Source organism: Cryptomeria japonica, chromosome 10, assembly GCF_030272615.1.
Source record: "Cryptomeria japonica chromosome 10, Sugi_1.0, whole genome shotgun sequence".
In the NCBI taxonomy this organism is placed as follows: domain Eukaryota; kingdom Viridiplantae; phylum Streptophyta; class Pinopsida; order Cupressales; family Cupressaceae; genus Cryptomeria; species Cryptomeria japonica.
In genome coordinates, this window is record NC_081414.1 from 158519383 (window position 1) to 158591471 (window position 72089).

At 34.8% G+C, this 72089-nt stretch overlaps 1 protein-coding gene and 2 non-coding genes across 3 annotated transcripts; all 3 read left to right on the top strand.

Annotated features, from left to right (window-relative positions):
- The first annotated feature begins 27058 nt into the window (after nucleotides 1–27058).
- TRNAC-GCA (transfer RNA cysteine (anticodon GCA)) lies at nucleotides 27059–27130 on the top strand. Its single transcript has one exon. It is a non-coding gene; the product is annotated as a tRNA-Cys (tRNA).
- Nucleotides 27131–31732: 4602 nt separating this feature from the next.
- TRNAC-GCA (transfer RNA cysteine (anticodon GCA)) lies at nucleotides 31733–31804 on the top strand. Its single transcript has one exon. It is a non-coding gene; the product is annotated as a tRNA-Cys (tRNA).
- Nucleotides 31805–41731: 9927 nt separating this feature from the next.
- Nucleotides 41732–44523, top strand: LOC131057689 (alpha carbonic anhydrase 7). The gene is made up of 7 exons (XM_057991835.2): nucleotides 41732–42017; nucleotides 42173–42375; nucleotides 42471–42577; nucleotides 43525–43627; nucleotides 43729–43902; nucleotides 43977–44030; nucleotides 44191–44523. The coding sequence occupies exons 1-7, from the start codon at nucleotides 41933–41935 to the stop codon at nucleotides 44284–44286; spliced, it is 822 nt and encodes a 273-aa protein (XP_057847818.1). The 5' UTR covers nucleotides 41732–41932; the 3' UTR covers nucleotides 44287–44523.
- Nucleotides 44524–72089: the final 27566 nt, after the last annotated feature.

Genomic DNA, 72089 nt, shown 5'->3' on the forward strand with positions numbered 1-72089 from the left:
GAGTGTTAGCACCTAAGAAAGGTGGGGCTTGGAGACTTTGTACAGATTCAAGAGCAATAAACAAGATCACAATCAGGTATAGATTCCCCATCCCTAGGATAGAAGATCTTATGGATTGTTTAGGGGGAGCAAAATATTTCAGTAAGATAGACCTAAAAAGTGGTTATCATCAAATCCGCATCAAAGAGGGGGATGAATGGAAAACAGCTTTCAAGACCAATGAGGGGTTGTATGAATGGCTAGTCATGCCATTTGGGTTAACAAATGCACCCAGTACATTTATGAGATTGATGAATGAGGTGTTACATGACTCCATAGGCAGGTTTGTAGTTCTGTACCTTGATGACATCTTAATTTTTAGTAAAACCGAGGAAGAACACCTCCAACATTTGCAAATTGTCTTACAAAGATTGAATGATGAACAACTTACTATCGATCTAGAGAAATGTGATTTCCTTAAGCAAGAGTTGGTCTATTTGGGTTTTGTTGTTTCACGGGGTGATTTGAAGATGGATCCAAGTAAGGTAGAAGCCATAGTTAATTGGCCAACCCCTAAGAATGCTAGTGATGTCAAGAGTTTTCATGGACTTGCTCAATTTTATACGAAATTTATCAGAGGTTTCAGTGAAATATGTGCACCTATGTTGGAAACCATTAAAGGTGGTGTGAAAGTGAAATTTCAGTGGACAGAAGCAGCCAACAAGGGATTTGAATTGTTGAAAGTCAGAGTTGCTACTCAACCAGTGTTGATTCTACCTAGTTTTGACAAATTTTTTACTTTAGAGTGTGATGCAAGTAACATTGCTGTTGGTGCTGTTTTGAGTCAGGATAATAGGCCTGTTGCATTTTTCAGTGAAAAGCTTAATTATGCTAAGAAGAAATATTCTTCATATGATCTTGAAATGTATGCTTTGGTTCAGGCACTTAGGAAATGGAGGCATTATCTTCTTCCTAAATAATTTGTGGTTTACACTGACAATGAGGCACTTAGTTTTCTCAATTCACAGGATAAGCTTAGTCACAGATATGTTAAATGGGTAGAGTCTTTGCAAGCATATACCTTTACTTTGAAGCATAAGAAAGGACAGCGCAATAAAGTAGCTGATGCATTGAGTAGGAGGTTACTTACTGTTCAAGAAATTCAGATTAGAAGTATTGGTATAGAATGTTTTAAGGATTTATATCCAAACCCTCACTAAATCCCTCAAAAACCCTTGAAAAGTGCCTATTTTGTGGGACAGTCCTCAAAAATTCCATACAGTACTTTCCATAGCAAAAATCCTTGAGTTTTCATCATCAAATGACCACATTTCCAATGGTTTTCCATGAAGTTTAGCAGGTTGAGCAAGGTGAACAATTTTCACTAAAAACTAGGGCTAATCCTAGTAGACTTTTTTGAGAAAATTTGACCATTTCATGAAATCGGTAAGAAGGGAGTAGCAACTGATTGTTTCAAACCATCAAAATTGATGAGTTAAGACCTAAGATACCCTACTACAAGCTCCATAGCATTGCATCAAGTCATTTGATCAAGATGACCTTTTGAACCTAGAAGTTGCCTTGAGTAGAACAACGTTCATTGCATCCTATGTGGATATTTTCACTATTGGAAAGGTGAGGAACAGTCATCAGACTTTGCAGACCTATCTAGATGCTCAATCAACACATTAATATGTTTGAAATCCTTACAAGTGCAAACAAGGTTAGGTAAACCATGGTTCTCCAATAGTTGCCCATTCCTGGAAGAGAGGAGATTCAACCAGTTGGACAACCAAACTTGTTCATTTTTAGTGACACACAAGAGGACCTCATTTCAGATTTGAATGCCTTAGCATGGAAGGTAAGGAGGAGTTATGTGCAATAGAATAGGGTGCAAGCAGTGTTGAGTAGAGAGGAGGAGATAGGAAAAAGGTTTAGAAGAATCCCATTTGTGCCTAGGGATTGATTTGGGAACAAAAGCCCACCAACCTCAAAAGAAGACCAACTTCTATTGTACCTCCTCATCAGGTAACCATCAAGTTTAGCAATAATAAGAGTAGGGTCACCTTCATTCAAAGTCTCCAATATGTCCCATATAGCCTTTGCAGTTGATTTGTCAGCTAGTCCCATTATTTGTTGATCATAAAGTGCACACAAAAGGGCTTCTCTAGCTCTACAATCATTCTCAAGTTCCTTATCTAGACTTGCCAGAGGAGGGTTGCCAGATGCTGGATTAAATGATGTAACACCATTTTCAGTGATCTCCCAAATCTCCTTTCCAAGACAACTCATCTCAGATGAGTCTCCATCTGAATCTTCCATACCCTGTAATTTGTTCCATCAACCCTAGTAATTTCTCTTCGAAAAACAATTGCAAATGTACTTGATGAACTTGAACTGCAAGTTGCCATAGGATATTCATCAAGTGGTTAAGCTTCTTCAGGGAGGACCAACCTCTGATACCAATTGTTAGACAACTCAAATAACTAGAGGACAACTGAGAAGGGGAGGGGGGGGTGAATCAGTTGTCACTGGATTATAGAACTTTAAGCATTCAAAACCTTATTACTGGAACACATTAACTCAATACCAGAATGCATAAACCAAATACTGGAATAACTGATATAGCAATTAAACATAAACATAAATCACAGAATAGTTACCATCCATCTAGAACACATGACACCAAGATTTGTACGTGGAAAACCTGGTAAAGGGAAAAACCATGGTGGGAAGCCTACCCATAGTCAGATAATACTTCTGCAGTAAGTATGTGATTACAATAATGAGGGGCCTGCACATGCAGGAAGGCAAATAGCCTATAGCGCACTTCTCATCACAAAAACGAGCCTCATTGACTACAAAATAAATCCAGACTATAATATGGAATGAAGATTGAACTGCAAGTATAGCATCTCCTATGCCTGAGTACAGTTTTAGTTAAGCTCAATACCAGAGGCCTTAAACCTCTTCCACAAACCCAATTCAATTACCTAAGATCAACCAAACCTTCTGCATATGATTACAACATTATTCGCACATAGATAAACCTATAACCTTGACCTATGATCTACAAAGAGATCTTACATCATATTTATACCAACTCGGGACCTAAAAAATTAGGTCGACCACCTAAAAGATAATACAATAAGTTCAAAACATAAACCCACAATCCAATGATCAACCAACTCGTCTTAAGCCTAAAATAATGTAAACCAATCATTAAATCCCGTTGACAATGCATCAAGAACATCCTCCAACACGTTACATAAACCGGTCCATAACCTAGAAAGCACCGGACCCAAAATAGGTCACCATAAAACAAATCCAACACCACTGATCAACAGGAACATGAAAAAGATAGCCAACAACATCCTGAAAACCATCTAGAAGCCGCACCAACACCACTTATCACATGCATCAAAAGATCTTCAACAAAGCTCTATCGGTAAAACCCTTACCGGTGACCAAAAGGCTTACTAGAACAAATGATAGTATCCGAGTCATCAAATCCTGAACCAAATGATCGTGATACACATCTAAATAGCATGAATGATAGATCCAAATCAATTCCACAAACCAAATCATACCGGATCAATATCATAAACCAACCACTCAACCGGAACCAACCGGAAACTGGTAAACAACCAAAACAGATAGTGTTGCCATCAATGGCAAAACATCAATGCAACACATAATCAATTCCTCCAAATTTCCAACAAGAACAGTATGCCAGAAATGCGGTATGAGCCTGCAAGAGGGGAAAATATCTCAAACATACACATGAAACATTGCATTAGAGTTAGTAATCACAAAAACATGTTAGTGAACCAAAAACTCTCAAAATCATTCCATGCTCCTCTATCCCTAAAGATCTTCAAGATTCAAGGTGGCCCTCACTTGGAAGAGCACTTGATCTCTTAGCTGACAACCTAGAGAATGAGATTTCAATGATGATTCTAGGATCAAAATGGATACAACTGAGATCCTAGTGAATGGTGAGATGATGAATGAAAACTAAGGATGCAAGATGCAAAAATAGATATGATCAAGATGACGAAGATAAGATGAAGCTATGTTAATTCCAAATTGAAGATTAAGATGAACTAAGTAAACTAGATGGAGATGAAAACTATGTAATTGATATGAAATTAAGCTAACTAAAATGACCTAAAGCATGATACAAATACTAAGTGCTATAATGTTAATGCTTGAAGACTTGGATGCTTTAAGGTGACCAATGAGCTCCTTTGATAACCTGCAAAAGAATATAATTTTGATGCACAAGATTAGGATCTTTGAATTGAAGAAATGAGTTCTATTTATAGGTAAAATAGAGAAATGGATGGTTGATATTGAGCAATCTCAACAAGGGCTAGGATTGAAAGTTATCAATCCATGGGAGGGACTCAATCCAATCCCAAGTTGACAAATGTCACCTTGAGAGGGCTTGAGAGGATGCTAAACAAGCATTATATGCTAAGAAAGCAATTAGGGATAAACTCAAGGAGTGACACCATTGGATAATGTCATTAAGAAGGGAGGCATGCTATTACCCAAGAGGTAAACTCTTGTGCAACATGGGAAAATGGTTAAAGGGACAACCATCATGGCTAAGGGGTGTGGGCTTGTAAGAGGCATTAAATGCCTTTTGAAGACTTTGGAGGCTAACTTAATCAAAGAGGAAAACCACTAGTAGTTTATGTAAGAGCCTTACATGTTTGGAAGACTCAACAAGTTAATTTGTTGAGATAAATAAAGTCTTAAATGCATTTTGAAGACTTTCTTCCAAAGTTGGAGAAGTGTCTCCCCCAAATTTAGGGAAAGGACATGATTAGGACGGGATTAGGAGGTTTCTAGAAGGATGATTATGGAGGCAAGTGGGAGATGTATGAGAATGCAAGTGGGGGGATTTACAAATAATTTTTTTTATTTAAATGCAAAAGGGGATTTTAATTAAATGTAGATTTAATTAAAATGGGAAAGGGGATAAATAGAGATTTTTAATTAAATGGCTTAGATAGAAGAAGGGGATTTAATCAAATCTTTAATTTGATTAAAAGGTCAATTAGAAGAATAGGGATATTAATTAAATCTTAATTTAATTAATTGGAAGAATTAGGGATAATTAAATGAATAAAATTCACTTAATTCATTGTGCAACTTTTAAGTGTCTACATTTTGCCCCTCTTTGAGTCAACGTGTGATCATATGTTGATTAAAAGAAAAATGCTCAATTTGTCATCAATTTTTTTTATATGATGCTGGATATGAAAAATTGATTTCGATATGATACGCTGATGTGATTTTGTCGATATGAAGCTGATATGAGATTGATATGGAGATTTGATATGATACGCTGATATGGAATTGATTGGTCGATATGGAGTTGATATGAGACTGATAGCATTTTGATATGATAGGCAGATATGGAATTTGTTGGTCGATATGGAGCTGATATGAGACTAATAGCATTTCAATATGATATGCTGATATGGAATTGATTGGTCGATATGGAGCTGATATGAGACTGATATGGAGATTCAATATTATAATGCCCCCTTGGGAGATTGTTTGTACAATAAAGGTATGAATGATCTCTCGAAAGAAGAAGAATGTTGTTTGAAAGATAGAAGAGTGGATAGTTGATGACATGCATGGGTTTGATAAGATTGATCAGATTGATTGGATTGAGATCAAGTCTGGTTTCAGGAATGACACCTCCTGTATAAGACAAAGATGATCAAAACGTCTGGTTTCAGGAACGATATATCCTATATAAGACTTGATCAAAATGTTTGGTTTCGAGAAAGATGCATCTTGTATAAGACATGATAGAATGGATTAGACAAAATTGATTGATAGAATTTATAAGATTGAGATCAAGTCTGGTTTCAGGAATGACACCTCCTGCATAGACAATTATGATCAAAACGTCTAGTTTCAGGAATGATATATCCTGTATAAGACTTGATCAAAATGTCTGGTTTTAGGAAAGATACATCATGTATAATACATGATAGATGAGAGTTGGATGAATGATGAACATATGAAAGTGAAGAAAGATTCCATGATGATGTGATAGATATGTATGTGAGATGTATCTTGAAAATGAGATGTATGATGTGCAAGATTGTAAATTGATATGACGATGGTAATGATAACGATATGCAACCTAATGCAAGATTAAGATGATAATGAAAATGAAATTATACTAATGCAAAATTAAGATGATAATGATAATGAAAAGATACTAATGCATTCTCATTCCCAAATGTTTCTATTTGTTTTGATCAAAGTGCCAATGCTTCCTTTGTTTTCATCATCGAGCCTTGATTTGTTGAAAGTTGATACAAGCATCATGGTATAATTAAACCATAATGACCTAAGTATAGCTTACATGGCTTTTGATATTGCAAGATGACACAAGCGTCGAGGTATAACTGAACCAAGAGACCTGAGTGTTGCTTGCATAAAATAGACAAGAGTTAACCTTTGTCCCATACAACTCCATAATATCTTTAGTGATATGTTACCCGATCACATCGTAAGACAAATTTGTATGGTAGAAGGTTTCACTCCCAAACAATAAACAAAGAAAACATCACATTTCGTCCTTGTTTCTCTAGTCATTGAGACATCCTTGAGTCACTTAGGAGATATGATAAGAAAAAATTAACAACCATAGGTAAGTATGCATGTTGTCTGAAATGTATTCTTGTCAAGTAAAGCATCTTGCAAATAGATCTTTTGTTCAGTTCAAATCAGTTTAATTCCTTGATGTCTAGCCTCTTGTATCGTTGTTGTCATTGTTGGTTGTTTTGATCCTTGTTTTTTTGCTACGTGTTTGGTCTGATGTTGAAAACCCTCAAGGTGAAATGCCCCCAGTGAGGTGAGGATTTTTCCCCTTGCAGTTGATACAAATTTGATATGGATATTTACATTGATCACCAAGCCATGGTGGGATATGAGTCTGATAACTGATTCAGATAATCAAGGACAATGACTACGCTAATTAGGTCCAAGATAATGCTGCGTGTATAAGTGTTCTGTGATGGCTATTGTCTTAGATTAGATGGAGCCAAAATGATGCGAGTATTGATAGATAGAGGAGTTGCTCTCTCACAAATGGTGCATGTTGCCAGGTTTTCACCCTAGTGATGATTTTTGATACTTATTTTATTTTATTTTTGCTTTTTTGCTTGATCCGTGCATTGGACGACTTAAGTGTAGAACTTCTTCAAATGGATGTTGTTGGTTGGCTCGTCAAGCACGTCCCCTTCTGAAGTTGATAACTGATATGCTCTTGACACATAAGCTGATATGATGACAAAGGGTCCTAACCAGTTAGGTTCAAATTTCCCTTTCTTTTCTCGATTTTACTGATTCTGGGGATTTTCCTTTAGGACTAGGTCACCAACTTTGAATGCTCGTGGGATGAATTTGTGATTGTAGCTTCTACACATTATTTGTTGATATGCCTTGAGATGATCAAAGGCACACTGGTGATGTTCATCTAGCATCTCAAGCTCTTGTATCCTATTGACTCGATATTCCTCATATGGAATGAGGCCTTTTAATGATACCTGGAGTGATGAAATCTCTACCTCAATAGGTAGGATAGCTTCTGATCCATACACCAATGAGTATGGTGTAGCTCATGTAGGTGTGTAGATACTCATTCTATAGGCCCAAAGTATAGGATTAAGCTAGGCATGCCAGTCTTTACCAACATCATTCACTATCTTTTTGAGTATTTTCAAGATTGTCTTGTTTGAGGCCTCTACTTGGCCATTCCCTTGTGGATAATAAGGTGTCGAAAAGTGATACTGGATATGGAATCACTCACAAAGCTCTTAGACATCTTGGTTTTTGAAAGGTCTTCCATTATCTGTGATAATGGAACTAGGGATGTCCTACCGACAGATGAGGTAATTCTGAATGAAGGAAGCTATTCGTTTGTCAATCATTGTAGTCAATGGAACTGCCTCAATCCATTTGGTGAAGTATTTGGTGGCCATGATGATGAACTTGTGTCCATTTGATGAGGAATGATAAATATTTCCCACTAGGTCAAGTCCCTATTGACAGAAAGGCCAAGATGTAGTGAATGGTTGCAACTCTTGCGCTGGTGCATGTATGAGGTTACCATGAATTTGACACTTAGGGCATTTCCCAACAAACTGGTAGGACTCTTTTTCCATTGTTAGTCAATAATATCCCATCCTTAATAGTTTCTTGGCAAGAGTAGGACCACTTGAATGCGTACCACAAATACCCTCATGAAGCTCATGTAAGGTGGAGTCAGATTCATTACGATTGAGGCATCGAAGAAGAGTACCATCAAGACCTCGACGATAAAGCATATCAGCGGTTTAGGTATAGCGGCCTGCTTGTCAGTTAAATATTCATTACGAGACAAGTTTGGTGGGAGGGTATTATCTTTGAGGTAGGCATAGATCTTCCCATATAATGGGGAATCAGAACCATTTAGGGCACAAATGACTTGGGATTATAAATTTTCATAGGCTAGAGAAAACAATTGCTCTACTAGGACTTCATAGCGATTTTGTTTATATGGAATTTGTAGAAGCGAGGTGATAGTGACCATTGCATTAGCAACCCCATTGTTTAGCCTTGGAATCTACTCAAATGTGATGTGTACAAAGTATTTCTTAAAATCATCCACCATGCGTTTGTACAACATCAACTTATCATCTTTCATCTGATAGTCATCATTGATCTGATTGATAACTAATTGAGAGTCCCCATAGACTTTCAATTCTGTGATTTTCCATTCCATGAATACTTTGATACCTTTCACTAGAGCTTCATACTCGGCGATATTATTGGTGCATGAGAATATCAATCTGTAGGATCACAAAATTGTGTGTCCTTCTGGGGTGACAAACAAGATGTCGACACCTGATCCATGACGTGTATCTAGAAATTCCACATGTAGTGGGTGTTTATCTAGTAGAGGTTTGTTTTCCACTTGATCTGCTATTGCTTGTCCTTTGATAGCCCTCCATCATGTATACTGAATGTCAAACTCGCTTAGGATCATGACCCACTTTGCCAACCTCCCTGTGAGAGTGGCTTTGCTGAGTAGATATTTTAGTGGGTCAATCTTTGCTACTAGCTTGATAGTATGAGCTAACATATAGTGTTGCAACTTTTGGGAAGCGAACACTACAACTAAGCAATATTTTTCGATGAAAGTGTAATTGAGTTCATAGCCATTCAACGTCCTGCTAATATAATAGATGGCTCTGTCCTTTCCTGTTGAGTCCTCTTGTGCTAGTAATGTCCCCAGTGACACTTTTGTTGTTGATATGTAGAGGATGAGTGGCTTTCCCACTATTGGTGGTACTAAAACAAGTGGATTCATGAGATATTTCTTTAGCGAAATGATTTTGTACATTTGTCCTCCCATCTGGAAGGTACATTTTTATGAAGTAGATGGTTGAATGGGAGACATTTGTCTGCTAATTGAGCAATGAACCTTTTGATAGATTGTAGCATGCCTTGAAGAGATCATAGCTGACTAATGTTCCTTGGAGGTGGCATTTCCATGATAGCTTGAACCTTTGCGGGATCTACCTCGATGCTTATTTCTGATACAATGTAGCCCAAGAGTTTTTCGGATGTGACCCTGAAAACACACTTTTTAGGATTCAATCTGACATTGAATTGCTCTAGTCCTTGAAAGATTTTATCCAAGGTGTCCAGGTGTTATGCTCTTGTGAATTATTTGGCTAGCAAGTCATCTAAATTATCTTCCATAAAAGTATGCCTCATGTCGTGGAAGATAGTCGTCATTGCTCTCTGATAGGTTGCACCAACATTTTTCAAGCCAAAAGGCATGATGTTCCAGCAGTATGTACCCCATGGACATGTGAATGTAGTTTTCTCATGATCTTCTAGAGCTATCTTGATTTGGTTGTAGCTGGAAAAACCATCCATGAGGGATAGCATTGCGTGCCCAGTCGTTAGATCAACAATGGTGTCAATGCTTGGTAAAGTCATCTTTCAAACAAGCCTTGTTGAGATCCCTGAAGTCTGTACAAATCTTGATGCTTTTATATGGTTTAGAGACTGACACAATGTTAGAAATCCATTCCGCATAATCAATGGGTTAGATGAATCCTACATCTAGTAACTTCTTCAGATTTGCTTTGACCAATATGGTGACATGTGGGTTCATCTTCCTTAATTTATGCTTGACAGGTTTAGCTCCAAGAGCGATGGACAAGTGTTGCATGATGAGATTTGGATCTATCCCTAGCATGTCTGCACAATACCAAGAAAATTTGATTTTCTTCTCCTTGAAGAATTTGACAAAGTCAAGTTTTTCTTTTTTTGTTAGTGATTCCGCCAGATGTATGGCTATTGCTGCTGCTTTAGGGCCGATATTTATTGATTGAGTTGTCTCAATCAAGATGGGTGATCTCTCCTAGTAATGTTCAGGAAGAGTGTCAAGTGTCTCATCTTTAGGCACCTCGAAGAGGTTTTCACCATCAGATATGTCCTTTGTTTTTACTTTTTTGTGATCTAATACTGCCATTAGATGGTTTTCACCATTAGATCAATTTTTTATTTTGTTCATTTTATGACTGAGAGACTTGGCACTCCCCTAATTGAAAATATCATTATGTGGTTCACTAGTGGAGCATGTTTCAGGGTTGACTGAGAAAAGGTATTGAACAATGGCTTTATTATTTTGGAATATTGGTATATTATTGTGCTCAAGTTCCTGCCAATCTATAAGGTCAGGATATATGAGAGGTAGGGAGTCATTTGGTGAGTCAAGATCTGCCGCTATAAGAGTCATGACAAAGATATTGTCATAGTTGTCAGTAGCATGGGTGAGGCCTATAACAGTCTCAAGGTTTTCGATGGTACTCTTGTTGATATTGCCTATTTCATATTGAAGTTGCTCATTCTCACTAGCCTCATAGATATGTTGTGGTCCGAATTTAAATGATCTAGATCTCGAGCCTTGTCCCTCATAAGGAATGAGTGTATAGGTGTGGATTATATCCACCTTAATATCCTCAATGATATCCAAACAAGTTTCCCATTCATACTCATTGGAATCTGTTTCCGAATCGCTATCCAAGGTTACGCCATTGAACATGACAGGGATGTTGTATGGCAAAAAAACTCACTGATAATTGATACAAGTTGGGTGGCTTGTGTTGATTCAAGATTTGTGCTTGTTTGTACTCTTTGGATTTTCTCATACACAGTTTCCCTTCTTTGAGTAGCAATCTCCTTAGGTTGTGGCTCAAATTCATCTCAATCAAGTGCTTGTACATGATGTAGTTTTTTATAAGAATCCTCCTCTCTTTGGATAGCAAGTTCTTCTTGTCACTTCTCATTTTCTTCATGCTCTTGTTCTTTTCTTGTCTTTTCCACTTTTTGGTGTAGCACCTCTTTCCATGAGTCTTCGTTATGTGTTACCTTTTCTCTCCATCGGGGTTTTTGATGGTAATCTCGCTTTTGCATAGGTTGAACATGCTAGCAATACCCAAGTCCTGATTTGTCTTTTGCAAGTTGTGAATGGAGTTGTATGGGTTCCCATTCTTTGCATGATTCTGAACCCATTTCCATACTATTTTGTGGGAACGACCACTTCTAGGGCAGCAACCCTTATTTCTTCCTCATCCTTGTATAGCTAGTTGAGGATGTCTTTGTCTTTTGATTCTTCTGCAAGTGTGCCGATTTGGATAAATTTACCATCAAATTTCTTGATGGATTATGTTGCTTGGTGTCTTGATGTGGAAGGTTGTCCATGAGATTTTGGCAAAGTTGGCAACTTAGATAGACATAGGGGTTCAAAAGAGTATTCCCCCATGCCTTGGTCCTTTATCTTCATCTTTTTCTCAAATTCTATGGACAATAACTTGAGTTTTTCTTTATTGTTGGATGATGAGGAAGCTTGGGCCTCCTTGTTGTGTGGAACTAGAGCATCTTGTGCTTCCCCCATAGCATTGCAGTACTAAAAGGGGTTAGTGTCTGGTAATATTGAAATCTCTTGCCCGTTGTAAGGGAATTTGAGACATTAATGGTATGTGGAAGGTACCGCTTGCATTTCATGGATCCAAGGATGACCCAAGAGTATATTGTATGTTAAGTCTATGTCTAAGACTTGGCACATTGTGTCTTTTTGCACCGGTCCCACATGAATGGGTAGTATCACTGTTCCTTCAGATGACCTTTCTTCATCATCATAGGCTTTGATAGTGATCTTATTTTTAGGATCAATTGCTTTCTCGGAGAAGCCCAATGCACAGATAAGCTTCAAGGTACATATATTAAGGCCAACTCCTCCATCTATTAGCACTCTTTTCACCCAATGTTTGTAGACTAGGACTTTGATATGGAGTAGGGTGTTGTGCAGATGATTCAAGGAGACGTCATCATGTTCTGAGAAAGATATGTTATGTGGCATTGTCATATGTGCCACCATGGCTTGGAATAGATTGATATCCAGATTGTTTGGAACTTTTGTTTCTACAAGAGCTTTCTCCAAGATATCCTTATGCTTTGGTGAGAGTTTAAGAAACTCAAGTATTGATATCTGAGCGGGTGTCCTTTGTAGTTGATCGACCAAGTTATATTGAGTCTTGGGGATAATTGTTGCTTTAGATGTGTTCCACTTCAAGACATATTTCTGAGCCCTCGTTGTCACATTTACTGGTGCATGTTCTTGTTTATCCTTGATCTTTATGACATTTACTTGATTGTCGCATGCTGATATGTGATTTATGATGTTTTCATATATGTGATTGCAGGCTCCTTTGTTGTTGTTTGATGTTGATGTTCCTACCTTATCGTAATTAGGATGAGGATTTTTGAAAGCATCTTGAACTAGGTTTTTCAACCTCATGCAATCATTGGTTCTATGCCCCTTGTTTCGATGATAATCATAATAACACGAGTCATTCCACCATGGTGGTTTGATTTGGGGTTCAAAGTTGCTTATGATTGACAATGTGATAATCTTGTTTTCCAATAGTTCTCGAAATGCAGATTCTTGGGTTTGTCCCAATGGTGTATATGTTCTTCAATACGGCTTGGAGGTGGAGTGTTAGCTTTACCCCCTTGGTTATTGTTGTTCCCCTAATCGTTGTTGTTATTCCCTTGGTAGTTCTTGTTTCCTTGGTTGTTGTTGTTGTTGTTTCCTTGGTTGGGAGTGCGTTGATAATTGTTGGTGCCTTGATTGGCACTTCTTTGATCATTGTTGGATGGAGTGTTACTTGATAAAGTCAACACTAGTTGCTTAGACTTTACATTGTTGGCATCGACTACACCATCATTAACAACATTTTTGTTTCTAGTTCAAAATCTAGGCTTGTCTGAGGTGTTGTTATTATATTGATTGCTATAGGTGTTATTGCTTGATGAACTAACACCTTCCTTAGAGAATTTTAAGGTCCCTTTTTTTATCGAGGCTTCCTCTACCTAGATACCATTCTCTATCAATTTTATAAAAGTAGGTAGACACTGTATTTTGAGTTGATAACTCATTTCATCATTTAAATTGTCTATGAAGATTTCTATCTTTTCTTTTTTAGGTACATCTCATGGGTACCTTGAGACCATACATCTCCATCACTGTAAGAATACCATGAATGTTTCATTGTTATTTTTCTTTGTATTTCATATGTCAAGAATGGTAACCTCATGTTGGATATTATAGGTGTATTGTGTGATGAATTTATTTACCAACTCATTGAATGATTTGATGGGAGGTGTGAGTTTTGACAACCACTCCATTGTTTGCCCTCCCAAACTTCTTGGGAATAGCCTCATCATGTATGTATCATTATGAGCAAACTCCAAGCTCATAGTACAAAATTCCCTGACCTGATCATGGGGATCACTCTTACCATTGTATTTGTCATACTTTGGTATATCTGAATTTGGTGGGAAAAGTATCATGTTTAGCCTCCTATCAAAAGGGTAAGGACAAATGTCCTCCAAAGAATACCTTGTCGTAGACCCTTGTTGCATATCTTGCTTTTTTTGTTGGAGTGCTTGAAGTTGTTGTGTAATGTTAGCTAAGGGAACATTTTCTTTATTGGACCTTCGATGATGGGCCTCTCCTTGTTCATTAATATTGTCATGATCACGCATATTGTCTTGGTTGTGGGTGTTTTCTTGGGTGCCATCTCCTTGTAAGTGTTTTTTATTTTGAGTGTTGAATGTGTAGGCCCTTGACCTTGTTCTTGGGATTCTTTCATTCCTTGAATGTTCTATGTCAAAATCCTCAGGCATCCTGACTCCTTTGCTATTTAGCATGAGGAGGTACTTTTGTTTGTCCGCTTCTATAAGCCTTTCCATGAGCTTTTGGAAGGTGGTTCTTTGTTGACATTGTTGGACGAGTTCCTCAGTGATCTCCTCTTCTTCCATATTAGCATATTCGTCAAAAGGGTTAGATTCCCTACGACTCATGCTAGATTATGGTTGTGGATTCAAATCTTTGCCTTTTTGAGATCGAGTGCCAACGTGCATCAATATATTTCTATAGTAGTGAATTCCTCCTCTTCTAACGGGGTTCTTGGTGGAATTGGTGGCTCAGGCCGAGCCTCGTTGTAAGTGATGCAATTTCTTGGAAATAAGGCGGGATTGATCTTTCCCCTGTTGTTAAGGTGTTGATTGAATGCGGCTTTATGAATGTATTCCCTACTTCTCAAAGGTTCTTTGTCAAATTTGTTAGATTTTTTCCTTGAAGGTACAATTGCATACGACGCAAGAAATTGCGATGTGATGTAAAGAGTTGATGGTTGATGTAGAGAAACTTTCTCCTCTTGATAAGTTCCCTAGGACTAGGTTGTCTCTTCTTCAACGTAGTCTTTTGATGAAGACTTATTCTTCTCAAAATATGGGGAGTGGTCATACAAATGGTCTAAGAGTGTTGATGTTGATGGTTGATACGGATACTTCGTTTTGAATACTCAAGCTTACTAAGTCGAATAAAGGGTTTGTTTGATAGGCCCCTATGACAAAGTGTGTCAAATGATATGGATAGAGTCTCCTGATATGGAAACTTGATTTGACTAACTTGAATACCTAGCTAAGTATTGTTGTTGAGATAGTTAGATGATGAACTCTTGATCACTTGGTTTTGATACTCCTCTAAATTGGTTGGATGAAAATCTTGCCTAAAGATAGTTGAAATGTTGATAACCACCTCCAAAGGTGCTTGGTTGGATTTGAAAATTCCTTTCACTTATGATCTCTCTTTGTTTTGAGCTGATTTTTGAGCTTGATTGTTGGATATTTTTGCAAGATATTTTAGCATTTATGACAAGAATACATAGCACATATGAAGACAATGGTCATCCTAATGCTAAACATTGAGTGTATGTTCTTTAGAGGATATGTTCAAATCCTTGATTCTTTCAATGGTTTGGATAAAAATAAGACACATTAAGTAGACTCTTTATTCAAAGGTCATTGACAATATCATAGCCCACTAGTCTCAATACTCCGTTAGCTCAAACAACCTTGTCAAACCCTAGAGGGCGCCCATTTTTTTGCCTTTTTCTTGAAATTAACCCAAAGTGAATTTCTTCACAATTGGGTAATTATCTTGGGAGATATATGGTGAGTAATCTTGGGTGCGGATTCTTCCCCCCCCTTGCACTATGATATTGACAATGTATGGCAATTGACTCAACTCAAAGCTTCTAGTTCTATGGTTCGTAATAAGGATTATGTTTGGCACACCAAATGACAAAATCAATTAATAGGCTTCCCAACCTTTAGAACAAAGTATTTTTGCATCACAAGGATAGTAGGGGAAGGTTATCAAATACACACTTCCATTGGAGGGGATTTTCATCAGTCTCCACATTTGATTATAGTGGGTTGGTAAACTTGGCGATAAAGTCGTAACCCACTTGGGTCGTTCTCATCTCACTAACCCCCTCAAGGCTTCGGGAAGACAGGCCCTCTAAAGGATTCAATTTGATTTAAAGTAAAGAAAGCATGAAAAAGAGCGGGTTTGGCTTTTTGGTCACCCAATTAAGGGGGAAGTAGATACCTACCACTTTTGAGACATAGAATACAAGTGTTATTTTTAACTTTCCAAAGCAATGATTTACTAAATCCTAATTGGAGATGTTGCTCCAACAAGCATGGTGTTTATTTTAGTCCCACATGGCAATGATTCTCTAGACTAGGAAGAGGGAATCTTGGTCAACATAGTAAAGCACGTTGCTAGAAAGTAAATTGCTTTGCAAAATTGGAAATTGTGGCTTGTTCCTTTTAACTTGCAAGAATAAGGTGGATTGTTCTTTTTATCCCTTTGCAAGAAAATTGAAATTTTTCTTGTTCTTTTAAACCCAAAATGAAGTGTTTGTCCTAACTTGCAAGAAATCAAAAGGTGTGATTTTGTTGTTCTTTTTACCTTGCACTGAGGTTCTTTTTAAGCCAAAATGAAAGTTTGATTTATTTTAAGCCCAAAATGAAAATATGAAGTTCTTTTTAGTCCAAAGGAAAATGAGTTCTTTTTAAGCCAACTTGAAAAGCTAGAAAGAAATCAAAATTCCTAATTTTAACTCCTCCAACTTGCAAGAAATGGTTAGTAGCCTGCAAGAAAAAGAAGTTAGTGAAAAATAAAAACCTTAGGTGGGCTTACACAAGCCTAAATTCAAACTTTGGTTACAAATTTTTGGCTCTGTCTCAAATGCGCAAAAACAAATCTCAAATGCGCTAAAAGACAGGTCAAATGTGCCACAAAGTTAAGAATATGTGCTAAAATAACTATCAGATGCGCTAAATAAAGTTACAAATGTGCTACAAAATTGCTCATATGCACGGAAATAAAGGTTAAATGCATTTAAATAACTGTTATATGCACCAGAAAAGAGATCATATGCGCTAAACTATGGTTAACATTTCTAGGCGTAAACCTATGGAAAAATGTTAGAAAATATGGAATTTTCAGGGGTCTAGCCCCACGGTGGGCACCGATTAATGTATGCCAGAAATGTAGTATCGGCCTGCAAGAGGGGAAAACATCTCAAACATACACATGAAACATTACATTAGAGTTAGAAACTACAAAACAAGTTAGTGAACCAAAAACTCTCAAAATTGTTTCATGCTTCTCTATCCCTAAAGATCTTCAAGATTCAAGGTGGCCCTCACTTGGAAGAGTACTTGATCTCTTAGATGACAACCTAGAGAACGAGATTTTAATGATGATTCTAGGATCAAAATTGATGCAATTGAGATCTTAGTGAATGGTAAGATGATAGATGAAAACTAAGGATGCAAGATGCAAAACTAGATATAATCAAGATGATGAAGATGAGATGAAGCTATGTTAATTCCAAATTGAAGATTAAGATGAACTAAGTAAACTAGATGAAGATGAAAACTAAGTAATTGATATGAAATTAAGCTAACTAAAATGGCCTAAAGCATGATGCAAATGCTAAGTGCTATTATGTTAATGCTTGAAGACTTGGATGCTTGAAGGTGACCAATGAGCTCCTTTGATAACCTGCACAAGACTATAATTTTGATGCCCAAGATTGGGATCTTTGAATTGAATAAATGAGTTCTATTTATAGGCAAAATAGAGAAATGGATGGATGAGATTGAGCAATCTCAACAAGGGCTAGGATTGAAAGTTATCAATCCATGGGAGAGACTCAATCCAATCCTAAGTTGACAAATGCCACCTTGAGAGGCCTTGAGAGGATGCTAAACAAGCATTATATGCTAAGCAAGCAATTAGGGATAGCCTCAAGGAGTGACATCATTGGATAATGTCATTAAGCAGGGAGGCATGCAATTACCCAAGAGGCAAACTCTTGTCCAACATGGGAAAATGGTTAAAGAGACAACCATCATGGCTAATGGATGTGGGCTTGTAAGAGGCATTAAATGCCTTTTGAAGACTTTGGAGGCTAACTTTCTCAAAGAGGAAAACCACTAGTGGTTTATGTAAGAGCCTTACATGTTTGGAAGGCTCAACAAGTTAACTTGTTGAGATAGATAAAGTCTTAAATGCATTTTGAAGACTTTCTTCCAAATTTGGAGAAGTGGCTCCCCCAAATTTAGGGAAAAAACATGATTAGGATGGGATTAGGAGGTTTCTAGAAGGTTTATTACGGAGGCGAGTGGGAGATGTAGGAAAATGCAAGTGGGTGAGGGCAAAATAGGATTTTTAGTTAAATTAAAATGATTTAATTTAGCCAAAAGGGATACAACTCGCATTTGTAGGATTTTGCAAGTGGAGGGATTTACAAATAAATTTTGATTTATTTAAATGCAAAAGGGGATTTTAATTAAACATAGATTTAATTAAAATGGGAAAGGGGATAAATGGAGATTTTTAATTAAACGTGAATTTAATTAAATGGCTTAGATAGAAGAAGGGGATTTAATCAAATCTTTCATTTGATTAAAAGGTCAATTAAAAGAATAGGGATATTAATTAAATCTTAATTTAATTAATTGGAAGAATTAGGGATAATTAAATGAATAAAATTCACTCAATTCATTGTGCAACTTTTAAGTGTCTACAAGAACCACAAGATTTCAACTTGGATCCTGAATCAACTAGACTATTTTTAGAAGCTAGGTGGTTGAATTTTGTGTGGTATGAAGGGTATGAATTAGAGATGATAGAAGAGTTTCCTTCGAATTTTCATATAAATTTAACCAAGGTTGGCAAAGAACATATTGATGTGAGTGCAACTGTGATAAGTGAACTCTCTGGTATCCTTAATGAAGGAGAGGGATTGGTGAAAGATCATGGTAAGTTTGAAGAACTGACTAATATTTTTTATGTACCTCCAGAGCTAAAGATAGTTGTTTTAAGATATAAAGGGAAGATAAAAGGCATTAAGAGAGAAACCCTTCAAAAACCCTACAAAACAACCATGACGTTGATTATGATTTTTTTTACTTTCCATTTATAGCCATGGAACATATATTGGCCCTTGGGGCCAACGTTGCAATTATTAACTCATGTTCAACATGGGGCTGCACAACTTGAGGTAAGAATCAATTTGCTAGTCTTTCTCTTTTTGCAAATAAGTGCCATGGCTATAAAAAAAACAAAAAACATGGGTCCCTTAGTCACCACAATTTGATTCATCTTATAATTAAACACCATTTCCTAAAGAAAACCAATGACATAAATATGGGTTTACTTTTTAATGAGTAGAAACCCTTAGAAATCATACATTCCTTCGACTCCTAGGTTAAAAAAGAGTAGGAAGAAAAGGGGGGAGTCTTCCGTCAAGAAAGATGAATAGGGTCCTGTTGTAATTGATTTAGAGAAAGAAGGGAATGTATCTCATACACATACTCATGGTGTTACTCCAAGTGCAAGTCCAGGTTTTGCAAAAAATAAGAATGAAGAAGAAAAGGGGATATGAAACAAAGAAGAAGTTGTTAAAATACTTGGGAGTCTTGTCGCTCTTTCTCAAAACATAACCCCTGCTTCCCTTGTTTTACCAATACATTCCCCTTCACCTACATGACCTATACCACCATATCTTCTACAAGAAGAACCTTTTTCTAGATGAGAAGGAAAACAAATGATGGAAGAAGAATCAGAAGGCAATGAGTAGCTTCAAGCTAGGTTGAGAAAATAAGAAGAAGATAGACTACATTATGCAGTCATGTTGTCCCTTATAGAAAGATAAATTGAAGAACAAAGGCTCAAGTTGAATCTATGTGAACAAGACCTAAAACAAAAGGATGAAGAGGTAGCTAGAGCAAGGGAAGAGAGAGAAGAGTTGCTTCGCAATAAAGGAGGAAATTGCTTTTTCTATTGTACTGTAGGATGAAATGAAAATAAAATATGAGGAAGGAATAAGAAATGCAACAAGGCAACTAGCACAAATAGAAGAAGCTCTATCACAAGCCAGTCAATAAGATATCAAGATAGTAGAGGATAAAGAAAAGATAGAAAAAGAACTCATTAAGGCAAAGAACATGCGGCTAGACTTGTGCCTACGACAAATGATCACAACTTCAGCAAGAATACGAAACAAAATAAAATATGAGGAAGGAATAAGAAATGCAACAAGGCAACTAACACAAATAGAAGAAGCTCTATCACAAGCCAGTCAATAAGATATCAAGATAGTAGAGGATAAAGAAAAGATAGAAAAAGAACTCATTAAGGCAAAGAACATGCCCCCCCCGCCTCCCCACATAAGCACAACTTAAGAATAGTAAGAAACAAGTCCCCATAACTATTTGGCCATGTTATTTAGTTGTAGCATCCTAAAATTGCACCCTCTATAATTTTTGACCACATTTGAAGCCCTCACCTTAGTGTTCGCATCCTCATGCTTGATTAGGACCCATTTATGCTTCTACCATGCAAAATTGGCATCAATATCACATTAACCTTGCATTGTGCCTTAACCTTGGCCCAAATATGGGGTAGGACTAGGGCATGGTGCCTTGGTCCTCCCTAATTAGGGTCCATTTCAAACCCTTTGCCCTATCCAAATTTGGAGTGGGAAATCTTGCTTCGTGTTGGCCTATGCCGAAAAATTAACATAATTGATGTCAAACAAGTATATAAGGAGGTCTTCCCCTCTCATTTGGATATAAGGCGAACACAAGGGAGATATTGGGAGCACTATAATCAAGCAATCAAGCATTTGAGCATTGAAGTATTCATCATAAAACATTTTCCAGAGGTATTCAAGGCTACATATTCTTCATTTATCCATTGTGGAGCAACATTACATCAATCATTTACAAGCATGTGCATGTGTTAGGTTTTTGTCACGTTCATGCCACTTCATACAACATATGTGATTACATTCAAGAAGCAAAGCATCATTATCAGTCATTGGAGAGCTGAGGTATACCTTTCCATCATTTATTTCAAGTATTTGCAATATTTCATCCAAGGTTGATTCCAAACCGAGGTTTGACTTAGGCAAACCCCTATACCCAACCTTTTTCCCCTTTTTTTTTCTGTGTTTAGGAAACATGTATAGAGTTGTACTCTTCAAAATAAGCTTTGTTCATGGAGACAAATCATCCCCCTTTGGCTTGCAAAATTTTTGGAGGACCATTGTGATGTGCCATGGTCTTGGATTTTTAGGAGCTTTTTCGAGGGTCAGATCTGACTCGGCCTGTACTACTCAGATCTAGGTGCACGCAGAAATCTTGCATCTGTAGCTCACCGTTTTCTCAATTTTACCTTTATTTTTTAACACTTTACCTTAATTCAGCATTTCAACTTACAAAAGAGGAAATCAAAATTAATTCAATCCATTTAGTATTCAGTCCTTATTTGATTTTTGACCGAATCTAGTGGATTCTAATCCTCTTTTGAATGTAAAGGCCCAAAGTGAAAATTGATTTAGTGGTTTCTCCCTTCTATGTTGCAAATCACTAAATCAAATTTTTCCCCTTTACATTACCCACATATAATTTCCCCCCTAGAAGAAGAGAAGTATAAAATTTAGAGGAAAAAAAATCTCTAAAGGAGAGTAAAGATATAGTAACATATTCTAATTTATCATTGCAAGATAAAATCCTATTTGTACATCTCCACATAGAGGAGAGAGAGAGATTTGATGCAAAATGTCACATGGTGAGCATTACAGTAGATACCTTTACAACAAATGATGCATCTTCCTTTCAGAAGAAGGAAACCTCAAACTATCAAACTATTGAATTTCCACTTAGATGGTGGAGTGTCAAAAGGAAACAATATATCTAGGGTTTGGAAGATACACACACATCTTGATGCAATCAAGTCGATGCACGATTCAAAAATATTAATCATGGATGTATGGCTTTTAATGTGCGATATAAACCAATGTAGATCAAAATGTGTCAAGATGGATTCATAATATGTAGAGTAGAATAAGAGGGTTAGAATACACCCTCAAATCATCTAAAATAGGAGATGCAACTCCATAAGAGTTATCATCAAAAAGAGAATAAGTGTATCTTAAATGGTATTTTCAAGTTCCTGAATGTGGGAATCTACAAATGAAAGATGTATATTGGATAAGTAGACATAACAATGTTCAAGATGACATACATTGTAAAGCTACAATATACAATTTGTATTAGCTTTGTAGCAAATTTTAGATCTATATCAATGTAGCAAGTAATGAATATTATGAAAAATAATTTAGCAAAATAATGTGATGCTTTTGAAGAATATCCTTCAACCCATCAATCTACCTCTAAATGTACTAATGTTCATTTTATTTTTTCTTCTAATAGTAATCACATTTGATCCTATATGTTTTAGAAGGGTTTAAAGGATAATCCTACATGACAAATTTCATCCATTTCAAACATTGGAAGCCTTTGAAGATGTCATGTCATATCTAGAGATAGAAAGAGGAAGTCATATGTAGGATACTAAAATGAAAAAAAATTGAGGAGTAGGAGACATGTTGAACTTCCCAGTATGGATTTTTTTTAGTTCATGGCTACAATAAAGTCCTTATGCAAGCCTCCCAAGATAAGTACATGTCATTAAATGTGTTTTACAATAGCACCTTTTAAAATAGATCAACTAATATAGTCTTAAGAAGCTATATAATGTTTATCACTTAATAAATTAGTATGAACTTATAAAGTTGAATTTAAATCTTTAGAGTTTTATAATGTCCACTATGGATTGGAAAAATGATATGACAATCAAATGATAACATAAGAATAGACCAACCACTATACTGAAGCTATGTGGACCTACATTGGGTTGAAGCTTATTCAATCTAAAGGTTTTACTAACATTTGGTTGGAAAGGAATTCTCCAAATATCATCCAATGCCTCAAGAATACTTGCAAACCTAGTTGGTCCATTAAATCCTTGATCTTTGACTCCTGTAACATTATTAATTATTTTGATGAATGTATATCTTCCATATTTATTATGAAGGTAATATCTTAGTGGATTTGTTTTCTAATGTTGAGGTGTCGAGGCACTTGAGTCGGTAATGGGACTCCCATGAATCTCCACCCTTGGAGGCTTCTAGTATCATTCATCATGATTTTTAGCAAAGTTGGATTTGAGTTTCCATTTTCATCATTATGACATGTAATTATATCACACTTTATGGGTGTTTTTTGTGTTCTCTCCTTGATGTTGTGGAGTTAGGTGTTTTCTTTGACATATTTGTAGTGGGGCTTCAGAAATCAGAAATGGGACCCAAGTATTTTTTGGTTGTTTCTGTGTTGGAGGATGGGTGGGGACAAGAATTGTGTGGAGCCAACCTCCTATGAGGGATTTAAGCGAAATAGTGCATCTTGGTGGATTATTGAAAATGGAGGTTTGTGACTTAGATTTAAACTCAAAGCCTTCATGGACATGATTGTAAGGTTTCTAGAAGTTTGTTCAAGGATGGAAGAACCATACCCTTACAGCCTATGGTAAACTAGATTTCAATTTCTGAGGGGCTCATCTCCTATGTCACTAGGCTTTAGATGAATAGTGGTAAATTTTCAAACATAGGAAAGAGACATATGTTTCCATCGGTCAATTTCTTAAAGGCAAGGAGAAGGATAGACTTTTCAAGAAAATGTTAGGGGCCTATGACAAATATTCAATCAAGCCTATTTGGGTTGTTGTTGTAGAGATTATCATGTAGTATATCAACCTCAAAGGTAATTATTCTACCATCTATCATATCCATTTCACTCTCCTTAATCATTTCAATCTTAAATTATTGGTTTTCTTTCCTTTTTCTCTATTTTCTTTCCCTGGATAAGGGGATTAAAGGAAAAAGGAATAACTCTAGATTTCATATTCTTCATGAGGGGATAGTTAATTGTGGAGTATGCTAAAGAGTACTCTCCTAAAATTCCCAATAAACTACCTAAGAAAATTAGGAAGCAGAGCCCCATGGTGACTCATTATTTGCATATGCTTACTAACATGGAGGATATGGAGAGAAAGGGTGATGCTTATGAGGAAGAATGGGTAGAAATAGATGAGGTTGCTTTTTTGCATATGTTTTCTTTGCCCCTCCCAATGTTGACAAGGGAAAGCAGAACATCTCTTCTAAGAGAAGGTTGTAGATCCATACTTCATGGACTAGTGGCTTGCACATTGGAGATGGACAGGTTGATGATAATGTTTAAACTATTGTGAAACAAGTTACAAAGGTCAAAACGGGGAATGTTCAATAAAGGGATGTTTCCAAAGGTAAATCTAAGGGGGTGATAAAATAGTTGATAATTTGTTGAAAGGGTAGGTTAATATGCATACTTGTCTTTTAGAGGATTTCTCCTACCTCCATGTCAATAGGAAAAGGTTTTATGATATCCTTGATTTAGTGTGGGAGAGTGTTCCTGGGCAATTCATGCTTGAAAAGTGGTTCTTTCTTGAAATAAAATGTTAAACTCAAAGCCTTGAATATAAAAATTATTAACAATTCTGATGGGAATGTGAGGATTTCTCCTTCCTCAATTGATTTAAAAGATATCCAGTCTTCAATGAATGCCATGGATGATGAAATATCTCTTTTGAAGATTAATTATGCTAACAAAATTAAAGGTTTTGAAGATAAGTTATAGGAGGTTAACCAAAATCTTAGAATGATCTGCCAAATCAGTCAATGATCTATCCATTACAGTGTGGAGGGCATCAAGATCCTAACCAATAATTTGAACAAGCTAAGAGAATATCAAATAGTGGATACTTTCATAACATAGGCTCGAGATGAAGGTTGAAACATGAAAGGTAAGAGTAAATAGGTTGTCCTTAGAGAGGAAATTAGGCCTTCCAGTTCTCACAATAGGAATAGTAGAAAGAAGTCCTTCAAGGAGGAGAAAAAATAATTGTTGGAATTTTCTAATCTACAAGAGAAGTTTCTTGAACTGGAGTTGCCAGTGTCTTGAAAAATATGCATTGTCTTTTTGTCATCTTTGTTTTTGTTGTGCTTAGGTGGTCCATTTACAAATATTCTACATCATCTAATATATGATAATGATTGAATCAAGTTCTATTTCAAGTTGAAATTTTGACAAGCGCAATCAAAAAGTTTTTTGGAATAGATCTCCTTAAGAGACAATTGTCAATGAGTGAATGACACTTTAACTTCATATAACATAGTCACACGCCATTAATAAATAGATCAAATTGAAATTACTGTTTATTCAAGTTAGGTTTAAATAATATTTTTTAATAAAATTATAAATTAAAGACACAACATTTTTTAAATTAACGAATAATTTAATAAATAATAATAAAAATAGAAGACTACAATTGCATAGTTAGCCCATATTGATATATTAAATTAAAAAATAAAATTAAGAGAGGATAATCATTAAATAGATAGTTGTAAGCCAATATGCTTTAACATGAACCTTGGATAAATGAATAGACAAAGAAAAGAAAATATACTTAAAAAGAAGCAACTTAGAGGTGACACATAAAACACCATTTTCAACTCTTATCATTAGAGCTCTCAACTTCCAAATCTTGAAGGGATAAATGGCCCCCACATATGCATCCCTTAACAACTAGCATGTGAAGAAGTAAATAAGCAACATAAATTATAGACCTTGCCATTCATAATAAATAGTCACATAAATCCTTATCACATATAATGAAGGCCCTAACAAAGGTTTCTAATGAACCTTTGGAAGTCCCCTCCTTATTGCCTTAAAAGTGTAATTAAAACCTTTGGATTATCTAGCATCTAGGTAAAAGATAAAATTCCAACCCTATCCTATAGTCTACATCATGGTCCTAATCATTTAAAGTTGAAATAAGCTTATTCTTATGGATAAAGAATTGTTGAATTATAGTCATAGTGAACATCTTCACAAGACCTAGACCTAATGAGCAAATCCATTAAATTTGATAAAAATACGAACATGATATCATTGAACAATTTTTTTTGAAGAAATTCTTAGATAATATCCTGACCAATAATGTAAATATCTCTATGTTTGAATTTAGTATTTGATCTTAGAATTGTGATAGTGACTATTGTGAAAATTGTTTATATTAAAGGTTTGGATCATAGCTATGCATTTGGCCTCGATTTAAAAAAGTGTAGCCTTAATCTATGGGCACTTGACCTTGATCCAACATTTAAATAAAGATAGGATCTATGACACTAATACAATTATGCAAGGATTTGTGATACTAACACAATTATGTAACTCTAGTCTTTGTTCTAGTAATCTTTTGAAGTAGATTATCCTTGATATTTGAAAAATGTGTTGCTAATAGGCACCATCATAAACTATTATTGAATGGTGGAATTTTTGTTTTGTCTTGATTATAGATAAACAATGCTATATCGATTCAATGGTGTTGGAAATGTTGGTCAAATACATGTCAAATATTAGGAAAAAGTAATGCTAATAAAATAATGAATAATTTTGTTTCTTTTCTCTTTATTAATAATTTCTTAGTGATTTGATTATTCTCTTCTTCACATGATATAAAATGATACAATACTCTTCTTTAGAGACAAACCCTAGATGCTCAAATTATACCCTAATAATATAAATATTGATATGATAAATCAATTAAATAAATATTAAAAAAAAAATCAACAAAAAGTAATTTAAAATTAGGGGTCTAAGGCCTAATTATAATTGTGATTATGATTTGAACTAAAGAGAAAAACACTAGGGAAATAGCTTGACCTAGTTTTTACACCTCAAACCAATAATTTGAAGTGGTAAAAAGCAAATTAAGATTAACATAACCCGTAATTATTATTAATTATAGATAAGTGTATTATGTCAACGATGGCTCAAAATATGCACCAATACAAATGAAAGAAAAATATTTGTCTAATCATAACTTCATTGTTAATTTTTGAAACTTATGTTTTCCAAAAAGTTTTCATTGAGTCCTTGATCTTTTGGTGAAGTTAAATGGTTCTTGATGAGCCCACTAGAAATTATGTCTTGTTGAATGTGAGATTCCAACATAATAAGAAATGAAATTGAGATTATTGAATTTGTATAGAACCATCGAAAAATTAAAAAAACTATTTTAGTCTCAAAAATTTATATTTAGCAAACAGAAGTTTGTATTCTATTTTCATAAAAGAGAATTTAAATTATTCAACAAATCATCCGTCAAGGGCCTATAGCTCAGTGGTAGAGCATTTGACTGCAGATCAAGAGGTCACCGGTTCGAACCCGGTTGGGCCCTAATCTCTTCGACAGAGTTTTTAATTTTTCGAGTTTGTCTTCCAGCCTGTTTCACTGTAGTCTCAATTTAGTAATGTATTTGTTCTATAAATGGTGCCATCAATCAAATGTTAAATTCTGTATTTTTGTTCTTCTTCCAAAGCCAAGGGTTGAGGATTTACGGGATTTAATGAAGTTCTGGGCTTACGATCGACAGGAGGAAAATAGAAAGAGGCTTCTATATATCTGATTATATTTGATGAATCCCCAATGTGATTGAAGAAGAGGCTTCTTTAATCTTTCTGTAAAGTCTCTAAATTCTAATTTAGAAACAAGGCACTCACTGCACCAGAATGTTTGTAAGAGGGAACTACTCAAACACTCCATTCTGCCATGAAATTTCTCCACCAGATAGTTAACTCATGTTTAGCATTTGATATTTCACATCACTAGCAAATCTCTTCAGAAACTAAAAGTTCTGTGAAGATACTTCCATACTCAGCTGAATCATTCAGAGCCATCCGCTTCCACTGCCCAGCATTTTTGAATGCCTGGAATAATGTAGAATAGTAGTCATATGATTTTGATGTGCATAGTTTCTGAAATCAATTGTGCGAGTTTTTTAGCTTGACGTTTCAGATCAAACATCATGATCATTAGAAATAAGAGAGCAAGACAAGAGAAAGTAGAAGGTCAATTACTGAAAGATTATTGACATGATCTTCCATACTTAGATGAATGGATTTCTATTGTTTTTAAGTTTATTAGTGGTCCCTTTGGAGGTAGCGTTTTTGGATTCACTTTGCATTAATTTCTATTGGAATTTGTCAAAAAATTAGAATAATTAATTTTTTTTGAAAGTTCATTTTAAGTTTAGGCAATGGGTATTGGTCTATTGGTGAAGTTGAATGGTTTGAATGAGCTTACGGAGGATCAAGTCTTGCTGAAGCGGAATGTATAAACTTCAATCCTTGACTCTTAACTAGTCGAAGAGGTTTAGCCTATGGTAGTTTAAAATATTTTCAATTAAAAGAGTAAAAGTTTGACAAATTAAATATCACTAGCAAAAAGTTAGAGATACTTTTTCTTAATAGATTTTCATTCTATTTGGTCTCAATACTAAGGATTATACATGAAGATTAGAGAATTTGACTACAACTTGACCATAGGGTTTAGTGGGTCCTAAATAGTAGCATTGTAAAAATTAGTTTGGTGTAGTTGTGTGTTTGTTTTAGAGTGAATTTCTATAATTGTCATTTGGTGTTTGTATCTATGCATTTTATGTATACAAAAAGGAAAAAACCTTGCATTTTCCCAATACACATATTTAGGGCTTTGCATGGTGAGGTCTCAAGGTTTATTATCATTTTGTTTAGTTATTCTTTTTGTCATTTTTGCAAATGTTTTTTATAGATGCATGTACTTTTGAATGGTTTTCTATTGTCATTGGTTTGGATGATAAGGGTTGTAGGAATCTAAAGGATTTTTTCAAGGGTTGAGCATTAGGGTTCAATGGGTACTAAGGATTACACCACATTTGTTGTAATTATGGCATTCCATGACATCACATTTTTTGGGACCATTTTGGCAAGCTATTCATATGACATGTCTATGATTCTATATTGTAGAAGTTGTGAGGTGTTAGAAAAAGTCGTAGAGCCTATTTCAATGGTTGTTAGCCACATTTTCTTAAAAATGTTTACAATTGAGTAATTTATTTTGTGTAGGGTATGTTGCTTGTTATGATTGCACATTTTGTTAAACATATGCTTATTGTGTATTGGTATTAGTAGCATGGTCAAATTATTTGGAGTGATTGTGCTTTATTTTAAGGTGAACTTTTGTATTTATCTTTTGGAATTTGTATCTATGCATATTGTGTGTAAAAAAAGAGAAAAATATTTTTTATTTTCTAAGCTTAACAACTAATGTAGAATCTTAATCACAACAATAGCTTGCACTAAATTACAATGAAAGATTTGTGAGTTATGAAAAAGTCTATTTATACAATTGAGATTTCTTAAATCTACAATCTCCTTCATCCAACCTAGAGTTTTATATTAGAACTAAAGGCATGTAGAATGGAGGTTTCAAACAATTTAGAAAAATATTTCATCACTTTAGAGTTGTATATCAAAACCAAAGGCATGAAGGATGAGTGACTTGTCTCATTCACTTTACACTAATGAAAATTAAAATGAAACACAAGAAATTAAGATTGCTTATTATTCCTTGAAGGTAAATGAATATTTGTAGACCTAAGATGCAAATTGAAAATATTGAAGGGTCAAGAAACCTTCCTTTGAATGCTAAAACCATTATCTCTTCTCTTGGTCTAAATTTTCATAGAATGGTATATCAATAGACAATTTCTCAATTCATGACCATGACGATATCATAAAACAAACAAACATCTCTGATAACGTATTAAAGAAGCCACTGTCACGCAAGAAGGATCTAAGTGAGCTATAATGGCTCCATATTCTAGATGTTCACCTATCGGGATGATAGACACCAATTTTTGATTATATTGTTTTGTTGGTAGTAGTGTTATATGCCACTTTGTCATGACAATCACTGAAGTTAACCATAAACTCTACAAATGACATGAGAAATTCCTTTTATTTTCTAACTGTAACATCTTAAAGCTATCATTTACTACTATATATTTATAACTATCTTGTTGTCTCTAATGTACTAAGAAATATATTATTTAGAATATAAAACTAATGTCCAATGTTTAAAAATATGTTAACATTGTATTGATCATAAAACATTTTTCTTGTTAATATGGTCTTGTTATAATATTTACATGTTTCAATTATTTGTTTATCACCCCACTTCTTGTTTGATGTTTTTTTATAATTGTTTTTTCCTCTTACTATTTAACTTCGATTTTTACAAATTATAAATTCATTTGAACCCATAATAAGAATGGTAATATTTTGTTCTTGCAACTATAATTATAAAGTAGTACTTGATATTCAAATAACAAAACCTATTGTTGTGGTTTAACTTGTTCCTAAAAGCTTGTAATAAATCTCTTTTTTTTCTATAATTTTAAAAATTTAAATTTTCAAATTCAAATTTATTCAATTCTTGCTAGTTCCACTAGTCCTTGCTAAATGACTAAACACATGTCCAAATGATCCGGCCAGTCTTAAATCACACACAATAAGCAATATATTAAGTCTAAAAAATGTCAGTTAACTCTGAGTGTCCAACACTTTTAAACCTAAAAATGTAAGCTTAATATTTGTGATTTAAGCCTTTCAATCCAAATAAACTATCCAACCCCACAAGACTTCATTTCCATTACTCATTTTACCATCACTGACCCATTTGATATTTCTCCTCCACCTCCTATAAATCACAAGCACAGGTTATCGATTTCCTCATAAATCACAAGCATAAGCACAGGTATCAAATTGTTGCACGATGTTCAGCTTTGAATTGGAGATGGGTGAGAATGACTCCAAATGTGGGCCATCCTGCACTTGCACTGGCTGCACCTGCCACGGTGCCTGATCATCATGATTATTTGTTATTACATAATGAAGTAGTGTGGACATACCCAGAGCAAGATCAATTAACATCAAGTTGATCTTGCTTGTGGGTTATCTATATAGTTTTATGTGTGCTGCAACTATGTAATAACTCTTGTATTGAGAACAATTTTTAAATTAAGAATTGTCATATTTTAAATTTGAGTATGTGCTTTTGTTCTCTCGAGAATCAATTTGCAGTCTGTCATACTGTTGAAAGCTCTATGATTAAAAGGGTGTTTAATTTTTAATAAGCTTTTTGTGGAAATAATGAAATTAATTAGAATGGTTTGTAAAAGGAGAAAAAATTGTAATAAATTATGTGTTTGTCAAGATTTAATAATATATTTTTTTAGTTGAATGGATAAATAATAGATAGTGGTTTATAAGAATCTATTTTTTAATAAACATGAGAAAAAATTATTGTAAGTGCAATAAAAAGTCATTTATACTTCATAACTAAAAACACTTCTATGAGTAACCTTCCAAGAAGTCATGATACTTCATTCTTATGTGCATCACCTAAAGTCATGAAAATATGTGTTTGTTAGCTTTCCAAATGAAGAACCTAGACTGTTAAAGGTCCATATCTCTAGTCTTTTTACACAAACACAATGCATGTTAAAATAAAACAGTAATCGAATATGGAAAGCAAATCGTCTATGATTCAAGAAAGTCTTCGCTTTTTTTTTTGGATCATTTTCTTTCATTTTCTTTCATTTTCTGTATTAAAGAGAAGCACATTGGTTAATGACTTTTGAAATTTTAATGCTAATAACCAAATTCAATGCCCTTACTGAACAGCCATGCTAGCAAGTCTAGACCATGAGTGCTTTATGAGAAGGGCATATATACTGTCGAAAATGGTTATCTTAAAATTTATTGTTAATGAGTCTTTTGGTTTGTTAATAAAATTGAATGGTTCTTAATGAGTCTATGGAATGTAAGACTTTGGATATCATAAAAAATTAAAAATAAAATTATAGTTGACTAAAAAAAATAGTTTATGTTAGACAAATTGAAATCTGTATTCCTTTTAACAAATTATTATTAAAATAGTCCACCAAAACATGCATCCGGGGCCTATAGCTCAGTGGTAGAGCATTTGACTGCAGATCAAGAGGTCACCGGTTCGAATCCGGTTGGGCCCTCTTCTTTTCAATTGAATTTTTCATTTTTCGAGTTTATCTTCTACCCTGTTTCACTGAGTCTTGAAATAGAATCAAATTCCTGATTTGAATTGCATATCCATATCCGTAGCTCAACTCTCCAGGTGACTATGGAGCACTTGTATCAGGCTTGACTATTTAGTAATGTATCCGTTCTATATTTGGTGCCATTCAATCATATATTTAATCCTGTTCTTTTTTTCTTCTTCCAAAGCCACGGGTTGAGGACTTATGGGATTTAATGAAGTTGTGGGCTTCTAGATATCTGATTATACTTATGAATCCTCAGATGTGATTGAAGAAGAGGCTTCTTTAATCTTTCTGCAGAGTCTCTAGAAACGGGACACTTATTGCACCAGAATGTTTGCAAGAGGGAATTACTCAAACACTCCATTCTGCCATGAAATTCCTCCAGCAGATAGTTAATCCATGGTTAGTATTTGATATTTCACATCACTAGTAAGTCTCTTCAGTTTATTAGCAGTCCCTGCTGGAGGCAGCGATTCTTTGGATTTACTTTCCATAGAAATTAATGGAATTTGTCCTAATAATTAAAATAACTATTTTTTTTTGGAATTTCATTCAAAGTTTAGTCATTGGATTCTTGGTTGTTGCTAAAGTTGAATGGTTCTTGAAAAGTTTATTAGAGATCAAGTTTTCCATAGTGCGAGAACTTGAAATTATAGGGATGAGGCTGGGATTGTGCCTACGACGACATTGGCAGAACGGATACCCTTCAATCTTTGGCTCTTAGCTGAAGAAGTTTCAGCCTACGACTCGTGCTCCTATATCAACTTTACTTGAATCGATATACCCTTCAATCCCTGGCTCTTAACTGAAGAAGTTTCAGCCTACAGCTCCTGCTCTTATATCAACTTTAGTTGAATGGATATATTACTCAATCCTTGGCTCCTAGTTGAAGACGTTCAACTATAGTTCAATAGCTAAACAGATATACGTTTGATATAAAACCCTTCATAAAAAAAATAGTTCAAATTTTTTGGTGCCTTCAAATATTATTGGTTCTTGATATTTTAATTAGTTTCTTTAATTTAATTAGTAGTTCAAAATATTTCGAATAATTTTTTTTTGACAAATTAAACATCATGAGCAAAAAGCTATGTGTCTATATATATTGGCAGCCAAACAAATTATTTTCTATGCGTATATATTGTCGAAAAGTTTTTAATATATGTGTGCATATGGGGTTCAATTTGTGTAAAGACTACGATAAAAATTAATGCTAAACATCTCTCGAGTCTTGGCTCTTACTCAAAAGAGTTTCAACCTACGACTCATGCTCTTTGTCATGCCCAAAATTTAGGGCAAAAACGGAACAATTTTTTTTTTTAAAACATACTAAATTAATTAACAAGTTCACTCTCACGACAAGCGTTAATGAAATTTCCATTATTAAATTCGAGCTAATTCTGATACGAACTAAGCATCGATAAATTGTTTAATTTTAATTGCGGAAAACTAACCGTTTTAATTTTATCTCCAAGAGATACTCAGTCATTAGGTTTATTAAATTAATCAAGCTAAAGGAAATAGGAGAGGAAAAATTAATTTAATCTCCAATATGACTATATAGTCTAAACAACCTTTTTAAATTTCTCTTTATTACTTGCTCCAAATTATAACCAGAATTATATATATATATATAATTAGATACTTAATCGAAATCATGATCAAAATTTATATATACATATATATATATATATATGTTAAATATTTTAATTCTAATTCAAAAGCACATTAACTTTCTAAATATTAATCCATAATTTTCCCGAACCCTAATTAGGGTTCTATTTTCTCACATATATATTATCAAAACTAATTAACATATTATTTTTAAAACCAATCTGCCCTAGCCCCACCCGGGCTAGGGTTTAACCCATATTTTTTTTTCTTAACAGAAAATTTTGCTGGGCCGAAACCCCCTTGGCGGCCATGATTTTTTTTTGTGCAGGTTTCGGACGTTTGAAGGCGGGAAGTGCCGTGCGCCACTGTGTGGACGCACAGTGGGCGCCGCGGCACCACTGTGTGCCCACGCAGTGGGCGCCGCTAGCGGCTCCCCACTGTGTGGCCACACAGTGGCGGCCGTGGCCGTCCACTGTGTGCACACACAGTGGAGCCGACACAGTGGGCGCCGCGCGGCCCTCCACTGTGCGTACACACAGTGGGGTCCGCGTGGACCCAAAATAATTTCTTTTTAAAATTTTTTTTTTTAAAAATATATATATATATATATATATATTTATTTATATAAATTTATAAACATAGTTAAAAGGTGAAAATATTCAAATGTATACTTATATATATGTTTTTTAAAAGGAAAGAAATGATTTACATGCAACAATTTTAAACTAATATAACAAGGGAAAAAAAAACATTAAGATAATTCAGAAAAATATATATATATATATATATATATATATATATATATATATATAAGTTTTTTTTATCACACTAACTAAAAATACCATTTAGAAAAAACATGACAAGAATTACAATATACTTCTCTAGAAAAGAAGATTCATAGCTTTCTTTCTTTTCCTCTAATAAAATATTTACATAAAACATCTTTTTCCTTTAAAATACTTAAGGTCTTTCATCATAAATAAATTTCTATTTTGCCACAAGTAAAAATATAGATAAAATTTAAATAAAATCTATCCCCTTTTTTTTTCATAATACAAGAAGCTTTTGCATACATCTTTAAATAACTTTTCTTTTTCTAAAAACCAGAAGTAGAAATAAAACAAGCTTTTCTTTTTTTTTTAAAACAACTCTATGATATTCCACCAATTTACAGGATGTTTATTTGTATAGCCACAACAATAAATCTTCAAGTCTATTTTCAATAATTACAACTTGCTTCTCTTTTCTATGAATGAGGCATATTTCTATAACAATTTTAAACAAACATCTGCAACTGAATTTAAGAATCTTCAATAATAATCTTCAGTGTCTTTTTCATGTTTCCTATTCTTTTTCTCCTGTCTTTCCTGCATAATAGATAAACACGAATATGACCACGGAGTGCTCACCTCTCAGCCTAGGCTAACTGGTAGCCACCCCCGAGGTCGGAGAACCAATTCCTAGACGGGTAACAAATAGGCAAACACATAGAAAGTAATGCATGCAGATTTTCCAGACACATTCCCAACTTGGCTTTCACAGCACCACACTTTGGTGATGAACATTTTCAAAGGGTGGTAGTGGACCAATACCCTGAGGAGAACTGCAAGTATGAAATAAACAAGAAGCCACCTCATGGCACAATAAAAATATCAAGAATCTCAACCCCTTATTCCTTATGCCCCCCAAAGGCATTCTAGCCTTATATCCCTCCTTATGACCCCCATTGCACAAACAGGCCATGCAGCAAGGGTCACACAAAGATCCCTTGTGATCGCTCTCAAAAGAGAGTCTCTCACTCGAGGGTTGTCACTGCTACCACCCTCAAGATCCTCTTCTCTCCCAAGAGTAAGAGATCTTGAGAAAACTCCCAAAACACAACAATTCATAAAGCAAAAATACCAAAAGATTTTCTAACACAAACTTTCAAGAACACAGATTTCTTATACCAACAACTTCCAGACATAAACAAGAAGAAGACATTAAAAGTAAAAATTGAAACCAACCTTAATCTGCCCAAAGGTTATTATGATATTTGATGAAGAGCTACCCAATCCACAAATCTTTTTCTTTCTACCCTTATTCAATTTTCTCTATTCCATAACATTTTTTTCTTTACAAATTTTCTTCTGTCTCCAAAAATGGAGAGTGGGTGATTACCCTGCTATTCCCAAAAATCTTCCTTAAGAAGCTCACTTTCTGAGTTCTCACAGGATTCTAAAAAAAAACCAAAAAGAAGAAAGAAAGCAAAAATGCAAAAAGACTCTCATTCCAAAAGGAAAAATCTTGATTAGATTTAACTTCTAATTTTCAATTTTCGCTCAACTCAAAAAAACCAATTTTTAAAGCGTTAAAAAGATCATTATAAAGTAAAAACTTGCCTAAAATTACCCCTAACCCCTAGGTATACCTTATGGGCTTTAGGAAACCCTATTAAACTACCCCTAGGTGTTCATTTAACTCATTTTAAACCTCTCTGAAGTTTATTTTCGGGTCAAACATAAGTTGACCACTCCAAATATTATATTCCCAAAGTATTTATGACAACACATTAATTTATTTAAGAAAACTATAATTAAACACTTTCCCACCAAGAGACAAAATAAAACATTTAAATTTAAATACACACGTGTCAAGTGACACAAATAAAACACTTTTACAAAAATAAAACATGAAATTGTCTCTTGAGGTTTTTACACAATAAATTTAAATAACACTTAACACTCATGCAGCATATACTGTTACGAATAAAATACAACACAAACGGGGTGTTGTCTCTCCAAATAGACAAACCCTGGCTTACGAACATACATAAGTCTAGGTTTGATTCTCCGTAATTTTCCATGGTCACATGGTAAATTTCCTGCGCATCTCAATTTACACATTAGTACTTCCAAATATCCATATATAATATAATTCAATAATATAACAATACACATCATTACTTGCATACAATTTTCATCTGCACAGATTGAATACATCTTTTATCAAACAATATCACATAAGCAATTTTCATCCCAATTCACATAAACTAAACATACATCATAGTTCTATATTCAGAGTAAAGTCCTGCAAATTCAATAACGACATCTATCATTGCAATATCATTCTATCTAATAATCATGTAGTGTTCTATCTCATAAAGCATGTAAGTAAATCATCAAATCATAGCAATGTTATCCAAATCCTGAAATCATATAAGTTCTAAGTCTCAAAATGCATCAAAATAAAGTATCCATAATAGTCTAAAATATAAAATCCACTGAATGTCAGACTGAGTCGAGGTGAGGCCTCACACTCTTGTATCGAATTTGGTGGGATGGATATATGCCTTAGTCCTTGCTTCCTAGCTGAAATGTTCAACTAATTAATTTTGCATGGTGAGGGATGAAGTCAATGCTTGTGTTTAAGTTTTCATATTATTAGTCATAGTTTGCACTATGGTGATATCCTTGAATGTTTCAAGGTTTATTATTGTTTTGTTTAGTTATTCTTTTTTGTCATTGTTGAATTTTTTTTTACTGCATGTATTTTTGAATGTTTCTGTATTGTCATTGCTTTGAGTGATGAGGATTGTAGGAAATCTAAAGGGTTTTTTCAAGGGTTAAGCATTAGGGTTCAATGGGTAGTAAGGATTAGCATAATTAAAATATTTTTGAGACCATAATTGTAGTAATTATGGTATTCCATGAGATTACATTTTTTGGGACATTTTGACAAGCTATTCATGTGTCATGTTAATGATTCTACATTGTAGAGGTTGTGAGAATTTAGAAAACGTTGTAGAGCCTATTTCAATAGTTGTTGATTGTATTTCCTAAAAAAATTCTTATAATTGAGTAAGTTGTTTTGTGTAGGGTATGTCGAGCTTGTTATTATTGTACATTTTGTCATGCTTATTGTGTAGTGGCCATTATTAGGCTAGAGAAAGACAAAGGGGACATCACATAGTGATGTTTTCAAGATTAAATTTCATTTTATACATTTGTTCTTATTATATCATTGTTGTAAATGTGTTTTCCTATATGTCTATTTTTTAATGGATCTCTATTATGTTTGGGGCTTTGCATGCCAAGGGTTTCTAGGTTTACTATTATTTTAGAGGATTTTGTTTGGGCTTGACCATTAGGTTTTGGTGGGTGCTAATTAGTAGTACGGTCAAATTTATTTGGCATGTCTATGCTTTTATTTTTAAGTGAAATTTGTAACTATATTTTTGTGTTTGTATCTATACATATTGTGTGTTAAAAAAGAGAAAAAAAACTAACTCTAAGCTTAATAACCCATTTGTAGAATCTTAATCACAACAATAGCTTGAGGTAAATTACAATGAGATCAACATAAGACCTCATATGCCAAGTACAAGCACTCAATCTATCCAAGCTTGAGGCAAAACTCAACCTTAATCACATGCTACAAAGGGAGTAATACCTCTTCAAGACCATTTTAGGTAGCTATTTAAATCATAAATGATTCAAACTCTTGAGACAAAGTATAGGTTAAGGGTTTTACTTGATGAATGAGAAATGCAAAACATGGTTCAGTATAACTATATTTTCTCAAGAGGTAAGACATATCCATTTTTAGTCTTTCTTCTTGAAGTTATGCCCATTCCTCTTCCTATCTCTCACATATACTTAGTCTTTGAATGAAAGGTTTGTGAGTTACGATAAAGTTTATGAATGCCTTTGATCAAGAATGATAGACTTATTTATACAATTGAGGTTTCCTTAAATCTACAATCTCCTTTATACAACCTAGAGTTGTATATCAAAATTAAAAGACACGTTGAATGAATATTTTGATTAATTTGTACATATCTGTCATAATGGTTCACTCTCTTAGATAGCATAATATAAAATTACCTAAAATAACCCTCTCAAATTTAACTAAAATCAAATCAAATTTTGAGAACATGTCATTTCCCTCTATTTAAGAAAAGTAAGGTGGCTTAATTATTAAATAGAGTTGTGTTGTATATTCATAACCTTAAGATTAAGGTTTTAGGACAATGCAATTCATTAATTTATTATCCCTTAGACAAGTCCCACTTAAAGCAATTTTTTTACCACATTATTTATCAACATTTCCTTTTTTCCTTCTTCCACTTTCACCAAGGTATTCGTATGTGATATGTGATTATTGTTTTCCATTAAAGAAAGCTAAATCAAATATAACATTATAACCAACCAACTAATGCATTTAGTTTTCCATTAACAAAAAATAAATGATTACTTCAAGGAGAATGCCACATAGCGACAATGAGAGTTAGACTAAATTATTAGGCAATGAAGTAACGCTGATGTAAGATAGAATTCATAATTATATAAATTTCTTTAGATTGAATAATGAGGCAAGGCTTGTGAGTTATGAGAAAGTCTATGAATACCTTTAATCAAGCATGATAGACTTATTTATACAATTGAGATTTCTTTGAATGATCTGATGTTAGGATCTATGACTGTTGCACGTGAGATGTTAACTTTTGCAACAATTAAATGAAGGTCTTAAAATTACAATCAAATTGCTTAAATAAACATAATAATCAAATACTGATAAATTGAACAGAAGAGAGAAAGATGAGAGAAGACAAAACACTAGTTGATAACGGAGTTCGCCAATTGGCTACGTCTCCGGGTCCCTCTCCAACAGAGTGATCGATCCTTAATTATGCTCCAGAAAAAGGTTACAAGGTCTTCAACTGGTTACAAGTTTCACATCTCCTCAGATGAACAATTCACTATCAAACTCCCCAAAAGAAATTCTCTCACACTTCTCTCACAATTCTCCAATCTTCCTTATCCCTCATTACAAAAATCACCCCCTTTAAATACTATTTTACATGCTAAAATAGGGTTAACAATAATATTTTACAATATTCCCCATATCTCTAATATCTTCCAATTACAATATTAAATCTCTTTAAATAGCTAATAATCTTTATTAAAATAATCAGACATATAAATTTTAATGGTTCCACTTAATTCAAGCTCCTTGTATCATTATCACATTACAATTTTGAGTTTGCGTGAATAAACGGATTAATGCTATTTGAGAGGCTCGAATCCTTTGTAATCGGGCCGCCATTCGCTTGAATGAATAAAAATAATCATTGCTCCATAGGTTTCCGAAGAGGCCACTACCACAGCATTTGGGAGTGCAAATAGCGGAGGGGGAGGTCGACGGTTCCAACTGTCGGCCTTCCCATTTAGCTCGCCCGATATTTGAATAGGGATTAAATAGAAACTAGCCCCTTCAGGACCGAGAAAATCGCTTGCTCTAGCGGTGGAGAGAGAGAGTGTAGTGGAGGGCAGGTTAAGGTTTCGACTCCCCTTAACACCAATGTTGGCAAGCTAATAATCAACACCGAGATATTCGTAGCTTTATTAATTTAAAGCTATTTGTGTTCCTCGTTTCTGCTTTTTGATTCCTTCCTAACTGTTATTTTCTTCATCCAATAAAAAAATTAAAATTTAAATAATTACTTCAAATAAAATGTTATATAATTACAACAAAATTTAATCTAAATTATTAAAAAATGAGGTAATGCTGATGGATGATAGAATTCGTAATTATATAAATTTAATAAAAAATAAATTTATATCAAATATTGGAATAATATATCAATAACAAAATTAAAACTAGCAATTGCACCTTGGTGTGCAATGGGTACTCTGAATAGGTGTGGAAGGTCAATTACAAAAAAAAATCATCTATTTTTGCATACATTTGTGAAGTACATGAGGTAAATTAATAAAGGCCATTTAGAAAATGATGTTGCTTATGCAATAATAGTCCCAACAAAGAAGTGATAGATTTAAGTCAGTTGTGCACTCATTACAAGAAACCAAACATAAGTGAAATAAAACCTTTGAATCAAGAAGATGATTGGAATCCATACCAAAAGTCTCATGTTATGTTTGCAATAGTGAGAGGGAGAGAGATGGATAGATAAATAGAGTGAGACATGTCTAGAGATAAGGGAAGAGAGGAAGAGCGATGGATATGAGAGAGAGAGAGAGAGAGAGAGAGAGAGAGAGAGAGAGTCAAATATAGATGGATAGATTTAATAGAGTAAAACATATCTAGAGATAGGGGAAGAGAGGAAGGGAGAGAGAGAGAGGGGGGGAGAGAGACATAAATATTGAAGCGATAAACATATAGAGAGGGAGATAGAGAGGCAAAGACATATCGAAGTAGAGGTCTAGGAAGAAGGATGAGAGGTAGAAATGGAGATATATGAATAGGTAAAGAGAGAGAGAGATATCTAGATATAGGGGGGAGAAAAAGATAGAGGTAGAGATGAAGATAGAGTGAGATAGGAATAGGGTGACAAATAGATATATATATATATATATATATATATATAGATAGAGAGAGAGAGAGAGAGAGAGAGAGAGAGAGAGAGAGAGAGAGCAACAAAGATGTTTCAACGTAGGTTGACACCTAGTATGGTGGCTCTACCTTTGGTAAGTTATCTTTCAACCAATTGTAATAGTTTTCACAAAACATTGAATTATTCATAGTTGACTTGTACAACCTCATTTTTTTCATCACAGAGGTAGAGGGAGAGAAAAAGATTGAGGTGGAGAGAGAGAGAGATGTCTGGGCCAATTTGTAATTAACTCATCAACAAAGATGTTTCAATGTAGGTTGACACCTAGTATGGTGGCTCTACCTTTGGTAAATTATCTTTCAACCAATTGTAATAGTTTTCACAAAATATTGAATTATTCATAGTTGACTTGTACTTCAAATAAAATGTTACATAATTACAACAAAATTTAATCTAAATTATTAAAAAATGAGGTAATGCTGATGGATGATAGAATTCGTAATTATATAAATTTAATAAAAAATAAATTTATCAGATCAAATATTGGAATAATATATCAATAACAAAATTAAAATAAATGTAAAGTAAAAGGAAATAGTATGCACTTTTCTCTCTGGTCTTAAATAAAAACATTTTATATTTGTAAGGTACCATCTCCAAATGACTTGAAAGGAGCGTCACTAGCTCATACCACTGCCTTTAGTCTAAAGTCGGCACAGATATCATTCCCACACTGGAAGAAAAGCACCATATCCTTGTACATCGGCACTCCACTTTTGTACATAGGAATCAGAAAAGAAACATAAAACAATGTCAACTGTCCACTCAATGTTGAGGGGTGACTGTAGTGAATGCTGCATCAGTATTCAACTTTAATGTCACAATCTCATGCCACTTAATACCCAATAAAAATGCTGCATGAATGACAAAGTGGAACCACTGTAGCTGTAGCAGCATGGATTCTTTTCCTCCTGTTTTCAACTAACGTACAGACCCCAGAAGACAAAAGGGATTAGCAGCCCACATTACCCACTTTAATAACTATTAATAATTTCATAATTAGGTTATGTGGTAATATATGAAAACTGCTTCTGCCTCTTGATTTCTCCAATACCATAGAATTCAGATTCATGGAGATAGAGAAGATGATGCTTTCTGTATTGAGAAATTTGGTCTTTGTAACCCTGATTATGGGATGTAAAGCAGCAAAAGCAGGTAATAATACTGATCTCCTGTTATGATCTGAGAATTCTTGATTGAAGGGAATGATTGGGTATGTTTGTTATTTTGATTTGTTCTCAGATTCTTGATTGAAGGGAAAGGATGGGTATGTTTGTTATTTTTAATTTGTTGAATGTTTATTGGAACAGAGGAGTTTAATTACAATGGCGTGAGGGGACCTTCACACTGGGGGGATCTCAAGGAAGAGTGGAAGACCTGTGGTCAGGGTAGACATCAATCTCCCATTGATGTGATAAAGAGAGATATTGAGATATACCCAAATCTGGGGAAGCTACACAAGAGCTATAAGGCAGCTAATGCATCTCTTGTGAACAGAGGCCATTACATCATGGTAACCTACTTTTAGCAGTAGTTTCTATGAATTCGGTGTTTGAAAACATTTTTAGTACTCATAAGGAGATTGATTTCAGCATACTTGTGGTGCAGGTGAGATGGGCAAAAGGGGCAGGTACCATTCATGTAGATGGAACTAACTTTACTCTCAGGCAATGCCATTGGCATTCTCCTGCTGAGCACACTATTTATGGCAGAAGGTAAATTGTGTGAGATGAGATCTATTATCCTTTGCCCAAATAGAAATGGTTTATAGCATCTTTGAAAGTAATTTGTTATTTGGGATCATTAGATTCTGTTTGTGACAGGTTGATGTATGATAGTTTTTTGTTTTAATTGTGTATATTTTTAACAGACATTTTCAATCACATTCAGTAATCTATTATCAGATATAAGAGAGCTTGATTAAATATGATCTATTAATTGAAAAATATATACAATTTAAACAAAAAATCATCATACATCTATTTTCTGAATTATAAAAAATATTCAATATTTATAGTAACTACCAAAATATATTTGAAAGAATTTTGTTAAGTGATTTATTGTAATGGGTAGAAATGTTTAATTGTGACACTTAAAATCTGTGATCAGTATTTTTTTATGTATTTGAAAGTAAAATATATTTTGACTTTAACTTTTTGGCTGACCAGACATAAAATAGATGCATACATGATGGACATCTATACATTTTTTTTTAACCAGTGATTGTCAAAACATAAATTTTATGGGTGATCCTTCCAGTCAATCAAATTTCTGATGATGATTATTTATTAAAAGTTGCCCTTCAAACATTAAGACATACTATATTATCAATAATTTTATATATAAATTTTATATATATAAGGAATTTTTTATATAAATTTTAATTATCTATCTAAAATATTTTCTTTTATATGATAGCCCATCTAAAATTTTGATTGTATTTTACAATAAAAATGCTTAAATACAATCATACGACTATCAAATTTAGATCAGATTAAGACACCTAAGAAGATAACTTTCAGATTCAACTGTATAAATTTTGTTAAATTAATCTATGAATTGATGCTTTTCTTATATTATCAAAATCACTTTCTTTTTTTAATTATATATATGGTCAGGTTTTTATAAGCTCTGGTTGTGATCAAAGCTCTGTGTATTACAGATACCCTTTGGAAATACACATGGTCCACCAAACAGAAGATAACAGAACTGCGGTCATCGGAATTCTATACAAGTATGGAAGACATGATACATTCCTTGCAGAGGTATATATTCATTTTCTCTTTATATTCTTATTGTTTACCTTATTTTTAAGATCAGAAGATGAATCATCTTTTAAATGAAACCCATCTGTTATCATGTGCAGCTGATGAATCAAATGTCAGCTCTTAGTCATGAGATGGAGCCAGAGGCAGAGGAGACACTGGGAATCATAGATCCCAAGCAAATAAAGTTGGGAAGCAGAAAATACTACAGATACACAGGCTCTCTAACAACTCCTCCATGTACTGAAGGAGTCATCTGGATCATTGTAGATAAGGTAAGTTTAATAGTTATGAATTTGAAATTGTCTGGTTTGTTAGTTATGAGCTGACAGAGTTGAAGTTAATGCAGGTAAGAACTGTGTCAAGGGATCAAGTGAGAAATTTAGTAATGGCAGTGCATGATGTAAGTACTCCTCTCTTCTGGTTTCAATTGTTAGTATGAGAGGTTTTAAAGTTTGATTGTATTAGGTTTTAAAGATATATAGATAGAGAAAAACAATATATTAAGATATACTGTTTTAGTTTTTTTTTTAACTGATAATAAGGTGGTGATGATTTGACAGGGTTTTGGAAGGAATGCAAGGCCAACTCAATCGGAAAATGGACGAATTGTAGAACTGTATACCCCACGCTATGGAAACTCCAAGAATCATAATTGAGCTTACAAAATTTATTACATAGGCAGCTAGTGGGGGCTTATGTTCTTTTGGGTCTCTTATTCTAGATATGAAATTGAAATTGAAATAAATGTATAGCAGAGGAAGAAACTGCAGTTAATGATGAGTTGGAATTGGTGAATGGTGGTAGAGAGTTACAGGGTGGTCGTTGGAATTCGGAATTTCTTTGACTTTTGAGAGTGATGTTTTTCATATAATTATATTAAACTGTTGATTTGATGGCTGTTTCCTTTTTAAGATCATTAGCCATCTTATATCATGACTTTTTCTTTCTCTCTGCTTTTTAAAGAATAAACTGTTTTGTATTCTGTTTTTAACCCTGTCTGCTTATTTTGTTTATATATATGTAATTAATTAATTTTCATAAAATTAAAATGAATATAATTTATCAAATTTGAAAACTTAGATAGGCTGAGAAGAATCTATTCTTGCTGTCTGAAATGATATAATATAAAAAATGTTTGAAGGGAAAAGTGAGGTTTGAAGGTGTTTTTTTCAATTAAAAAAATGAAGATATATATTTTTAATTTTCATAATGTATGATTTTAAGTTTGTAAATGATAGAAATTATTATTTTTCAATCTAATTGACTTGAAAAATTTGCTAAATAAACATATATATATATATATATATATATATATATATATATATATATATATATATATATATATATATATATATATAAAACACATAAACTAATACGATGATACATTATTTGCTTTGGTTGCTCTGTTAGATCTTTGGATTTCTCCTATTCAGATGGTGCCTTCTCCACCATTGGAAGGGCCTAGTTATTGGTCTTCTATTCCTTGACATCATGTTCTTGGGCTTCTGAACTTTGTTCATGCCTCTCAGAGTATTTGAGTAGGTGGTTTTGGTTTGCGAGTTCTTGAGCAGGGCTCTGGTTTAATCTATCTTCTTCCTTCTTTTGGCAAGCAGAATTATTACTTTGTGGGAAATCCCCAGTGGATTTGTATGCGGCATAAGATATTATGTAAATGCTCTTTCACATGTGACCGCATTTTATGAGCTATGACTGGAGGTTTTCTTCCTAGGGTTCTTTCCTCCTGTATGCTCTTTGAATCCTGTGTAAAAAGAAAAAATGATAAATAAAATTTAGTGGAGTATTCCACTTTTATAAAAAAAAACACATAAACTAATAATATATTATAATAATAAATTAATAAATAACAACAACATAATAATAAACATATAAAAATTTATTAAAAAATATTATAATATATTAATAATATAATAATTAAAATACAATATTATAAGAATTCTAATATTTGTCTATATGAATATCTCTAAATGAACTTTAACATATTGAATTGTATTTAGTATATTATCTATTTATTAGTATATAATTAACATATATTAATAATATAACAATTAAAATACAATAATATAAGAATTCTAATGTTTATTTATAAAAGATAATTTTCATAATAAAATAAAATTATTTTTAAATAATAAAAATAATATAATATCTAGAATAACAATATATTATTTATTGTAAGTTAATATTATATCACTTATAAGTGGAATAGAATTAGATAATATTATGCTATATCTTATTATTTCTAATACAATCTCATTTCTCAAAACAAAAATTAAAATTAAAATCAAATTACAATTTACATATAACTTTAACTTATAACTTTAACTTACAATGCATATATTTTATTTACTCTATTAAAACAAGTACAACTGTGTCCACTTTTATTTTATTTATTTTTCATCTTTTGAATTTTTATATATGTTTTGAAATTATTTAAGTAATAATAATATTTTTTATTAAAAAAATGAATTATTTAAAATTAAAAATAATTTATTAAAAAATAAAATAAATTTATATTTAATTAATATTTTGATGTATTGACTTTGTTCAATTATAATTATATTTAAATTACATACATAATGTGGTCATGTAAAAAACAAAATAATGCTACTGTATAATAGTTTGAAATGAACATAAAATTTGATTACAATCAATTTAGTAATTTAGTTAATCTTATGTATTTCAAAATGATATATAGTAATTTGAAATTGACCTTATTCAAATTTACCTATCCATCAATGCTAAATTTGATCTAGTATGTTGTGTGTGATCAATAATTCATTCGACGTGGATCTACCTCGAGGCTAGCTACTTGCATCCTAATCATCCTTAGACCTATGATCATAAAGAGACCCATAGTTTTGGTTAATGTAAGGTGAATGTTGAGAACTGTAAGCCTCACTCTTATCATCATGTCCTAAATTACTAGTGTGCTATATAAAAGGATTTGCACAAGTGAGATAATAGATTATAGAGTCCCAACCTCAACACTCTCCTTCACAAGGCAAGGGATCATGGCATGCTCAATGTTTGGCATAAGAAGGGGTTTCCACGTTTGGTATGGGAATGATGTGTCCCCTGTCTATCTTGTACAAAACCTCCACCTCTAGCTTGGGACTCCTACATGTGAAAGTAGTTTGGGATCTAGTTGAGAAAAAACTCACACTTGAGTTTCCTCAAAAATTACTATGAGATAGGTCATTATCGTTGCATAAAGGATGGTTAAAAACCATCCAACACCTATTCCAAATTTTTTAATCCCTTGGTATTAGTACCAATGGACAAGGAGCCTTTTACAATTATTAGTTCGGGGTGCATTAGTTTGTGGGTCAATGACCAATGCATACAAATTAGATTTCAATATATGTTTTTCTTTTACTTGTCCACATGATAATTTAATGGCATAGAATTATCTTTGTTCTTCTCCCTGCTTTGACTCAGTGTTAATTCAACCATTCACAAAATCTGATAGATTTCAATTAAGTGACATGATTAGATAGTGGAAGGTTGTTCCATTCATATTTCTTAACTTGGAAAAAATGTTTCAAGTTCTTTCATGAACTGTTTTCTATTTTTCCTAAGAATCTTTCTTACATCTTGAGAGGATGTCAAAGCATTGTTAGAGGGGCTTGTTGTAGTTGTTCTTCACCAAGGTTTTTATGAATTGTTGGGGGATTTTTAATTCCTAAAAATTAAACAAAATCCAATAAAAAATAATTTAAACACTCTTTCTCTTCAATCAAATATTCACATTAAAAAAAGAATGCACTATGTACGTCCTGGACCTCATGGATGTCATGGTGGCATTTTACTAGCAATTTGGTAAAATACAAAATGTGTCCATGCTTTCCTTGGCTTGTGCTCAATTATAGGGTGTTGAGAGGTTGATTACAAATGAGCTCATCATCTACACAATCAAAATTTTACATCAAATAAGATTCAAGAACATTATAATGTGTGCATGTTGTCCTAGATGGGCCAAAAGTGGTTGTAGCCACTTTTGGGTCCCCTATCTTTATGCTCTTACCCAAAAATCTATCTCTTTTCACACCCCAACAACACAAATAGATTTAGGGTACACTTAGATAGATAGGGAATCTACCCTTGATTCTTAGAGATTGTCTTGCAAGGAACACCCTCATTAATTACCTAGATTGCTATCAATAAGATTTTACATGTCTATGGTCATATGCAAACATTAGCCATTGAAAACGGATTTTAGATTGAACCATGTTGTCCTTGTGAATTCCTTTAGAAATTTTTTGAAGGGTAGTTAGATCTATTACTACTTGTGAAATTATATAACCCTGTACAATTTACACCACTTTTTGTGCTTCTTCCTTAGTGTGACCCATTTTAGCTCTCATCCAAGCCTATTTTGGCCTGTTACCTCAAAATTGATCTCATCTAGGTTCACATCAACACCCCACAGACAACCAAGCCTTCCTAATATGTCCTTAGCCTATAGAAGAACTCAAGGAATGCAAAGAGCATCCTCAATTATCTTACTAATGTTTTTTCCCCAATGTTTTAATTATATTATCACTTGAATTAATCAACTCTCCAATGAGCTACCTTGGTGGCCACTTTGGGCCTCGACCTCCATCGAGAGTCACTCCCTGATTTTGACTCTAATACCTGCACTGTAATCTCATCTCATTCCAAAAAATGAGGAATCAAATGCAATTCAATGTAAAATCTCAATGACAAGTCTCAAATGAGTTCACTAAAACAATGCAACAATACCACTATTCACAAAGGCCCATTGGGCCTCTAAGTTATGGAATTGGATCCGAATTGATCTCAATTTGAGAATTACATTTATAATACTACCATTCCACATTGGAATATCATCTCAAAACTATCAAAATTCATTTTTAAACAAATGCCAATTTGAACCCAAAATACTAGTCACGAGGCCATCCACCATTGATGGACCTCAAAGAGCTTGAATTTTTAAAATACATAAAGAAAAATGTGAAAGTACCCTTTTGATTCTCATCAATCCAACAACATAAAAACACCCTCAAATTTGCATTCCAAACATTCTAAAGAAATTTGGGCAGCATAACCCCATGTTAAATCATATTTCCAAAATTTGAATAATACAAATTAAATAATCACTAAAGTAGAAAGTGTTGAGTTAAAAATATGCTTTGAATCACCCAAGAAATCATTTGCAACAAACTAGAAAAAAATTAATTGAAAAAAAAAGGAAATTATTGAGTTCCTACCTCAAACTTGCTTAAATCTTCAAATTGAAAGTGCACCACACACACACACACACACACCAAAAGATGATGAATCCTTTGGACAACCAATAGGATTCACCAAGACAAATCTTTTGAACCATTGCCCACAAAAATACTCCAAGCCAAACTCTCACAATACCTAATTGAAATTTCAAAGGTAGGGTTTGGGAGCACAAGAATGAGAAAAATGATTAAGTGATGAAAAAGGGTTCCCATTTCATAATATAAACTCACTTTTTGAAGTGAGAATAAATTAATATAAAAATCAAATTAAAACTTAAATACCAAATAAACCCCCAAATGACACATCTTATAAGAAAATCATGCAATTCCCATCAATTTGAATATAAACAAGACATATTTTACAATTAAATATTAAATCACTACAATAATATTGAAATACCATTAATATACACATTAAATGATGAAAATTCATAAATGATTGACTTCGAGCTCAAACAGCTGGTATGGGTCATACACAATTGTGCATTAGGGTAATTAGACAAATTACCAAAACGGTTACTGGGGGTGTAAACATATGTAATAGGGAAATCATCCAAATTAGGAATGATTGCTAGGGTTGGGTGATATAAATGGCTAGTGTGCTATCTCCTATAACCATTGTCAAATAAATTGTCAAAGAAATGGTCACAGGAGATATTATGCTACTAACCATGGCTAGTGTACTATCTCCTATATGTTGGGAAAATGGTGTCTCAACCTTGCATTTACACGAGGTTACTATTTCTAGTAAGTTTTCGTTTAAGCATGAAATGGTGCAAAATCCTCCCCGAAGCTTTTGGTTAGCTAGATGAGCACGTCGATAAATTTTTATCACAAGATCATAGCTAATTTTGAAGATATTAAAGTTTTCATTTTTGGAGGGTGCGATGAAAGGTTTAAAATTAATTTTGAGGACTTTAGAGGCTCTAAAATGCCCTGAAAAGTAGTTTTAAATGGTATAGCAGTTTATGAGGTGATAGAGAACTTCACGAGCTCTCTAACACTTTAACCGATTCGTCAATCGAACACACGGTTCACAAGTTATGGCCTTCAGAAGTTTGGACTCTGAAATAGGAAATGTAAATTGCATCGGACATGTAAATGAGCTGTAAAAGGGAGGAATAAGTGTTGATGTGTCTTTTGACATGACACAAGGCATATAGAATGGAGATAAGGCTGACTCTACTTTATTGGGTGGTTTTAGCCCATGGTTTTGTAATATCGTTTGACAATTTCTTGTATTCTATCTCCTATATATGAGGTGCGTGAGATAGAGGTTGTGTGTAAGAGTCTTATGGTTATTAAGTTACCTTTGAATCTCTAATTAGTGGTAATCTTGTGAAGAGCTTTCTCTGCAAGTATATTGTAATCTGTTATTGATTGTTGAATAATATATTGAGCTGATTTTGGAGTGTGGGGTTTTTCTCCCGAAAGGGTTTTGCCCACGTAAATCACTATGTTGTTGTGTTGTGGTATGCATGATATTATATTTATTTCTGTTAAGTTTTTGTAACTACTATAACAATTTGTAAAAGTCTTTGCATTACCCTCCTCTCAAGATTAGTGTAGGAAGTTGTTCCACTACTTAAATTCCTTACACTATAAACATTCTCCAATTAGGTTCACATAACAACATGGTTAGTAGCATAATATCTCGCCAAATTAATCATAACATAATCAATGCATCATCATGAAACCACATCATCATTAGTATAATCAAAGTATCATCATGAATATAATCCATATTCCATCAAATAATGTCATGTCACGATATAATATAATCATCATAAAAAATCTACATGTATAACCACCTATGAACATTAGTAATGTATCAACATGATCAAAAGAATATAACTACATAAGTAGGATGCACCACATGGGTGCAATACAAAAGAATAGTTCATAGGCATAGTCAAAGTGTATCCACTAATACATTTGGACTAGATTTTCGATTGAGGTTTCCGACGGAGAAGGTATATTGTGGCCCAATTTGATTTTTTTTTGAAAAAATGCCCGCATTCATCGTAATTCCAACGAGAATTACCCATTTGGTTTCGAAGAAGAAGGCATTAGCAATGAGAATTTTCTTTTTTTCAAAAAAGTGCTCGAGTTCATTGTAATTCTGATGACAGTGGCCATTACAAAATTAAAAAAAGAGGCGGGGAATTCATTTGTGAATTGCAATCCTGCGTAGGTGTCCGTGGCGACTTCAACCCCCAAGAACATCAAACCCGCGTCGAAGGCAATCCCACGCAAGAGGTAGATTCAAATTGCCCTAGTTTTTAATTTCATGTTGCAAAAAATATACATGTGGTGGTTAATTTTCCTAGTTTAATCTCGTAAAACGATAGAACTGTGATTGAGGAGTGAGCGTTCAATTTTGTATTAGCAATCCCTTCCTCCTGTATACGCGCGTGTTGATTGTTCACATGAGATCACATCTCTTTGCGACATCGTATCAAACATTTCACGAGCCTTGTCTATGTTTCCACATTTTGCATTCATGTCAAGCAGGGCATTTACAAGTATAACACCTAACAAAATTCCTCTATCCGTTATGCTTTGATGGATGTCCATACCCTGTTCCAAAGCTCCCATTTTTGCACAGGTAGGGAGGATGCTGGCAAAGGTTGTGGAATTTGGCTTTATGCCTTACAATTTCATTTGCTTGAAAGTCTCTAAAGCCTTTTCGACAAATCCAGCAATCGTTGCAGTCCACGAGACAACATTTCTTTCAGGCATTCTGTCAAATAGTTCACGTGCCTTGTCTATGCTTCCACATTTTGCATACATGTCTACCAAGGCAGTTACAACTACAACATCTGACAAAATTTCTCTATCCTTTATGCTTCGATGAATGCCCATACCCTGTTCCAAATCTCCCATTTTTGGCATAGGCAGGGAGGATACTAGCAATGGTCGTGGAATTTGGCTTTACACCTGCCGATTGCATTTGCTTGAAAGTTTCTAAAGCCTTCTCAACAAATCCATTTTGTGCAGTTGCAACTACATCTGACAAAATTCCTTTATCTTTTATGCTTTGATGGATGTCCATACCCTATTCCAAAGCTCCCATTTTGGCACAGGCTGGGAGTAGGCTGGCAAATGTAACTAAAGAAATGCAATGATCAACTCCAAAGACATCAAACCACTACTAACAAAACCGAGAGTCTAAAATATGATAGGGAATAGTGTGAGCTATCCTGAAATAAAATATTTTATTTTCAATTTCAACTAAAACATAATTACTCAACCATATTAATAATTGTTTAATTTATGAAAGAGATAAATGGTTGGCCACAAGTACATGAGTTACTAAATGCACACAAATAAGTGAATTTGATATTCAAAACTATCTACAATGAATTCAATTCTTGTCCATTAGTCATTTATGTTTGCAATAAGCATCTTTCTTTGTTTTTCTTAATCTTTATTCATAGTTATGTGAATATTTCACATTCTATAATTAGGATATCAATTGCTATGGCTGAACACTAGCATGATGTTTGTGTTGTGGTATAGATGCGTGGAAACATAATTATGGGATTGTTATATTATAGATATCATAAATCTAGATATCGCATATTAGTTATAGCTCTTCTTGTATCGAGTCTAAAGTTGACATACAGTCATAAAGCCATTATTAGCAGATCTATCCATTTCTAGTAAAGACAATTGAGAAAGTCATTTTGATATTGAGAGTTTCTTATCTGTTTACCTATTGATCATTATTAAGCCATAATATTTAGGTCTATTTATCTCTCTTGCAAAACCTTTGTAAGTGTCCTAGATTGTCCCTACTACTCACTCTTCAATTCGAAAAAATGAAGTTCTAAAGATTTGTTGCACAAGATGGTGTTGAACGTATCAACAAGGCTAGCATGGAAGGCATGTTCAAGCTTCCACTTGTACAACTTCCAACAAATGATTTGTTGATAGAAGAAATTCTTGAAATAGGGATACAATCGAAAGACAAGTAAGCACATACAAACCTCCTTAGTTGAAAGTAAAATATGTGTATAAAAAGAGTACATTGAATCCCAATCCATAAACACAATAGAGATACCGATGGAGACTTAATTGGATGTAGCATGTCGCACCAAAGTTGTTAGAGTATGCTAAGCTAGTACATAATGTTTCGTAAAGCCACATTAGTATTTTACCCAGATCATTATCTACCAAAACTAACTATAGTAATCCTTTTGAGGATTAATTTCATGGTGCTAGATCTTCATTTATGTTGAAATGTGGCGATTGATCAACAAAGTACTGTACACTCAGCACGTATCCTCGTCGAGGTCCGGGGCCGGGCTGGGCCCCGGGCAGGGGTTCGGGGGTGACAGTCCCCGAGAAAAGCGGGGGTTCGGGGGCCGCAGCCCCCGAGAAATTTTTTTTTGTCGTTTTTTATTGATGAAAACTGACATTGTAATAAAACCCTAAAAAGGCCGACTTTGTTTGTTGCCCTAAAGACACATGTTATAAGTGGCTGGGATGCTTAAGGCATTGTAAGGTTGATGTACTATTTTTTGCTGGATAATAAGAAAGATTGGACGGCTGTGTATGGTGGACGTAACCCATTCTGGGTGAACCACGCTAAATCTCTGTGTTATCTGTGTCCTGTTTTATTTCTTTATCTTTTGTGTTTAAATCTGCATATAATTGTTAGTTCATATTTGCTTCAGATCTGCTTGAAACGCTAACAATTGGTATCAGAGCGAGGTTTTCTGTAAATTGGCAGGACTTTCAGATTTGAGTGGGAGCAATAGAGGATTCCAAATTCAAGGTCAAAAAGTTTAACAACCATAATTATCAGTTATGGAAAATGCAGATGGAGGATTACCTGTATCAAAAGGATTTGTGGCGGCCATTGGAAGGAAAGGCAAAGAAACTGACCACAATATCAGATGAAGAGTGAGACATTTTAGATAGAAAGGCACTGGGATCCATTCGATTGTACCTTGCGTCGTCTGTAGCATTCAATATAACATAAGCAAAAATGACTGTAGATTTGATGGCAACATTGGCTAAGCTGTATGGGAAACCCTCGGCTTCGAATAAGGTATTTCTTATGAAGCGTTTGTTTAATTTGAAAATGAGTGAGGGAGGATCTATAGTGGAGCACTTAAATGAATTTAATACAATTACCAGTCAATTGTCTTTGGTAAAAATTACCTTTGCAGAAGAGGTTAGGGCTCTCTTGATTTTATGTTCTTTGCTAGAAAGCTGGAATAGCTTGGTTATGGCTGTAAGTAACTTTGTCTCTGGTAAAAATACTTTGGTATTTGATGATATTGTTGGTGTTATCCTAAGTGAGGAAATGCGAAGGAAAAGCACAGGCGAGACTCCAACATCATCAGGTAGTGTTTTGAATGTGGAGGATAGAGGAAGATCAAAGGAAAGAGGAAAAGGCCCTGGGAATGAGAAGTCACGAGGGAAGTCAAAGAAAGGGCGCTCTCAATCTAGAGGAAAGAAAGATTGCTGGTACTGCGGAAAGCCTGGTCATCTAAAGAAAGACTGTTGGTCTCGGAAAAACAAAGAAGGAGACAAAAATGAAAATGACAGTAAGGAAGCTAATATTGCAAGTAATACTTTACAAGATGCTTTAATCTTATGTTTGGATAATGTTAATGATTCCTAGGTAATAGATTCAGGGGCTTCATTTCATGCTACACCCCATAGATAATATTTTCTAGATTATGTTCAAGGTGATTTTGGACAATTATATTTGGGTGATGATGAGCCCTATCAAATTGTTGGAAAAGGAAAGATAAAGATCAAGTTGCAGAATGGTAATGACTGGTTTTTGCAGGAGGTAAGACATGTCCCTAATTTAAGAAGAAATTTAATTTCTGCAAGGCAACTAGGTAGTGAAGGTTGCATAGTTACCTTCTCAAACAGTATGTGGAAGGTCACTAAAGGATCATTAGTAGTAGCTAAAGGTGCAAAGGTAGGCACATTATATCTGTGTACTGGTAACACTTACTCTACCTTAGCTGCTATAGATAAAGTTACTGCAGGGACAACAACAATAAATGTTGCAAGAACAGATTCGATAATGTGGCACCATAGGCTTGGGCACATGAGTGAGAAAAGGATGAAAATCCTTCACTCCAAAAATCTATTGCCGGGACTAAAGAAGATTGATTTAGAGTTCTGTGAAAACTGTGTTTATGGTAAACAGAAAAGAGTCAGATTTCTCAAGGTTGGGAAAGAGAAGAAGAGTGAGAAGTTAGAGCTTGTACATTCAGATGTATGGGGACCGGCTCAGGTATCATCTCTTGGTGGCTCTTTTTATTATGTTATTTTTATTGATGACTCAACCAGAAAAACATGGGTACATTTCCTAAAACAAAAATCAGATATTTTTGAAACTTTTAAGAAATGGAGAGCTTTGGTTGAGAATGAGACAGGAAAAAAGTTGAAGTGTCTCAGATCGGATAATGGAGGTGAGTATTGCAACAAAGCATTTGAAGATTACTGTTCCTTAAATGAGATTTGAAAGCAGAAGACAGGTCCAAGAACTCCACAGGAAAATGGTGTGTCAAAGAGAATGAATAGGACCATCATGGAACGTGCGAGGAGCATGAGATTGCATGCTGGATTGCCCTTACATTTCTGGGCAGATGCTATACATACTGTTGTCTATTTGATAAATAGAGGACCTTCAACCCCTTTGGATGGTGGTATTCCAGAAGAGGCATGGACTGGTAAAAAGGTAAATTATTCTTTTCTAAAAACTTTTGGTTGCGAAGCTTTTGTCCATGTTGATAAAGAAAATAGAACCAAGCTTGATGCTAAATCTCAGAAATGTACCTTCATTGGATATGGGATAGATGAATATGGCTATCAGTTATGGGATTTTGAAAATCAGAAAATAATTAGAAGTAGAGATATTATATTTAATGAGAAGGTTATGTATAAAAAACAAATGCAGGAAAAGAAGCATGAACATGACAAACAAGAATATGTGGTGTTGGATGAGATTCCTGAAAATGAAATGCCACAGGTACCTGATGCTTAGCAACAATAGATTGTCCCACAAACTCTTGCAAGTGTTAGACACTCTACGAGGACAAGTAGACCCCCTGAAAGATTTTCTCCTTCTTTGTATTCTATTTTATTAATAGATTCTAGTGAACCAGAAGAATATGAAGAAGCAATGCAGGTAGATGCCAAACAACAGTGGGAGCTAGGCATGAAAGAGGAGATGGACTCCTTGATAAAAAATAAGACTTGGGACTTAGTCCCTTTACCTACAAAAAAATGAGCCTTGCCTAACAAATGGGTTTATCGGCTGAAGGAGGAGGAAGGAGGTAAGAAAAGATATAAGGCCAGACTTGTGGTAAAAGGTTTTGCACAGAAAAAGGGTATAGATTATGATGAAATATTTTCTCCAGTTGTAAAAATGACTTCAATTAGAACTGTACTTAGTCTTGTGGCCGCAGATGATTTACATCTTGAACAATTAGATGTCAAAAAAACTTTTCTCCATGGAGATTTGGAGGAGGAAATTTACATGTTGCAACCACAGGGATATGAGGTCAAAGGAAAGGAGAACTTGGTGTGCAGGTTGAAGAAAAGTTTGTATGGCCTAAAGCAAGCACCCCGACAATGGTATTTAAAATTTGATAGTTTCATGGCTGAACACGGTTATCATAGATGTCATTCTGATCATTGTGTATATTTTAAGAGATTTGATAATGGCAGTTATATTATCCTGTTGCTTTATGTTGATGACATGCTTGTTGCTGGGTCTAACATGCAACATATAAATGATCTTAAACAGAAATTAGCTAGGTGATTTGCTATGAAGGATTTGGGTGCAGCTAAGCAAATTCTTGGTATGAGGATTACACGGGACAGGAAAAATAGAACCTTGAATTTGTCCCAAAGTGAGTATATAAAGAAGGTGTTGAAAAGATTTAACATGCAGGATGCAAAAGCAGTTAGTACACCTTTGGCTAGTCATTTCAAATTGACTAAGGAGATGTGCCCAAAGGCACAGGAAGAGGTTAATAAAATGTCTAACATCCCGTATTCATCAGCTGTTGATAGTCTGATGTATGCAATGGTATGCACAAGGCCAGATATTGCACATGCAGTGGGAGTTGTGAGCAGGTTTATGAGTAATCCAGGTATGGAACATTGGAATGTTGTGAAATGGATTCTTTAGTATTTGAAAGGAACCACTACGAAGGCATTCTGTTTCAAAGGATCTAATGCTGCTCTAAGTGGATTTGTTGACTCTGATCTGGCGGGTGATATTGATTCATGGAGGAGTACTACAGGGTATGTTTTTACTATAGGGGGAATTGCAGTCAGTTGGGTTTCTAGGCTGCAAAAGGTTGTTGCACTTTCAACCACTGAAGTTGAGTATGTTGTTGCTATAGAAGCCAGCAAGGAGATGATTTGGTTGCAATTTTTTCTGAAGGAATTGGGTCAAACACAAGAGGATAGCCCATTGTATACTGATAGCCAGAGTGCCATTCATCTTGCAAAGAACTCTACTTTTCATTCAAGGACAAAGCACATTCAGCTCAGGTACCACTTCATCCAGACTGTTTTGGAGGATGGTCGATTACGGCTTGAGAAGATAAACACAAGTGAGAATCCTACCGATATGTTCACAAAGGCAGTTCCACAGGAGAAGCTGATTTCTTCATTAGTTTCTGTTGGTCTTCTTGATTGATAATTGTGGAATTTATACCAGTCAAGTCCTAGTGTTTTATCTAGCAGATGTTGCATGTACAGTGGTGTCGTGTAGTATCAGTCTCCAAGTGGGAGATTGTTCGGTGTGGAGCCTGATCAGTCTCCAAGTGGGAGATTGTTGAAATGTGGCGATTGATCAGCAAAGTACTATACACTTAGCATGTATCCTCGCCGGGGTCCGGGGTCGAGCTGGGCCCTGGGCAAGGGGCAAGGGTTCGGGGGTGGCAGTCCCCAAGAAAAGTGGGGGTTCGGGGGCGGCAACCCTCGAGAAATTTTTTTTTGTCATTTTTCGTTGATGAAAACCGACATTGTAATAAAACCCTAAAAAGGCTGACTTTGTTTGTTACCCTAAAAACGCATGTTATAAGCAGCTGGGATGCTTAAGGCATTGTAAGGTTTATGTACTATTTTTTGTTGGATAATAAGAAAGATTGGATGGCTGTGTATGGTGGACGTAACCCATTCTGGGTGAACCACGTTAAATCTCTGTGTTATCTATGTCCTGTTTTATTTCTTTATCTTTTTGTATTTAAATCTGAATATAATTGTTAGTTCATATTTGCTTCGGATCTGCTTGAAACCCTAACAATTTAGTTCCACTTCTTGTTGGAGATAAGAACAGTTATTTCTTGAGGTAGATGAATATCCCATCAACAAAGGACAAGATCCTTTCTAGAATATAACAAATTCTACTCCAACAAAAGATCATGGGGGTTTCACTAGAGATATTGAATAAGAGATAGACTTCTACTGTTGCATTAAAAGCATTGGCATGTTCTTCATTTATTGATGTAAACTCTCTGTGACACCACCACAACCAACAAAGGTGTAAAAAGTTGTTTCCAATGCATGGATTTTTAGGATTGTCCTTTGAGAAAATAGAATTAAAGTATGGAAGCAGGATCTGCCAGCTCCTGAGGGTAAGACCATGTCAGACGATAATTTCTATTTTCTTGCCTGTGAAGAAAGACCATGTCAGACAATATCAACAAACAACAAAATAAGGAGACAATTGCTAGATTGTGGTCTAACTTGAAAAGAAAAGGTGATGTAAAATGTTATTGTCTGTGCAAAATTTGTAAGGGGTTAAAGACTAGAAGACTTCTAATCAAAACAACGAAGAAACATTGTAGGCTGCATGGTCACATTGAAGGTGGACATGATTATCATCCATTGGTAAGTTTTTCATTATATCGTTTTGACAATTTATATACACAATAAATCACGTGATGATGAGATCATGATCACGGTTTATTTATGTATATCAATTTTATATAGGTCAAGCACCCCGAAGCACATGGTATGGATCAACACAACCCTGAGAATATGGTTTTCGAAGTGGATGAACATGGAGGTGTGAATATTGAAGCTGAAGATAATTATCCCATGGAAGATGACGATCATGAGCTAGAAAACACAATTGAAGATGATGGTATAAATACATTGATCCATGACTCATTTAGTACTCGCATAGCTGATCATGATGATGAAGATGACCTTGATGTTGTTCATGATGTCCCTCTACTTGAGAAGGCATCTAAGGCCCTTTATGAAGGCTCACAAGCTCTTCTCTTCGTTGTATTGTTGTTGGTGAACTTGAAGGCTATGAATGGTTTATCCAACATAGCAATGTCACGTATGTTAAGGCATGTCATATATGTCATAATAAACTGTGAATCATGTTGTACCATTAATATTCTTTATTATAACAAATTATATTTTGTTGCTGTAGATTGATAGGTGAGTTTTTGTTACCACCATCAAATATTCTACCTCACTCATACTGAGCATTATCTGTCGTTATGAAAGATATTGGAATGGAGTATCAAGCAATAGATGCTTGTCCCAATGATCATATTATATATCACAAACAACATGAATTTCGAACTGAATTCCCTGAATGTCATATCAGTAGATATCGAACAGATCAAATAACAAAAAGGGTTCCTCGCAAAGTTCTTCGCTATATTCCCATTATTCCACTTATGCAATGATTATTCAAGTGCACTACCTTGGCACAATTTATGGATTACCATGCACGCAATAGAAGTCAAGATGACATTGTTCGAATGCCTGCGGATGGTTCAACATTTATGGACATAGAGGAAAAGTGGCCACACTTTAGACAAGAACCTCGTAATCTCAGGCTTCCATTGGTAGTGAACGGTGTCAATCCATTTGGAGAGATGAGATCTGTTTACTCAGTGTGGCCTGTTTTTGTTATCAACAATAACATTCCTCCATGGATGTCAATAAAGAGGGAGCACATAATGTTGGCAATGAATGTTCCATGTATTTTATCATTTAAATATAGTCGTCTAAATTTAATTATAAATATTGCAGTAAAATGGTCATAATAATTATGTAATGTTTTTGTTCATTCGATTAGGTAAGTACCAAGTTAAAGATATGAATGTATATATCAAGCCTCTTATTGAGGAGTTGTTGGAGTTATGGAATGGTGTCACTATGTATGATGTCTCTAGACCAATAGGACAAAGACAATTTCAATTCCATGCGATGCTTCTATGGACAATACACGATGCCCTGGGGCTAACACATTTTTGTGGTATGTTATAGTGTTTAAGTTGTGCATGAACATTATAGTTCAAAAAATTATCATATTTAATCCAATTATACATTATCTTGTAGGTCTTCAAACAAAGGGAAAATTTGCATGTCCTGTTTGTGGTCCAAAGATGAAATCTCGTCATTCAAAAAGTTTAGGAAAACAGGTGTTTGATGAGTATAGGCACTTTCTCCATAAAAATCATAAGTATCGAAATACTGAAAAACATCTTTTCAATGGGAAAGAAGAGAATACATCAAAGCCACGAAGAATGATACCTCACATGTGGAAGTTGGAATATAATAGAATTAATCGTCAAGGTAATGCCATTCCATCTATTGGTTTGTCATAAAACATCTTTTCTATTTTGTTATTTTTACTGATGATGTGATTGATGATCATGAAGGTCGTGAAGGCATAAATGACCACCTTCCTAAGGGAATAAAAAGTTATCCCTGACAATTTAGTAGGTTTCCCTACTACGAGCAGTTACAAATTATTCATTTGTTTGATAGTATGCATATTGGAAAGAATATAATAGAGACATTATGGAAAATATTGGATGGAAGGCGTGACAAAGAAAAAATTGTCAAAATATGTAGTGACATTCAGGATTCCAATCATTGAATGATAAATGTCATTCAATCAAATAGCCATGTAGACCAGATTAATATAAGTGAGCTTCCTTAGTTATTAACGGACCAACAAAGCAATGCTATAAAAGAAGTCATACGAAAAATTCGATTTCCCACAGGATTTGCTGCGAACATAAACAATCTCATATCAAAGAAAAGTGAATTTGGGCTAGGGATGAAAATGCATGATTGGCATACCTTCATTAAGGTAATTCATGTTCTTGTATTTTTAGTATGTATTCAAGTACTGAACGTACACGTACTTTTCATCATGTTACAAAAAAATGAAAAGATAATTTTATAATTGTTGCACTACGTTCTACCTCTATCTCTCCCAGATGACTTCAACAATAATGTCAAGCAAGTCATATATGATCTTGGAAAATACATAAGGTAAGTAGTGATATTTGTTTAGTTCGTTGTATAGATATTATATTTGCGATTTGTTTTACTTCTTATGTAATATATTTTTTTGCGTCTTGAATACCTTGTAGGTGGTTGTCATGTAAAGAAATCCATAAAGACGATATAAAATATTGGAAGAGAAAAATTCCTCATTTAACGTGTGAAATGCAAAAGTGTCTGCCTCCAGCTTTTTTCAATGCACAAGAACACTACCTTATACACCAAGTTGAAGAGATTGAATTGTGTGGACCTGTACACACTAGGTCAATGTGGATGGTTGAGAGGCACTTGAAAATTTTGAAGGCTTTGGTTCGACAAAGAGCACATCCTGAGGGTTCTATGGTGGAGGGATATATGGTATACCAGACTATGGTGTACATTTTTGAATATCTTCCTAAGTTTGCAACAAAGATCCACGTGGATCGCATTTGGGATCCCAACACCCTTAACAAATTCGAAGGGGAGTACTTGACGAGGAAAGGTAGATTGAGGAAAGTGAGAGGTAATTATAAGATGTTATTGTAGTTAATTAATTCTTAATCTTCAAAATAAATTGATTGTAAGACGTCTATTTATTTTTTGTACAGTTGGTCGAGAGTGGGATGCACTACATTTGTATATTGCAAACAATCTTGATTGGATGACGGTATGGATTGAACGTTGTCAACATTCTAGACGCATGTTAACATGGGAAGGTGTGGCTTCATTGGTTAAAGAAGCACATCGTAATGGAGATTCCAATGTTACGCAAAGGGAAATTGATTTAGCATATGGTTTAAGAGATAAATAGGTATGTATAAATTTATTAATCACCCATATGTTTATCAACTCACAATGCAATAAATTTTACATGTTTGACATATCGCAGGTCAAACACCACAACGCTATGTGCTGCAATGGTCATAAATTTCGCATAAAAAAGTTGGATGACACGAAGAAAACTTGTGATTTTGGCATCACTCCAGTCTTTGAGGTGACAAATATTTCATCAAGAAATGACATTCATCCTCAACAGTCTCAAAATCGATACTATGGCATTTTGGATGATATACTTGAGTGTGACTTTAATTCCTTCAAATTAGTTTTGTTTGTCATCAAATGGTACAAGCTACGATTGAATAAAAATGATCCTGATAGAACTATTATTGAACATGATAATGGTTTTATAATGCTAAATACAAGGTCATTTGAACCAGTTGGGGATGAGCCCTATGTTCTTCCAAGCCAATGTGAGCAAGTATTTTACTCAGAGGTTCCACATAAACTGGGTTGGTCATTTGTTGTTAGACATGATCCAAGAGGAAGGCTGATAAAGTATAATGTGATGGAAGAAGAAGATACCAAAGAAGAAGATACCGACGAAGTAGAAGATGAAGTGGATGATGATCACGATCGACAGTTTCACAATGACGAAGAAGAAGAAGAAGAAGAAGAAGAAGAAGAAGATGATGATGATGATGATGATGATGGTGATGATGGTGACGATGATGGCGAAGATGTTGATGATGATGATGACAATGACGATGACGACGATGATGACGACGACAACGACAACGACGACGACGACGATGATGGTGATAATGACCTTGATGTTCATGATGATGAGGAATGAAATGTATGAGGAATGCGATTATTATATTATCTATTGAATATTGACTTCTTGATAGAATATTTTTTACATAATTAATTCATTCTGTTTTGAATTCTAATGCCATTACATAATTAATTCATGATGCACCTTTTAATATGGAGATGGAGATAGGGGGTGTGACTATTTATGTGACAATTTTTAAACTGTGTTTGTTTATGGAAATTGGATTGTTTATTAGCTATGTGACTATTTATGTGACCACTTAGTTGAGGATCCTGCATAGTCTACATAAAGTAAACGTAAGGAATTACAAAATTTACAATGATTTTGATGACAACATATTTTTATTATTTAATACTCTTTTTGTCTACAAAGTTCATGTTGTTCATGTTGTGTATGATGTAATTTCGCTAACGTTTATATATTTTTTCTTTGTCACAGGCCGACATGGATCCATCACATATTGCAGACAGAGATGTACCTTGCGACACTTCTACCGAGCAGGTAAACCTCATTGTAATTGTACAAATTAGGTAGAAACAAACTGTTACATTATTATGTTCTTTTTTTTAGTGATTTATACTAATTTTGTAATTGTTAATGACATTCTTGACACAGATGGATGTTCGGGGAAAGGGAAAGGGAGTTGCAATACCTGAGCACCTTTCTATGGATGTGGAATCATTAGGGTTAAGCAATGATGACCCTGAAGATCCCACAGACCTTGTGAAATTCTTTAAAATGCCTTTTATAAAAATTAGAAAAGAGATTGTTGCTTTGGCAGCTGTGCATCCTACCACTGATGAGATATGGTAGAGGGTGGAATTATTGTATAAGACAACAGAAAACTTGCAAGTAAGTAGTAATGAAAGCTTTAATTATAACAAAAGTTCAATAATGGTTTATATTTTATTCTCTTTTTATGTCATTAACTAAAATATGTACATATTGTTTTTACAACAATTTATCCGCCCTCATGAAAGTCGTTCCTACGATCAGGGTGTTGTAGGATTAGGTGATGATGATTTTCTTGTATTATCACTTGCTTGGATTATCACTCTGAGTACCCAAAACACATCATACTTGATACTGTCAATTTTCAAAATAAAGGTTCATCCTTGTTTACAATTCTTGCACTTTCATATATTTAATGTTTGATATATTTAATGTATTATTCTTTAGGTGTTGTCAACGTTACTGTGCAAATGCCGACACCGCCTCATCAGAGGTCACCCTCACCTGTATTGCCCACTGCAATGTCGGCAACACGTAGCATGCAGACATCCTCTAGTGCATGTCATATTGGCCCACCCACTGTTGGTAGATCCCTCTTTTTCTCTATGTGTTTATTTCCCTTCAAGCATTCTTTCTTGAATTCTAATGCCATTTCATAGTGGATTCATTTTTTGTAGGAGGAGATGCACATGAGGATGTGCCACAGGCGACTACTATTGATAACATAGCATCATTTCCTGGATCTTCTCGTATTGCTAGTACGGGAACATTGTAGGCCGCATTCATGGTGAGCGACGAAGAAATGCTTCCCTTAAAGATACAAAAGGTTCCAGGTACTTTAAAATTATTATTATATATACTCTAATTGTAATTTACTTTATGATCACTCGTTTTGGACTAATATTGATCCCATGAATTTTTTGCAGGCAATGATATTTTATATAAACATCTTAGTGATATTGCATTGCAGATATTTGGCCCCACCATACGTAAAAGGTGGTACATCATATGTGAACTAACCCTTATCCACTTTTGATTTCATATCATTGCTAGAATACTTTTCCTTTGATCCATTTCTTGAAGTGTAATAAATGTAGCTTCAGTTCATTTCTGAATCTAACAGGTTTGTTTTTGCTTTAAAAGGTGGAATGACCAAGAAAAAAGGTTAAAAGATGAATTGACAAACCAAATGGTTGAGTGGTTTGGAAATGACACCTTTGACAAAACCAAGCTCCTTGAAAAAGATGGCACATATCTAAAGTATGTGAGGGACCAATATATGACCCATTTGGAGAGGAACCTAAAGTATGAGCATCCCCCCATGATTCCAGAGAGGGAGTGGAAGGACCTGATTTTGGATGCCAAGGAGAGAATTGAAAGGAAAAAAGGAAATACACCAGTAGACGTCAGAAGAAGGTACGAGATACTATTAAGAATGTAATTATGTACTAATTAATTACTCTTTATATTTATATAATCTAACATATTTCAAACTTTTTATAGACTGAGTGACACGTCAAAGGCAACCAAGGCAAGGCAAGAAAAGCACGGGCAACACAAACTCGACTCTGGTGGTTACATGAAACTTGCTGCACGAATTGTAAGTATCTCCTGTAAACTCCCATATTGTCTCAAAATATTAATAAATTGTAAACGTTTTTTTTTTATCAAACAATGCAAGCAAAATTCACGGTACCAAGCAAAAATGCAGGGCTCTGAATTCAATAGAGCGCCCACAGAAGATGACAAGAGAATTGCCTACCAGCAAGGCTATTCAACCGTGGCTGATCGGCTATGAGAATTGAGTGGGCATACATAGCATTCAAGTGCATCCGTCACACAGGTAAATATGGTAAATGGAAGTTGTTTCAAATTGAATACTTTACCAATAATCTAATTGATGTTGAGTTCCAACATAAAGTGACTATATTTGTTTTAAATAAGCAAGCAATGATAACAATGTGCATGTCATTGGAATGCAGCCTGCTAATTGTGAAACACCACCTACACATGAAGGTTCGGATGTGCATCCCAGTAGTGGAGGTATTCATTTGCTATTCAAATTTATTTATTTAGCTATTAATACAATTAAACATCTTAATTTGTAATTAGAGTAGTAATTAATGTAACCTTTCTTGTTAATATTTTAGAGCATGTAGTCGGTGGTGAGCAAGTGGAGCATGATCTGGGTACACAACCTCAAGAACGTGATGTTCCCACTCAGGTGAAGAGGACCGCGGTGTTCAACATGTTGAGGTTGAGGCTACACAAAATGATGTGGCCCCATCAGGTAAAGAGCACAACAATTATGTTCTCTAAATTAATGAAATACTTGTAACAATAATTTTTTTTTTTTTGAATTTAACCCATTTCTTTGTTATTGCAGAGGACCCCCCTTCGCTTCAGTGTCCTCGTCCTCAGTATAGGACTAGGCATACATTCGGATCACGAGCAGTTGGAAGAACATCTGCAAAGGGGGGAAATGATGAAGACACCGATGTTCCACTTAGTCTTTTCATAGCTTCAAAGAAAAAACAAAGAAAGAAATGATTGTAATCTAACTTATTTGATAATGACTAATTTTTATGTGTTAGTGAATGCAATTATGTGCTAATTAATGGTTATGGATGATATATGTTAATTAATATTGATGAATGTTGCGTTTTAATTAATGTTAATCAATGTTATGTGTTAATGAACGTTATGTGATATTAATGAATGAATGCTATATTTTATTAATGGTAGAAAGAATTAATGAATGAATGTTATAAGATGTTAATAGGGAATTTAGAGTGACGTTAGTGGGGGGGTAGCAAATGAGCTTCCACCTTCACGTGGTTGGCCCTGTTAAGTAGAGAATATTAAACTATTCTTGAAACCAAGCAAAGCTCAACAAGGTAACACACTTTTCAATATTTCATTCTATTGCACAGTTAATCTTATTGAATAATGTATATTGAATCTTAATTGCAGGGTCCAACAGAGCGAACACAAACAACAACACCACAAGTTGCTAGGTATAATGAACTCCCATAATGTCTTGTCTTTACACGAACAATATGAGTTGCTTCTAGTGTTGATATCCAAGGTGGGACTGCAAAAGTTATGAATATGCCTCATCCTTGTAAGTTTTTTTATTACAACTCCTAATTCTTGAGACTAAACTTTTTGTTCTTGATGTTTTTCACTAGTTGTCATAACCTCTGACTTTGATGCTTGTGCCTTAATAGAACTAGATGTTTCTTGTATGCATACTTGGTCAAGGATTGCATTATGATGCTATAGGGCTACAAACTAAGATTATTTATTGTATTGAGTTGCACATTTGACATGAGTTTCCCTATGACTGCTATGCACATTTATGTATATACATTATTTCTAGTCTGTATATTGATATTAATTTTGAGAAAATATTACAAAACTTAGAGTATTCTCCATAAGACTAGAAAAAAGCTCAGATAAATTTCTGCAGCGTTTTCTTACAATTACTTGCGATCGTTTTTTTAGGAGTCCTGGTATCCATTTATAATAGTATGGATGCATACAAGCTTTGGACCCTTCAAAAGAAAGTTTGTTACAAACAACCAGCCATTTTCAAGAAGCGGTTATAAGTCCTTTTCAGCATCTGCGGCTTCCTCTGCTTGTTGTTCTGTTGCAACCTCCTGTAACTACTCCCGAGCATCTTCTTTCTATCCCATATACTTATCTTTCCACTTCTGATACACATCATCACTAGGCCAAGTAAAACTAGCAATCTTCTGTTTCATATCTTCTAGTTGCTTCCAAGTGACTCGTACATGCCCAATCTCTGTTTCTATGAAACCATACTGAGATTTCACTTTTTCAATTTCCTCAATTGTTTGGACAAATAAGGATGTGTCACTAGTACTAATAATCTGATTGATCCTTAGGGACAAATTATGGTCCACCTCCTTTAACCAAGTCTTCTCTTCCTTTAGTTGGACAGGACCAATGAAACCTCCTGGAAACGTTTCAAATTTATGATTTGCATATTCTTTCCTATAAAGTTGGGCTTTTCTTTTTATACCTGCTCCTTCCAGTGAAAGAATATTCATCTCTTTTATAAACTCACATGTGGACCTTAGATTGTCATTCTCTTCTGCATCTGCATGGGAAGAACACATGAGCTCTAACTCTTTACCTCTAGGCACCCACTTATTCAGGATTGGTTCTAAAGTGGCTTCTTCTTCTCTCAATTTGATCAAAATCTCAAGAATCCTCTTCATATTTATGTATACATTGGAGGTTTTGACTAAGTTAGCAAACTTCAAGATGGTGGCTTTCACCTTCTCCTCATATTTGTTTGCATACAATGTCTAAGCTTGTTTCAATTTTTCCAACTCATGTTGGACATTTTCAGGTAATTGGGAACTAGAAGGCATAGGAGAAGGGGGATATTCAATGATGGGACTAGTAGGAGGGGGTCTTGCTGGAGAGGAGGCTATCATGAGTGTAGAAGATTCACCAGGATGATATTGACCTACCAGTTGACTCTGGAGTCTAGCAATTATGCTATCTCTATTGGCTATTCCTTCTTTAGCATCATTGTAAGCTTTTAAAATAGTCTCCAACTTCAATTGGAGATTAGCCTTTTCTTGTACCTCTTTCTCTGCCATCGCAACACTGAATTTTGCAGTCTCTAGGACTGTGCTTGCAGCTTCCACTACCCCTGTGTCTTGGACTCTTTTAACTATCATGCCTCCTAAGAGGCTAGAATCTGATGCATCCTTCCTTCTTTTGTTTTCATCCTTCTTTAAAGACCACATGACAAGAGAAACATTATCTTTGCTGAATGTCACTCCTTCCATAGGCTTTGTTTCTTTCCTCACTGCATCAAGCACTAAGGCATCAACTATATCCCATTCAAGGAGAATCAACACACCAGCCTTTGCTACCATTTCTCTTCATTTCTCAGGGGTGATTGCTTTGAACTCCTCCATCATTTCTTGCTTAACCTCTTCTTCTACCTAAGTTGTAATTTTAAGAGGCTATTCACTTTTCCTCTGTTCACATCTAGTCTTGAATTGATCAATATTTTGCTTCCATAGAAACTGTATAAAAGCTCCTGATGTGAAAAAATTACTGTCAGCTAGGAATTCTTCACTAGCTTTCTTAACAGTAAGGTCCCTTTCTTGGCCCTTAAACTCACTATCAGTCAAATCCATTTCAGCATTAGGTGGCTCTTCGGGCATCCCCTCTTGGGTCTCCTCATAGGTATAGGCAATCTCACCAAGACTCTCTAATTGCAATAATTGTTCAGCCACAACTTGTTCATCTCCAATGTGGATAGGAGACTGAGATGGAGAATATTGAGGCTCATCAGTTTCAATTTCCTTTCCCACTCTTTGCTTCTTAGGGGAATCCTAGATGTCAATGACATCTTCAATTTTCCTCTTCCCTTTTGAAGTGGAAGGCTCACCTGTCACTGGCATTATCACAGTGTACTTTGACCTTTTGTGCATTACATAGTCACCATGAGGGATATCTCTAGCAAAGGCAGGCTTAGCCAATACCATCTTAGCCTTATTAGGTTCATTTTGCATTATGGCCTCCCTCTTTTCTTTTAAGGTCTGCATGAGATCTTCAAAATAAAGAATCAGGAATTTTATTTTCTCCTCAAATGGATTGAAGCTAGAAAGGGGGTCATAGCCAATGTCAAATTGATGGATAAAATCAAGGGCTTTCTTATATGCCACCCACTTCTCCTTCCTCAGTTCTTGCTCATCTAAGCTGAATTCATTTCTAATCAGATCTTCTGGGAACTGAAATTGATGTGGCCTACCTCTGCACACTGCTCGTTTTCTGAACATGCCATTGAAAAATCCTCGGGGTTTGCACATCTTGACACTGCAGTAGACAACCTATATGGCTTAAAGAATTCTTCAAAAATTCCCCATCCACCCTTAGTGATCACAAAATGGTGAGCCATGGTAATAGTTGGGAAAATAGTCCCTTTACCTCTATTGGTTAGCTTTGCTTCTTGTACTCCCCCAATTTGTCTCAGGACTTCTGCAATCCCTATCTTCAATGGGACCTGAAAGGGTAGTAAAAAGGGGGTGCCTCTAAATCCAAACACTCTAAAAACAGTAGACACAGGGTACAAATATATGTCTCCCCAATTGTGAACAATCTTGATATCCTCTGCAAACTCCTTTGGTCTAAGAAACTCCAAAAGAGACTTAGGAATTCTAGGGTTTTCTCTGCATAGAAGAATCCTAATTTTAGATGCAAAGCATCTATCAAAATTTAAATAACTTGCATCTTCTCTATCCCAAGATAGAATAGTACTCCACAATTGCACTGGCATCTCCTCTTTATCCTTGACCTTAATCAGGTCCATCTCCTTTCCAAAATAATCAGCCCCTTTAAACAGAAACATATGCATTAACATGGAGTACCATCCAAATGGCCTATCCACCTTACCATTTTTTATTCCTACTAGCCCTTTATGAATTGCATCAACAAGGTATGAGGCATAATCAAATGTTATTGCTAGGGAGGGGTTTAGAATTTGTGCAATCATTAACATATAATGGGTTGGCATATTCTCTCCAGCATCCTCTCCAAAAATCTAGCATAATGCCCAATACATACCCTTAGCTCTCAAAGTGAATAGGTTGAGAGAGAATGGTTCCATTGTGCTAGGGCCTACAACTGTTAAACCCCCTATCTTTACAAAGAATTCTTTCAATGGGCCACTTCTAAGATGATCCCTTTGTGTGTTGTAAACCTGGGCTAACGACTCAAAGTCAATAGGTTCTAACAAGTTGGAGGACTCACTGAGTTTAAACACTTTCCTGAATTCATCTTCATTTATCTCAATCAAGACTGATCCCTTTATGTTCCTGATGCATCTTGCCATAGAGTCACAATTCTGTGCAATCAGGGCTAACATATCTACATCCATAAAAACACCTGGGACCACAAGCTTTCCTACATCCTGCTCCCATATGCCATTCAAAGGAGTTGTGGAATTCCTAGGCCCAAAACCAACTTTGAAGAGTCCTAAGCCTGACAATCCTATTTCAGGGTCCCTCAACCAATTACCCTTATCATAAAGGCCATCTCTAATTTTTAGATGAGGGTTCTTAGGTACTAGCTCTTTGGCCTTAGCCCCAACATTGGTGGACATGGTTAATTGCTCTAAAAAATCATCACAGATATTTAGGTCCTGGTAATTCACTTTCCCTGTAAATTCTCTTCTGGGTGCCATTCTAGTCAAACAATTATACCACTAGAAGCTAGCACAGACCTCTAATGAAGTAATTCACAAAGCAGTATTTGAGAACAAACCAAGAGTTATCAAGAAAAGCACAAGAAACTTGATTATTCGCCTGAAGAAAATCGCTCTGCAACAATTCGCTCTGCAACAAACTTCGATGAAACAATACTCAGCAATCAAGTTGATGCAAACTGAAAAGGGCAAGTTAGCATTTAAGTTTTTAGAAATTAACTTCGCATGCTTCGGCTTTCTTTTCAGAATTAAATTCGCCAAATCGAATTCAAAACTGGCTCCAACGGGTCATAATTTCTCTAAGTCTTTCCTTTGTTTCGCTCTTTCACTACTTTGTAGAACATAAAACCCATGCTCTTTTCTTTCGTGAAACAATGCTGGCCATTGGATCTTGAGAACTTACATCGCCTTTATCTCCGTTTAATCTCTTTGCTTTAGTGTCGGGCCCTACCTCCTTTTCGCCACTTCACGAAGTTTAACAGTCATGCACTTTTCCCTCGCGAGGTCGTGCCAAGCGTTAGATCAAACTCAAATCACCTAGCCTTTAACTCCAACTGGGACCGTCAATCCTTTTAACTAACCGCACCTCATCTTGACAGCTAACGGTTTTTGCCATTTCGCTGAGGTTAAGCTGCGGGCATCTTCGGGTCATGAAACAACGAGAAGCGTTGGATCAATCTTGAGATGAATGCCTTTTAAGTGGGCCCTTTATCTGGGTATTACTTACCGCACTTGTTATCTGATTAATAAACGCCACATGGCAGTCGACCATTAGCCTTGGAAACTCCTTTTGGTTCCACCTTTAATCCGCCACGTGTTCCCTTTTACTATTCCACATAACTGCCGGTTACACCTAGGCGGGCTCTCAACCACTTTTTTAAACCACGTGTCACGTCACTCCTCCGTGTGATTTCCACCTGTCTTTCGTGACTTCGTGAACATTATTCTTCGTTTGACTTGCAGCCACGAAACCACGAGAACCGTTAGATCAAAACAAACCTAATCTGCTTTTAACTTCATGCCATGCCTGTCCCTTGGGCCCATCGGCCTTTTCGCTACTTCGCAATGACTAACTTGCTAGCATCTTATCTTCGCGAATTCACACGAGCCATTAGATCTCAAGAACTTGCTCGTTGTTTACTCTTTTTATGACAAACTTGCCTGGACCCACTGCAAACTGCCAACTGAGTGCCTTGTCACCGCCATGTCATCGCCAACTGGGGTTACCACATTTGCTACCACTCTTAGCGAGACCCTCCACCTTTTCGCTATTTCCTTGAAGGTATAGCT

Coding starts and splice junctions, on each gene's coding strand:
- LOC131057689 (XM_057991835.2), top strand. CDS start 41,933: ATGGAGATAGAGAAGATGATGCTTTCTGTATTGAGAAATTTGGTCTTT. Junction 42,376..42,470: donor ACAGAGGCCATTACATCATG/GTAACCTACTTT, acceptor CTTGTGGTGCAG/GTGAGATGGGCAAAAGGGGC. Junction 43,628..43,728: donor ATGATACATTCCTTGCAGAG/GTATATATTCAT, acceptor TATCATGTGCAG/CTGATGAATCAAATGTCAGC.